Genomic DNA, 71,100 nt, shown 5'->3' on the forward strand with positions numbered 1-71,100 from the left:
TATTTCTTTGTTCGGCATCTGCTTTTCAAAAATATTTTCAAAATCTAAACCAGATATTTTGAAAAGTAAAAAAAAGTAGTCTTCAAACCGTAGTTTTTGTTTATGAAATATAGCTTAGAGTTTAAACATGGTTTTAAGAAGGGTAAAAACATACCAAAAAAATTATGACCAAACAAATACGATTAAGACAAAATAGAAAATAAAAAACGAAATAGTTATCCAACTGGATCTAATATATGGTACCTTGTCTCCCTCTCAACGCCCTTTAAAACGAGTTTCCTTTTAAAACTCATGTAAATTTCAAATTCCAATCGAGAGACACATTATTTTTTTGTTTAATTTGGAAGAAAAATGTGTATTTTGCAACATATTTGGTTATGGTTAGATTCTCTGTTTGGGGTGTCCTAAATATATCCGTTTACTATATGAAGAAATATATTCGAAAAGTGAGAGAAAGAATAGGGAAAAAAAAAAAGAAATAAATGATGCCATTCAAACTTCCACTAATGTCTTCCATGCATTTGGAACTTGATCCCAAACTTAAAAAATTCCTCTCTTCTTCCAAATTTCTTTCCATTTTAAAATAAAGTCATCATTTTATTTATTTATTTATTATTATTATTTTGTGTGGGATTGCATACAATTGGAAAAAGGATTTAGCATATGAAGTTATTCCCTCTAAATATATTCATTTTACTTTACCAAATATTGTCGTGACAATGTTGAAGGAATATAGGCATCGTTTCACATACCTTTTTATCTTTTAGGGTTCAATACGAAAATAACTACCACTCCTCACTTTTACGAGTTCTCTGAACTTTTAAGTTTGCTTTATTTTAATCTTTATGTTTATAATGTATGTTTTGAAATAAAATATTTGGATCGTTTTGGATGAATTTTGAAATAATGGGTGAAATTTTGTATTTTTAGTCAATTAAGAACACTTTAAAAATACTGGGATGGTGTGTGGTCACAAAATATCCATGTCACATAAAAAAAAAGTGGGTTTGGGAATTCTTAAGGGAAAAAAAAAAACACCTAAGGTGAAACGGTTTTAAAACTATGCTAAGTACTTAGATTAGTACTTTTCAATAAGTGAGTTATCTCAAACTCACTATTTTTTGTAAGTAAAACATATGAAGTAGAGATTTGAACTTGATCACAACATTTTTTTTGGAGATAGATATCTTAATCAATTGATTTACGTTCAGATTGACATCCCAAACTTAAAATTAATTACGAGTCACTTGTCTATTAAGACACATGCATAAGATTTTAATTCGATTGAACCTCTGACCTCTAAAGAAAGAGTAAGATGCCTTAATCGGTCAACTATTTGTAATTTAAACTCTTAGATGTAACCATGTACTAAAATACATTAAAAAAATATATAAAAACATTGAAAGGGGTGGAAATAGCTAGTATCAAATTACAAACATAATGAAAAAAAGTTACATCTTTATTACCTATAAATATAGGGTGTTCAAGGTCTCATTCCATAAACTTAACAACTCAAAAGGTCCTTAAAAATTTAGTCACTCTCTCTCCTACGTTTTCTCTCAAACCCCAAAAGGAAATTACAAACAAAGGAAGAAGTATGTTGAGATTATTCACAAGCTGTTCACGAAAGAGACAGCCAAAACAAACTCCGGCAGCCACCCAACTCAAACCAAGGTCCAACTCTTCGACTTATTCGAAGCACCCCCGACCGAACCTGGAAGAGATCAAATGGGTACGATTCAACATGTTATCAGAGTAGGAATCTGTCAACTCCTGCAATAATATTGATATTTTATGGTTAATGATGATGTAACAGGTGTTTGACAAGTTCGACAAGGATCGAGATGGGAAGATCTCGTTCGAGGAGTACAAGGCCGCGCATAGAGCCATGGCGGGAAACAAAGAGATCTCGGAAGCCGAAGCTGCGAAGTCGTTTGGGTTCGTGGACGGGGATGGGGATGGGTATGTGGACTTGAAGGAGTTTGTGGAGCTCTATGCCACGAATGGTGGAGAGGTTCGGGTTGGGGATATCGAGAGTGCTTTCAAAGTGTACGATTCGAACGGAGACGGGAAGATAAGCGCGGAGGAGGTGATGGGGATCATGAAGGTGCTCGGGGAGAGCACGAACTTGACCGTGTGTAGGGCAATGGTGAAGGGTGTGGATGGAGATGGGGATGGCTTCATTGATATCAAGGAGTTTGCAAAGTTGATGGGTTCATATTCGCTTAAGTTTTAGAATTGGAAGGGATCTCTTTTAGTGTTTTTTAGCGTTGATCATATGCAAGTAGTTGTGAAAGGTGTGGAGGTGATGTGGGTGAATATGAATATGTAATAGAATTTGTGTTTTAGAATTTTTGTGTAGCTAAGAGAGTTGTCTCTGGAGATCAATTGGGAGAGATGAATTGGTGGGAGAAGAACAATAATCGCACTTACATTGAGATTAAAAATATTAATGTTCTTGTTTCGATACAACAATATTTTGACGAATCTTAGGAATTAATTCCTATATTTTTTCGACATTAATTGTCGTAAAATCAGACGACTAGTTTGTGAGATTAGTTAAGGTATGTGTAAACTGGTCCAGACACTCACGGATATGTAAAAAAATATATTATATTCTAAAACTTATGGTGTAGTTGAAGACGTTATGAGTCAAACTTTAGCTTTGTTTAATTTTTTTGGACGTTAATAATCTTTTGTATAAGTTTACTATGATCTATATAAGATCATATTCTAGAGAATGTTATTTAAAGTAGAGACGTCAGAGAACATGTAAGGGTGAGATTTATGTACCTTAACTATTTGGTGTCTAAAAGTACGTAGACTAAAATAATATTTTAATCTTATTTATGTTTACATTTATTCACATGTTACATGTTAAAAGTGAAAATTGACTCATGAACTTCATGTTTTTATTTTTAATAATTTGTTCTGATTTTTTTCACTTCTTCTTCCCCTCCCAAGTGTTGGAGAGGCTCTAATTTCCTTCATGAACGCATTGTCAATCTTATTAATTCATAATTAAACACTTCTATCTTAAATTAGTTTTTAGTTAAAAGGTTGCTTCTCTGTTATTTCTCCCTTCTCCCACTTTTATTATTTTTTAATTATGTAGTTATAATTATTATCCATATGGGTTAAAAAATGACATGACACGTGACTCTCCACTACGTGGACATGCGTGTCTAGGTCTCAGTGAGACCCAAGATATTCCAAAGACAAGGAGGAAAGGCCTCTGGCTAAGAGATAAGAACTTAACCTCATCTTCAACGAGGAAGATATTGACTGGCAAGGAATTTATTGACATTCGACAAAAGGACAATTCTACTGAAATAGAATATTCCAATTGTCGATGGAAAAAATCCGTTAAATTACTAACACTACAACTATAGGGACAAAATCTTGATTCCCAAGACTCTCTCATCCTATAAAAGGGCAGAGTCCACTTCAAAAGGAACACAATCTTTTGCATTTCTCTCCTACACAGCTCGACACCTACGTTCTATTTAGTTCCAAATTAATTAAGCATGGAAGTATGCGTGATCAAGACCAAATTAGTACAAGTTTCTATTTGCAGGTATCAACAATGATCATATTGGAGCCACATGTCACCTCACCTAGAAACATGCATTAACCATTCATAAGAATTGCGGTGTGGTTCACATCACAGAAAGCGTAAGGTCTCCATAATATTTTTTTTTTATTTTTTTAAGTTGGATTATTTTTACCTATAGTAAAATTCTTTGAACACAAAAATATGAACAAGTAATGCTTACTAGCGAAGGTATTAATGAAAGAATCTTCAAAACATTTTCTTTGGCTATATGACTCTTTAGGAAAAGTGATAAAAAAAAATACTTTATTCTTTGCTTGGTCGAGAATGAGAGATAAAGTGAAAGAAACATTTTCTTTTAAATAATTCCAACTCTTAGAATAGTATTATATGTCTATGCTTTTTCTAAGAACATTCTCTTCCTTTTTTTTTTCCGAGATTTGCCACCTAAGGTCTTTTTTAGCCCTTTATAAACTATTTTCATGTGCGTGTGTCTTATTCATGTTTAATTAAAAAGATTTGTATAATATTTTAACTCATTTTATAAGTCTCTTTTGAGATGAGTATTGAACCATGACCTTTCAGATGATAATAAATTTCTTTTATACTAAACTACACATGCTCAGATCAGAAAATAACTCTAAGTTTGAAATATTTACAAAATGAGTTATATTAACAATATTATCAAAATGTATGAGACACTTTAACCTTAGTCATGAGCTGAGACATAAAATTAAAAAGGTAATTTTATATATTCATGAGCAAAATGCTTTATAGGTTGAATTTGATAGGATGAAACGACATAGATTAGAAAAATAGAGGTTAATGCCTACCACCACTTTGAATTGGATAGTGCCAAAATTTTGGTCCAAGCATTTAATTAGAAGTAGAATGGATGAAAAATGTGATATCGAATTAAACAATCTCTCTAGTTACATTCATTAACATTACAAAACTTCTTCATGCCAAATCTCTACTCGTTCTTTTTAAAGCAGGAGGTTCAAATTTTCACAATCTCACATTTGTTGTACTAACAGAATCACCTAACTCCATGTGTTTAAAATTCAAAGATGTTTAAGGTACAGTTTTACTAATCATCCAAAACTTGCAAAATACACTAACTAAACTATAGGCTATTTCAAAGCCTTACATGGACTCGCCCTAATGAAGATAAAGAAGACATAAAAGGAAACTCTACATATCATTCACCAATGGCTAAATACTAACACCCCTTATTAAGCAAAGATTGAATAGAATAAATTAACATCAAATGTTCGTAAAATGTAGCATCGATGTGTTGTCGAAACTTGTGAGTCCGGGATAATTCATATCATCGGGTCAGGCTTAGGCCGAGCGTTGAGCTTGAGCTTCGAGCACCTACTCTATGCGACATTTAGCTATAACAACATGTCCTTAGTAGAAGGACGAGGTTTCACGTGCGCTCTTGAAGTCGCAAGACTAGAAGGATTAGAAACTTGAAAATCCCATTCCAACTAGAACGTTTTCCATGAAGATGTAGGTAGGGCTCTGGCCATATTATAGTGTATAATTAGAAAAGAAAAAAAAAAATCTTAGAACACTTCATCCACTCTTTTCACCTTAAAATACATCCGTGTAACATGTTTGTACTAATTTATTGTTCTAAACTTGTTGCCCAGAAGGTTTCCATGTAGGCTGGCAATATAGCTCATTGTCATAAACCATCTAAAAATCAATGTCACATGATGTCACTACTTAGTACGACTCAAATTAATTCATTATTGATGATATCGTCGATAATTGTCGTTGATAATTTGTTGATATCTATGATATTTTGCAATTCTCTTTCTCTCCTTGCTACTTACAATACACACCTAAATTTTCATCACTTATTTCTGTAGTTGTTCACACTTAAAAGTCATACAACGAGCTTTTGGGTACACTCCTACCTCCTAGCCCAGTTCATCATAACATTATTTGTCTAACCAGGATCCAGTCTCTATGGCTTGATCAGTAGTGCTGTTATCACCACATAGTAGACTCCCTCTAACCCACAACTCTATCTCTAAGAGTGCTAAGTTTTATGATTTAAGATTTACAATGATTCTTATATTGATAATCTCTTAATTTGATAAAGAATTCTATCTCCCCAGAAGAGTTCCCGACAGCAATCAAACACTTCTTTTACAAAGAGGAACATTCACAGCCATTTGAGATAAGCTCGTGATACAATGTACAAGACAAAAAACAATGAAGAGTAACAAGATGAAAGAAAATGGAGATGCATACCATAGTTGTGGAAGTCATGTTTGATGTTCATGACAAGAGTGATGGTCGGGTGATAGTGGCTGGTCGGGTCTGCCATCAGCGGTTCGTATCAACAGAGAGGATGTGCTTAAGTTCTTGTTTTGGAACTGCCCTCGTAGATATGTATGCTAAATGTGGAGATTTATGTTGCTTGTACCACGTTTTCTCACTTCTGTTCTACAGAATGTAGCCATTCTGGTTTGGTCTTATACATGAACTTTATAGCAACCTTCTGTGTTTAGCAATGGTCTCCAACAAATACGGCATAAAGTTTGCCACATTACTTAATTTTTGCGACATGCGATTACCCAACTAAGCCCCCCAACCATCACAATATCCAGTAGTTAGGTTAATTAATGGTCAATGCTCAACAGAGACTAAAATTGAGTATTTCTAAACTACATGGACCAAATTGATCAAATAAAAGCCAGCCCTAGAACCCTGGGGACTAAAACTGTATTTTGCCTTTATACAACTTTGTTAATCCTACATTTACTTCATAAATCGACCCTTAGCTTTTACAGTTGGTATGAGAAAGCCAAATTTAACCTCGATAAAGCTCAAGCTTTGACATACTCTTATATTAGTCTTTTAGCTGCCTATCACACTTAATTCATCCATTTCTGCACTCATGTTTCCTCTTAGCCTCAGCAGTGTATCTAGAGCTTCATCAACCTCTGGCTCTGATTGAAAACCAGAAGAAAATGCTTGGACATGTTTCTTGGCCTCAATCCAACTTAGACCAGGATCCTTTACCACCATTGACTCTCTTATTCTCTTCCTCATCTCTGCCACAGCCTCCCATTTTCCTTCTGCAGCATACAGATTTGAGAGTAAAATATGTGCTGCACTGTCTTCTGGATCTAATCTCAACACTTGTTTTGCTGCATAAACTCCCACTCTAAGATTTTTCATAACAACACAAGAACTTAACAGAGTTCTCCATAGCTCTGGATCACCATCTGCAAATGGTGATTTGGAAATCATTTCTTGTGTTTCATCCATGAATCCAGCTCGACTTAATAGACTTACCATAGAAGAATAGTGCTTACAATTTGGCATAATATTACTCTCTTTCATGTAGTTCCATAAAAACTTCCCTATTTCAACCGAGTTGCTGTGATTGCAAGCAGAAAGTAAGGAAAGAAATGTTACTTGGTCTGGCTCGACGCCATGGTTTTGAAGTTCGAAGAAGAGCTTCAATGCCTGGTCTATATTTCCATGGTGGCTGTACCCTCCAAGCATGGCGTTCCAGCACTTCAAATCAGGAGATGGGGCCTGAGAAAATACCAATTTAGCAGAACCCAGGTCGCCACTTTTGGCATACATGTCGATTAGACTCCCAGAAACGGAGATTTCAGCTTCACACCCTGTTTTTATGGCCAGGGAATGAAGGGTCTCGCCCTGTTGCAGAGTGGCAATGTCAGCACATGAACTCAGAGCAATACTGAGTGAAAAGCTGTCGATATCATGCCCAGCCTGAAGCATTTGCTGAAAGAATTTAATGGCGTTTTCCCCTTGAGACACTCTTGAATACCCAGTGATCATTTCAGTCCAGAGAACAACGTCCTTCTCCACAACCGACCCAAAAACCTTCTCAGCAGCTTGAGATTCGCCATTTCTGAACAACATAGACACAATGGCACTGCTCACAAAGATGCTCCTCTCAAATCCTCTCTTTATAACTTGCCCATGGAAAGACATTCCACTCGTAAGACTGCCAATGGTAGAGATTATAGTTGCGTAAGTGTACTCATCTGGCTTTGGAGGTGATGATTCCTGTAATTGAAGAAACAGACTCATGGCCTTCTCTTCTTCCTCATTCTCTGAACATCCTGAGATGATTGTGTTCCAAGTAACCAAATCCGGGTTTTCAATTCTATTGAAAATCCAAAATGCTGTATGGGTATCTCCACAATTGCAGTACAAATCCAGCAGGACATTTTTCAGAGTTCTATCGATACTGGCGTTTGAAGTGATAATACGGCCATGGACGAGCCGACCAAAATGGTAATCTCCATTTCTACTGCATAAATTCAAAACCATTGCGTAGGTGAATTCAGTAGGAACCATTCCGATTCGCAGCATTTCACAGAATAATTGAAGCGCCTCCTCCGGTTTATCGTGCTTCAAATTTCCAAAAATCATGGAATTCCAAGCTACTACACCCTTACCAAGCGTCCACCGGAAAACTTTTCCGGCGGATTCCAAATCCCGGCAATTGGAGTAAGTGCCAACTAGCGCGGTTTGAACCCAAACATCATTAACGAAACCACGTTTCACTATTTGGGTATGAAGCAAAGAGCCCCAAGTCAGATTTTTAAGGGAAGAAGCTGCGAGCAATAAGCTCGTGAGAGTCGCACCATTGGGTCTGTGGGATTCGAGCTCCATTTGCGGAAAAAGCTTGAAAGCCAGAGAAGCATCCTCCGGAGACCGGGAATAGGCCGCCATTAGGGCGTTAAACGAAACCAGATTTCTCTTCGGCATTTTGTCGAACACTAGGTGTGACTGGCGAATTGCGCCGCATCGAGCGTACATCCATAAGATATTGTTGCAGATGTAAGGAGTGAGCGAGCCGGCGGCGGCTATGGAGGTCAGAATGAGAGCGTGGAGCTGACGCGCCGTCTTGAGTGAGGCCACGGAAGTGCATTTTTGAACCAGCGCGGCTAAACAGTACGTTTCTTCCGTCATGTGAAGACGAGCTCCCTATAGGCTTCAAAATTAAGGGTATTTAATTTTTAGGAAATATCATTCTCACCCCTTCGTTTTTGGAAATTATCATTTGAGCCCAAATTATTAGTTTAATAGTTAAAATGCAATTTGGTCCTCTAATTCAACATTTAAAATGTTGTTCTTAAATCTCTATATTTTAATCTTTAGTTTATCTTGGTCATTGTATTTTTTAAAAGTAACCATTTTTATTCTTTAATTTTATTTTTACTTATTTTTCTATTACAATTTAACACGACATTATATTCAATATAACCATGATTTTATATTTAATACTTTTCATTATGTTGGAATTTTGGGTTAAAATTTTGAAAATAGGAAGCAAAAATGGTCACTTATAGGAATTAGATGAACAAAAGTTGAAAGTCTGAGGACAAAAGTAAATATTTTAAAAGTACAGGGACCAAACAGAATCAAAGTTGAAAGTACAAGATTAAACTATATTTTAATCTAGTTTAATTCATAAACTTTTAAAGTCGAAGGGTCGTAAATTTTGATTAGTGTCATGTTCAAACTTTTAACCTTTTATTTAGTAGATGTTGGGGTTACAAGGTGTGCAAACAAAGGTTAGGGAAAGGAGGAAGTTGGTATATAAGAGACGTAATTATCTTCATCGCGATTAGTTACAAATGCTTTTTGACAAATATTCGTCGCAATAGGTCGGGTGAACCAAAAACCTATTAATAGACAAGAACACATTCCAATCAATTCCTAAAAATATTAATTTGTATCAAATTCCGACTAGTCACTAATCCCAACACTGATGTATTTAACAAACTCATATAAGCAAAAAATCTGAAAAATCGTTGATCATGAGACATGTAATTATCATTATAAATAAGAATCATAGGTCCAACCGTCATGATTAATAATGACATGATACGAGTAAGTGAATCAATCAAGTAGTCCAAACTCTAAAAATAAATCATTATCGATGGTTTAAGACCATATATATTGATAGATATAATTACTATTAATTTAATCCTGTTAAGCGTTAGATAAATTCCGGTCTTAAGCCGCCCCAGGTATATGGGTCTCCCAGAACTGGCCTTAGATGGGGAAGATTCATTCATCGCTGTGGAATTTGATACCAGTTTCGACCCTTCTCATCTTTTGTAGGAAAATATCCTTCTCGAGTCTTGGGAAATTGAAGCGACCGCGTTCTTTCTTTCCACATCTCTTTTTTTTCTTTTGGCCGTTTTTGTTAGGCATTGAACCCCACCTTAGGTGCTGAGTAGCTCCGCCTTACAGCCTTGCTTCCCATTCAATCTGAATCTTGCTGCATGAATGCACTGTAAGACCTGGAATGCCTAAACGTTTGCCCCTTGCGAACGTAATAGCTGAATTGACTAGTCTCGAGTCAACGGTACGACAGACAGCGCTGCCTACAAGCGAATTAGCTTCCGAGGCAGTTACGCCAGAAAGAAAAGGTTCCACACGAGCTCCCGTTCTGCGGCGTGGTGGCAGGACCGATAGGGCACCAGAAAGTGATAATAAGAAAATCAACATAAATGCAAGAAAAAGAGGAAACCATTCACAGATAAATTGAGAAGGAGACTTTTCGATTTTCCAAATAATGGGAGCTGATGCAAAATAAAAAGGTTTTAATAATTTTTAGACATTTTTTAAGCGGGGATTTACCTAGAAGTTATAAAATAGAAATTAGAAGATTTAAGGGCTTATTGGACAGATTTGATACTTTATAGGGACTACACTCGTAATTAATCCAAAATCATTTGTCTCCTTCAAACTTTTGCAGTTCGCCGTAGCAGCTGAACTCGGAGGTGGTGCCTGAGAATGTCGATCGGCGGCGAGAACTGTTTGCTGCTTTGCCGGCTCGTCGATCATTCTCTCCGTCCTTTCAGAGTTAGGTTTTCCTTTTCTCCATTGTTGCTGTTTCTTCTCGTTTACGAAATGTTTTTCTGCTTGATTTCGTGCATTTCTCGCTCTGAGTTCGTACTTTCCTTTTTGGGTGAACAGGAAGATGGGGTGGTACTGGAGACCAAAGAGAAGGAAAAGGAACTACTTATTGCGCTCTCTCGTGTTTGCTTCCCCCTTCTTTTCTCTCTGAGTTCCTGTGCTCTGTTGTTGCTTTCTAATTTAGAAATCCTCAGTTTTTCAGACTAGTTTACTGCATAATTTTGTTGATTGATCATTAGGTTGTAATTGAAGTTCAGAGCTGGGTTCAAGAAATTGGTGGCGACTCTGATAGTGTTGGCCTCTCTCTCTCTCTCTCTCTCACACACACACACAGACTCACATAAAGAATTCCTCATCAATGTATTTTTTATCAGGGAGAGATTCAACTGTTGGCTTCTCAAGAGAAAAGCAGTTATGAGTGGGATCAATTTTCTGAGAGTCACCATTGTATTGCAAATATAACCTCTGAATTGGTAATTTCTTACAATCAAGTTGATGTACTCTGTATTTCAAGTTTATTCTGTAGGACTTGGGGAGGAAGACAACATGTTTGCATACCAGGAATGTGGAGTTCTATGTTCTCAATTTTGCTTTTGCATTTTATAAACTATATACTTCTTCTCTAGTTAAACATGAGCGAGGAAGTTTTATAACATCTTTTAAATTCACATCCACGTCACAGTTTAAGATCTTCCTAGACGTATTAAACTGCTATGCAGGAATAGTTTTTTTTTTTTTCCCACATAAACGTGCTTTTGCTCAGATGCAAAGTTATCGTGTATAAATGTTGATGGACATGTGTTCCAACTTAAATGTTAAACATTATCTCAAATGTTTCAGTGTTTGCCTTATCATATTAGATGTATCTGTCTGCTCTTTGTTGTAACCTCTGTATTAAGCTATAAAGAGCCAATGAAGAAATTAACTAGTAAATTTTAAATTTACAAAGTTAAATTATTTTTCTCTCTTTACATTCATAATTGTCTCATATTGGACTTAGGAGTTTCCTTTATTGTGAACAAAAACAATGCAGATTTATTTGTATCCTGTGTCTGATGCTTCTGTAAAGGTACATGTCGGGTTTGTAATAGTGTTATGGATACTTAGTCTGATATCTCATCTCCCAATTGTAGAGTTAATCTAATTTATTCATCATTCTAACACTTCTTCGGTTCTTCCCTACTTTGGATTTATGAATTTTCATTTCTTACTTGCAGGTACTTTTACTGGGTTTTGAGAATCAGTATGTCAAACATCTTGTGGGCAATGTACTTGCAGCAATTTCAAAATTCATTATTCTAAGTGTACGTTCTTATGCACGTGCTTGAATCTTAATGTATCACATAATTTTTGTGCTAATATTCCAACCCATTTATATTATGCAGGGAATCTACTGGGATGAATTAGTTCACTCATTATGTTGTTGCATGGAGTTAGTGCTTGCCAGAATCATATCTTCCTCTGCACCTGCAATCACTGGGTCTGAAAATTTAGACTGTTATTTATCGACCTTTAGTAATATCCTACAACCTAAGCTGAAAAGTACCAATTTCTCCACAGCTTCTGGCATTCTTCAAGTTTTGCGAAATACCTTGAAATTCTTGATGCAAGAGCAGAGTGATCTTATTGGAGTGTTCTTTGATTCCGTCAATTCTTGTCTTTCAAAGGTTCCTTGGAATTTATTGAGTAAGATCCTTACTGAGCAAAGTTGTGACACTGTAAAAGTCCCGAGTGATCATGGCCTGCATTACAGTAATTTGCATCAGAGGCAAAGGTCAAAAATTCTGTTCCTAGGAACTTTTGTTCAATTTCTCTGTTCCTTGGCTGAGTCAAGTGATTTTGAGGAAGCTGCTGGTGGTTCATCTGATACTCACCCTCTACTTGATAAGATTATCAACCTGATTCCTAGCCTTTTTGATTGGTGCCTCAATAACCAAGTAGATCATTGTGATAAGTGCTTGTCTCGATATTTCAGTCACAAGTTGCTGGTACAAATCTGTCATTTTGCCCCCTGCCCCCCAATATATATACTGGAGAGTTGTTGAGATAGAGTTAAATACAATGGGAATACTTGGTGGCGGCTAGATTATGCAAATATGGTTTTTATGGTGTCTCAATTTATTTAGTCAAATCTTTTGAATATGTTTGATTCTCATAGGTGGCAACCATAGCATCTTCTGACATACAAGGAATAGGTGTTGTAGGAAAAGTTAAGATTGTATTCAAGGACATATGTGCCTGGAACATGATGTTATATTGGAGGTTTTGACTCTATAGACATGTTAGTTATGATTCTGAGTTTTCTATTATTTCTTAAAAATCTACTGCCTATGCAGGCATTCCACTCATTTCTAACTTCATATATTGCTAATTGTCTTCTTTCAATTTTGATTTTTGAACCTTCAATTTAGTTAAAACAACATCTTTATTGAGAGAAATTTAGTATTTGGTTTAGTATCCTCCACTGTTTTATGCTAAATGAATTTTAATTGGACTTGGGTTCTAAGATTGGTATTAATTTCAATGTGAGATACTGTATTTTGTGTATGTCAATGTACCATATATGTTTCATTGTAAGTGTTGCATGGCCCTTTTTGTTTCTGCTTCCATATCTCTGGTTTTCATTTCCAACCACCAACTTGAACTTAGCGCGTTGTTGTTTTTTCCACCATTTAATTTAAAGCCTTTGGGTATTGTGAAATTGCAGCTCAGGCGTAAGTTATCACATGAAAATCATTATAGAAACTTTTGCACTCAATCTTCTTTTTCTGCTGCTTATTATTATTATTTTAAATTATCCTATTTTTGTATAATTTCTCTCCATTTCCGGTTGCATTCTGTTAGTATGAAGAATTCTGCTCAAATTATACGAAACTTATCCAAATATAAGGAACTGAGAAATCTTGATTTTTACAAATTTCTGATTTTCTGCTGCTGTTGTGTAATATATGGTTTAATTTCTAGTGGTTTACTAAGTATAGGAGTTCTTCATTTTTCAGATATTAATGATCAGGCTTAGTTTCCACTGTCCTATTCAGTGCTCCATTCTTGTTCTATGGTTGCAACTTTGCAAAAGTCATTTCCAAAATCTCTTGTTGCTTCCAAAGCTTAAGCTGGAGTCTGCTCCAGATACTTCCCTTGAAGATTCTCCATTGATTGTGAGCTCTTTTGATAAAGAACGCAGTCCATGTTCCTTGCATCTGCAAAGACTGGCTATTTTTCTTTTCCTCAGGTGTTCCTTGAGCTTATCTAAAAAACCTACAGAAAAGCATGATGCATCTCCAACTGCTCAGTTGATATGCACCACATATTTGGGTAGCAAATGTGATGAATGCAGTTGTAGAGTGAAAGGTATGTTGGAGCTGTATGTGTGGCTTCACGGGAACCTTCCAACAAATATTTTTCTGGATACTAAAACATATCCAAAAAACTGCATCAAGTTTGCATCATCTTTTCTCCAGCTATTTATGCATGAGGTTTGTACATTTTCTTTTCTGATCTTCACCATGGCATACTAGAGTTTAGAATATTTAGTACCCTTTATAAGAGTTGTTTTGTGGTTTATCTTCTATTTTATGGATATACAGTTTTCTTTGCATTATTCCTATCATTAGGAGGGCTTTATGATTCAAGTGTTTTGAAACACAATAAGATGCTAAGTGTGTTTTAAGCTCTACTAAATTGTAGCTATTGGAATGTTTATATTTTTCCAATGGGTTCATCGCATGGCATTTGCTCTAATAAATAAGGTTTGAAGGCTTAGATACTTGCTTTGTCCTATATATGTCATTCGATATGAATGGTCATGTTGCGAATGTTGATGTGTCATATTTGAAGAAGGATGTGCCGGCAAGATTAATATTTGACCTACTTAGGTTTTAATTTGTCATCTAATGTACACTTGATACTTTATGTAATAATGTCCACTCAAGATTCATTGGATTTGATGCAACTTGAAAAATAGAATTTTATTTAACGTTGCATCTCTCAAACTGTTAGATCCAGCCTATCCAGTCTAGTTGGTCATAAAAGGTTATGATTGCTACATGAAGTTGAAGACTCTTGTATGATGTATCTCTCAATTATTAGAACAACTTACTTGTGACCATCTTACTTGTGATATTGTCTAAGTTGTAACCATGCCGTTTCTCTTTCATATTCAGATTATCTAATCCTCTTGTATTGCTTTTAATAAACCTTTCTTTGAAAAGATGAGAATTTACAGAAGAACGAGGGAGAGAAAAAAAAAAAACAATATGTTTAGACCTATGTTCTAATTATTTTATTATCTTGAACTCTAGGATGATTTATTATTTAAAGTGCTGTTGGAACTTCTCCCTCTGCCTTCTCGCAAACGGCCATGGTTTGTAATAATAATTGTTTTGATTTCACATATATTTTAATTAATTATTGCTTGCAACATGTTTAAAGTCAGTGTGCTTGTGTTTAGGATTTGTGAAAGACCATCCCAGGATGTGAAGGAGGAAGATATACTTTTTCATGTTTCAAACATTTTTAATCCTGTAAATACGTTTCACCTTTTTCTTAAGGAGGTAAGTAACATTATTTCAGATAGGACTGATATACCTCACCAAAGTTTTATTTCCTCATTGCTCTCTTGTCATTGCTTTGATGACTTTGATATGCTTTTATTTGCATTACTAATTTCATGCAATTTTGAAAATTGTTCGACTATTGTCTTTATTTGCAGTTAAACTATGATCATGAGTTGCTCATAGATTACCTCATCTCAAAAGATGCAGGAACATATTGTTTGGAATATCTCTTGAGGTATATCTTCTTTTTTGTCTTAAAGAATTTCCTTGGCCGTGCCCTACTTGTTTGTCAAATTGTGAAAACTTAATTCAGAAGCATGGTAGAACATCTAATTGAAGAGGAGTTCATAACTTTCATGTTCCTTATCTGCAATATTACGCTCTAACTTTTGTGTTTTTACCTGTCAACAAGTTTTTATTATGTGCTGGTGAATGGTAATTGGTGGCTCAGGACATGGTGGACATCTTTCATTCCCTTCCTAATACATACCGTAAATTTTCTTTTTCTAGATGCTTGCATATAATAAGCGATTCCAAGCACGCACTAGTAGATTCATCTTCTAAATGGGATGCCATAACTCACTCTTCATGCAAGAAAAGAAAAGTTTCGCTGAATTGCTCAAATACTTCAGAAGAATTATTGTCCGGTTCACCCAATAAAAGCAATGAAACTCTTCCATCTTTTGAGGAATCTAATAGTTATGATTATGGCTACAAGCGTCACAGATTTGGGGTAAAAGCAGTTAAGAAAGCTAAAAATTGTCTGCAGTCATTGAAAAGATCCTTGGAAAATCTTCATAGAGAGAATCTCTTCCCATATAATCCAGAAGTGCTTCTAAAACGGTATGTATCTCGGCACAATGCTTCATTTATACTTTAGCCATTTAAGATTTTAGCTCTAGTTCTAATATTTTATATTTTTATGCAATATTTTAAAAAGTTTTCTGTTTGAGTTGAGTAACTAATATCATCTAATTTTCTTAATATTTTTCCCTACAGGGTGTGGTTATCAAACCCAATTATCTAAGTATATGCAGTCTTAACCACTTAAAATATGAAGGATTTTGATAAGTTTATAAGAAACCTTGTACTTAGAGACATCAGATTATGTACGGCTGAGATTATTTGGTCGTCAAGTAAGAATCTTGTTTGTGCAGGTTGGAATAGATGTCTATTTACTTGTCAATGAAAAGATATTTTACCAGTTAGATGGAGGTTTTTGGTGAGAATCGTATCCAACCATTGTCTAATCATTCTTGCTTCTTCTAGCCTCAACTTAGTCCGATCCCTTCTTAGATCCAAATTTATGTGGATTTCTCATTGTCCCTTGAAATTTTTTTTTTTGGTAGGTTAGGAATTTCTTCAGAATTGGCTCTGCAAGGGCACTCGTTCAAAAGGAACTCGAATTGAAAAAGAATGGGTTAAGGGTATCTATAAAAGATTAAATTTATTTTAACCCGTCTACTAAACTTTTGGGTCCAGTGGTGATTTAACATGGTAACAGAGCAAAATGATATTTATCACTTGTTTGGTTTTGTGCAAATTTACAACCTGCAAGTGAGGAAGGAGCTTAAAAAGAAGCTTTTAGGTTTAGTGGTGATTAGCAAAATATTTGATTCCTTGGACTAATTATTCGTAGAAATAAGAGAATATTTAATATCGGTTTTCTTTAGATATTTGGACAATCTAGATTTGAGTAATGAGGTATTGAACTAGAAAAGGTTCATCTTGAGATCAGGAGTGAATATCGGTCGGTTAGCATAGCTTATAGCTTATAGGCACAAACCAAAACTGAAACGGACCTATCGGTTTCACTTACTTGGAAACTGATGATTTCTGTTGGCTCGTGAAAATTGATCGATTTACCGTCATGGATAGCTCAGTTTTAACCACTATCATATATTATATCTTCTTTTTCATGACAGTTTGACGAAATTTCTGGAGCTTCCCATGGAGTAATTAAGTACTTAAGTGGCCTTCAGCCCCATGCAGAGTTTCTCATCCATTTTCCTTGAGGCTTGGAGTCCTTTATCATTAATATTCTTTCAATTTGAAAGCTTCATCTTTTGCGTCTTTCAAATGCTACGAAGGGACAGGCTATTAGTATTTCTATTCTGACCGATTGAGCTATATTCGAGTTGACTCTTTTTTAATGACTGACTTTGCGTACGTGAAATACCAAATGCTAGGGTCATGAATAGTATAAGAGAAAACACATTCACATCCATTACAGTTTGCACAAGTTAGAGTAGTGCATTTACTTGTTCAAGATATAATCATAGTCCATATTCTTTAAATGATTATTCTTTGTACTCATAAAGTCATAATTGATTCTATACTAATTTTACCTTTTATTTTATTGTCCATTTCTTGATGTGCAACTTAAATGAAATGAAATTTTGAAAATTCCTTGATCCTACCAGTAATATAGTCGATACATTTCTTAAACTTCCTTTTGTTCAAAATTTTACTTAATTATTTATGTTTGTTGTATATGTGTTGATCTTTCTCATTCTCGTCTTCCCTTGTATTAATATATCAAATTCTATTGAAGTATATAGTCAATATTCATAATATTTGTTTTTAGAAGATTAGGATGAAGAATCGGGTATGAAGTTATAATTATTTAGCCTATATGGTTCAATTTTTTTCCTAACGTTTACATGTTAATTTGTATTCAAAGACAATTTGTTGTGCTAATTTTAAATTTAAAAATATAGCAAATGTTTTAAAGATGTATATAAACACTCATGAAACAATATTCATAATTAATAGTGGTATATTCACCTAAATAAATTTATACATTAAAATTTAAAACAAAAAATAAATCAAATAAAATCAATATAATGGGCAAATATATGAAGAAGAATATTTAGGTATTCACTGTAGTTGACTTTTGGTTAATTATATATTTTATTCAAGAAATTATCATTAGGTGTATCAGGGAGTGCTTCTAGAATAAAAATATTTTAGTGAAAAATGCTTGATAACAAATCACTTTCTTTTTTTATAAGAAACAGACAACTTGTATTCCATCACAAAACAAAAACAGCCTAAAGGGAGAGGGTTGAGAAAACCCTCTCCGATGAACTAAACAATCACATCTTTTCAATCTCGTATAATCATTTGATGACTATAATTACAAAAGATTTTCTTGTGTATAGTAGCCCACCAAGAAGTCGTATGTTGTATATTCACACAAAGAGAATCTATCGAAGATTTTTTTTGTTAAAAAATTTTACTATTTCGTTCTCTCCAAAGAAGCCAAAGTAAAGCTCTAGCAGCACACAATTCCAAAGAATAAAGCTTCACCCTCAAGGGCCTTCCCCCAAGGCCTTCAGAAATAAAATCATCAATTTTTTTAGGGAGACAAAAAGACACTTCCAAAAGGGAAGTTAAGTGAAACCACGCCGTAGTAGCCACCGGGCAATGAAGGAAAATATGATCAATTGACTCCGAAGCCCTTAAACATAGCGTATACACCAAAGGAGATAGTGTCAAAAGGGGAAATTTAAGTTAGACAGTCGTGTTGATCCCCGAATGGAACACCGACCAAATAACAAATCACTTTTGATGTTTGATTCTACGCTTTTAAAAGTACTTTGAAGTGTAGTCTAATCGAAGTTAGATCATAAGTTTTTTGATTATAACTTTTTTTTTTAATAGATATGAAACTCTTATAAGAATTCTTCATAAGCTAAGACTCGTAGTGATAGAGTTGTAGGCTAAAAGGAGTTTGCTATATAGTGCACATGGTCAAGCAAAAGTTTCTTGCTTCGAGTCAAATAAGACTATCACAGATGGAGTTGTAGGCTAAAAGGAGTTTGCTATATCGTGCACATGGTCAAGCAAAAGTTTCTTGCTTCGAGTCAAATAAGACTATCACAGATGCATTGACGACAACCATGTCATAAGTCCGAGTTGAGATACACAACACAATGTTCAACACAATATGTCTTAGGCTAGATACATGACGATCCAACTCTAAATTAAAGAGATGCATTTGAAAGGTCTTTATGTTCGGGTTGGAGGATACGACGACTCAAATGTTATGCTTGGTTTAATCGTGAATGATTATACCCAATAGTACGAGATAAACCAATCACTCTTGAAGATTTATTACAACTTACAAAGGATAGTGATTAAATTTAATGACAAAGTACAAAGCTTCTCATCTCTCTCTATTTCCAATCTCTCCCCTCTTCTCCCTCTTTTTGTTTTCTTAAATTTTAACAGTCACCCCCTTGTGACTGAGATCAAATTAAAACCCAAAAGATAAAAACAAAGTTTTCTTTTTCAAATAATAGAGATATGAATTTAATCAATCTTACTATTAATACTTTGATGCTTTGCCACACTTGAGAGCATTGAGTGGGATGTCAGCCTCAGTGTACAAACTCTTTTCATCATTCCAAACTTTGAAATACAATTGCTGACCCAAATAGTTTCTCCACCATATTGTAGACCTCAAATTCCACATGCCCTTATTGTCCAATGACACTAATATTGCAGTCCAAGATCTTGGATATACCTGCCCGAAAAGTATGAGAATTCATATCATCGATTGAAAGGTATATGCACGACAAAAGTATACAAAATTGTGTTAAGATTACCTGAACGGTGTGTCTTGATATACCGTCCACTAAATTGTAGCGTCTTCTCATGTCATATGTCCAAATACCAGGACCATATCTGAAAGACAAATGAATAGAACCAAAAACTCGTGTTGATTTATATTAATGGAGAAGGATTATTAAGTTGTAAGTGAAAATGGGGATCTAATTAAGTTAGTGACACGTACCCAACGACGTAGAAACTAGTTCCATCGAAATGCCAAACTTGGACGGTGTTTTCGTTGTTCTGGAAGATAATTTCGACGTAGTCGTGAAGGGTAATGTTGACGACAGAGACGCCGAGAGTTGCAGGTCGAGGAGTGGGTTTATCGATGAACGTCCTGATGTCGAAAACTCCGGGAATGTTAAACCAATCAGCCAACTTCAAGGGTGTGGTTGGATCAACGTAAGACACATTGTTAACTGCACAACGAAGAGTGCCTTTTATCTTCGTCAATGAATTCGCCAATATGAGCCTCCTCACAACTGTTATGTTCCCATAATGAAATGATCCTTGTGGGTTTGGCCTTGCTGCATTTGCTGTCAAATTCAACCTGTCCAAATGCAAACCAAATATATGCATAAGAATTCATGTGCAAATACCTATGAAGATACACCACTCAAATATCTACAATTCCACTTAATTACTTGCTAGATTCTAAAGTTTATTACTATAATTTTGAACCAAAGTAAGCATAGTTTAGTAGTAATTAGTATATATCTTAAATTAAGAGGTTGCGAGTTCGATCCCCATCTCACATGTACTCAAATCTTAGTCTCAAATTTACTAACAACTTAGTCCCTGAACTTTAATACGTAACAATTTAGTCTCGATAGTTAGAAATATGTGACAATCTAGTCCCTATCGTGAAAAATCTCACTACATTCAAATTTGTGCAAGAACGAACCTGATGGTGCGGGCCTGCTTCATGGACCAATGGAGGTGGTAGGTCGGCCCAATGGGCAAAGGTTTGGAAGGGAGGATTGAAGAGCCTTCATAGCGAATGATTCCAATGGTGGTGAGGATTGGCTTTGTGAAACGAGAAGAAGCCACAAAGAAATAGTCCTTTGGCAAATTGTTGAGAGAGATCAAAACGGCGGCAGATTGGCCTGGATGAATGTCAAGAGACTCGTAGGCCTCTTGCATTGTGTGAGCTCCTTCCACCTCCACAAGGGTCATCAAATGCCCTTGGATTCTAAAGTTTATTGATGTTGCTATCCCAACATTTGATATCCTCAACTTGTATGTTAGCCCTTCAAAAATTTCAACATGAAATAGTCGTTATCGAAACGGTTGGGAAAAAATACTACTTGCAAGTTACAGTAAACTACGCAACAAAAGAATAAGAGAAAGTACAGAAAACGACACAAGAATTTATACTGGTTCATCCAAATATGGCTACGTCCAGTCTTCTGTACAGATGTGTAGGTTCTACCAATATGTTTGAGATAATACAATGAGATACAACTCTCAACAATACTGTCAATACTCTAGAGGCCCCGACAAAAGTCACCTCACTTTTAGGTACTAACGTAGGAATATAGGAATGAAAAACCTCACCAATAGACTCGAGACATCTATGCCATTATCATACCAATTTTGGGTTAATAAAGGAATGAGAGAAACGAGAAACGAGAAACGAAAACTGGGAACTACACCGAACGGGTAAGAACAATTTAAATATTTGATAGTTTTAAACCTTTCTTAAGAATCAGTGTTGTAGTAGGCAAGCCATTGATGAGAAGAGCATCAGGTAAAGGAAGTTGAATGCCTGAATCCAATTTCTTACGTAAGCTCTGCATAACATAACATAACATAACATAAAATGTTTTAGTAATCTTTTCTATAGTTCAAAGGTTTGAGTACTTTTTTCTTTTATCACTTTCTCATTACCTTATGGTCAGTTTTGTACCAATCGCTGATGAGAAGGTCGAATTCGGCATCGGGAATCGGGTACGGAGTCGCGATGACGCTTCTAGGCTGGATCACGAAAGCTCCGAAGCCACCGGCGGCCCGTTGGAAGTTGATTGAAGGGAAGTATGTGAAGGTTCCGATCTGATCTTTGACCTGGAATTTGTATGTCCAGTTTGAGTTGGGAGGAATTGGACAGTTGGTTCCTAGAACCCCATCTTGCCATGAGGTCCTCCGTTGCTTGATTCCGCTCCTGAGATATTCATTGAGTTAACTTTTTTCTCGAGTACAATATATGGGGTGGGGGATTCAAACTCACGACCTTCTGATCGGACATAGGTGCCTTAAGTTCATTTGGTGGATTATAGTAACTCATTAACTTAGAAATTAATCGACTATAATCATCGCGAAATGTTTGGTATATTATAAATAAATAATAAAGTTTAGGACTAACCAAGTAAAGAGGAAAGGTTCATCAAGCTTGTTAATGACATTTACAATTATGTTGTCATTGGTCACACACTCAATTTTTGGGGCTGGAAACTGCCCATTAACAAGGATTACCTGCACAATAATATAACAAAATTATAAAATATTTAAAGTGTTTTCTAAAAAAAAAAAATTATATTCTCGAAGTCTTTGTCAAATTTTTCAAACCAAGTATTAACAACCGCCTTAAATCTCATTGGTAACAATTTCATTTCAATCTTAATTAACAAAGATTTAGAAAAATTAAGGAAAAAAAGACTCAATTTTTTAAAACTATGTTTGAAATAGTGCATCAAATAATAATCAAATTTTGTTATATTCATTTTAATCCCGCTATAGTTTATGAATATGGTTTCTATTTAGTCTCTATGATTCTAAAACATTGATTACAGTCCTCAAAATTTGGTTTAAGTATCTTTAAAACATCTATGTTATTATCATATGTTAATAGTTTTTTACGTATACTACATTTTTTCCGATGTGATGGAGAAAAGCTGTGGACGCTAGCATTCAATATAACGTGTGTGTGAAGTTTAAATTCGTTAATTATGTAGTTTTTCGTATTGGGATTTGATTTTGGTAGAAAATAAAAACAAGTAGGCTTAGTAAACAAGATATAAAGTCGAACACAAAAATGATGAATTTGGGTAACAAAACCCACCCGTTTTGTGCACTACTCATTCTTTCTTTAGCTGTAAACCGACTTAATTTAGCTATTTTTTTTTAACTCAACTCGAATTCTAATATCATATCTAAGATACACATGCAAGAATCTTTTATATCATAAGGATCAAAATGAAATCAAGCTCAAAACACAAGGAACCGATAAACAATCTTATAATTTTATAAAAGGAAATTAATTTAAAAAGTAAGTAGACTTGAATTAACATTTTCCAAAAGTAAATTATAAAATAAAAAAAAAACAAAATTTGATTGGTAAATGCAAAAAAGATTAGGAAGAGAGGAACCTTTTGTTTAACACCAAGGGGAGCACGTGTACCGTACATGACCTGAAATGTGAAATACCTATATGGGTCTTCTGCATTCACCCAATAAGCACTGCAGCAAATCAGCATGATCCCCACTATCAAATTTACCAAATTGCCCTCCCTCATCTTTGATATTTACTCTTATAATATCTCTGCCCAAATTGATCTCCTGTGGAAACAAAACCATACAAAAAAAGTGATATTTTAAAAGGTTAGAACGTAAAATTTTGTCCCTCGCTTCAGACTCTATCCTTGAAGTTAAGAGTAGAGCTGAAGAGAGAAGGAAAAAAAAGAAGAGCACAAAAAAGTAAGTCTAGAAAAAGTTAGAACGTAAAATTCTATCTTTCATTTCATACTCTGCCCTTAAAGTTAAGAATAGAGGAAAAAAGAGAAAGCACAAAAAGTTAACGTAAAATTTTATCCCCTTTTCAAATTCTGCTCTTGAAGTTAAGAGCAGAAGAAGGGAGAAGGAAAAGGAAGAGCACAAAAATGTAAGTCTCTAAAAAGTTATAACGTAAAATTTTGTCCCTCATTTTTTTTTCTTTTCTCAGAATTGATGTCGTGTGGCTTACACTAATGACTTTCTATAACTAAGACTTGTTGCCTGAGATGAATAACATTGTAACCAGTGTAGGTTCGAACTTAAAACTTCAAGATAAGTGATACCCAAAGGTCCTAGTTAGTCATTGCCACTGTACCATTTTTCAGGGGACAAAATTTTATCCCTCATCGTAAACTCTGTCCTCGAAGTTAAGAATAGAGAGGAAGAGATAAGGAAGAAAGAGAGGCACACTCTAAAAAGTTAGAACGTAAAATTTTGTCCCTCATTTCAACGTTCACGCTACGCTAGAAGTTAAAAGAGCACAGAAGAAAGATGGAAAAAAGAGGAATCCAAAGGAAAGAGAAGAAAAACGATACCTAGAGAAAGAGAAGAGGGTGGAAATGAGAGATTGGTTGATTACAAAAAGAAAGGAAAAATGGTTATATTTATGTAAAGGGAAGAAGAGAGTGTAGGGTTTGATTTAAGGAAGCTGAAGAGAGGATGCCACGAGCTCCCACATTTCTAACCGCCGGATTCCATGCTCCTTACAATATACCCTATGCTATCACCTTAATATTATGCATATAAAATATAAAACCCTCTCCCATTTGACCTAATTAACTTTGTTTTGAAATGCTAAAGCCTACTAGTCTCGGGCCGAGCTTACTCGTGCTTTATAGGTTAAATTATTAATTTGGTCTCTATGCTTTTAAAAGCTTCGATTGGGTCTTTATGACCTGGTTAAACCTCGTGAGTCATTGTCAAAGCAAGCATAACTTAGCGGTAATTGACATATATCTCCAACCAAGAAATTGTGATTTCGACCCCCACATATTGTACTCAAAAAAAAAAAAAAAAACCTCATGAGTCATTCCTAAAGTATCTTTTATCCACCAACCTTTAACTTTAGTATAGCCAACAGTAACATAGTTAGTCATATAAAAAACTTTTGCTCTAAAAATGTGTCGACAATATAGATCTGAGATCAAGTTAAAATTTTTAAAATTATAGGTTCACGAGTTGAAAATGTTCCCAAATCATAGGGGAGCAATATTTTGTAATTTAATGATGTTTTAACCTTAACTAGTTGAAGTCTAAAAATTAATTTTAATTTAATATGAATGAGTAAATGATTGGAATATGTTTTTGTTTGGGTTATATAGAGTGTTTAATTTGTTTGCTTCTCCCACTTGGTCCAATTTTTTGGTATAAATTCCTTCATTGATGAGATATTTAATAAAATTTTAAAATACTTTATAAAGTGTTTTTTGGAAAATATTTAATTGTTTCTTCCCAAATACTTCACTTATAAATGCTATTATCAGATGTCATCATAAATTGTGACTAGTAAAACTAAATTATTATAAATAAAAGTATAGTGGCTAAAATGTTAATAAGAGCCAAAATATTAGAAGGAATAAAAATATTTTAACCTTAAACTTTTTAGGGGGTATTTGATCAAAATACATTTAAAAATTCTAAAAAGTATTCGTATTTATTCCGATAGTACTTCTAGATCAAAACAACAATGTTAATGTTTTACTTAAAATAGTAATGTTCTACAAAATTATTTTCAAACTTACAAATTTATCGTAATGATGTAAGTAAGTTTGTTTGGACACTTATGTGTTACTATTATGCAATAAAAATTAGATTTAGTATTAATATATCATTTTCTTAATACTAAAATTGTAGCCTAACATTTCTAAAAAATCAAAACTTGTAGTCTAATAAACAATAAAAAATATATATTTGATAATATTTTCTACTTTCCACTAAAAATGCCCTAAATTTATTTGAGGTTAATTAAGAGTGGAATATGCTATAGATTTTAGATAGATATAGTTAGAGATATATAGTAGAGAGAAAGGGCTATGTGAAGTGTCAATAAGATAAATAAGATGCTTAAAAATAATAATAATAAGTAAGATCATAAAATAAAGACCTATTTTTAATTTTATATTTTATTTATAACTTTGGGCTGAAATTAGGATGGTAAAATGCTTATGGCTCATGTAATTCTCGACACGATATTTAATCTTTTAAAATTTTCAATTTTATTCTTTGACTTCTATTAAAAATTCTCGATTAAGTTCATGTCTAATTTCTTTTAATAGGTTAATAGAAAGTTGATGTAATATTTAATTATTTTTTTATTAATACGGACACGGAGATATGTCATTTGGAAGAAACGAATATCGTTAATGGTTCAGCTAGATTTTGTTAATGGATGTGTTGAGTTTCATGTTCTAAATAAAATTTGGATCGAGATGTTCACCTGTCTAAATATGTTAATAAAATTGAGAGTTAACTAAAAGATTAGAGGTCATTTGATAGGCTTAACCATTGTTTAAAATATAAAATGTGGAACTATATCCATCAAAATATTTCTATACAATTTTGAAAAATTTTCTGAAAAAATGAGAAATAAGAAATATAAATAATTATCAAATTTTTAAGTTTTTCGTAAACTAGAAACACGAAAAAGTAAACAAAGACATTGTCAAAGGATTACATTACTAAACGGGTACTTAACAAACATATTTTATTAAACATAGTTATATTTTATTAAAAGAAAAAGAAAAAAGTAACAAATAACTAGAAACATGAAATAGAGACGAAAAACAAGAAAAGAAAAAATACTAGAAGAGTGCTTTACTTCTCATAATTGGTGTTACGATGATTTCGACAATCACCTTTTCTCCAAAATGATATATTAATTAAATACTCAACAATCACCTTTTCTCCGAAAAATAATATATTTATTAAATACTCAATAAAGAAGGGAAAAAATATTAATCACTGTCAAATTAGCAAACTTCCAAGGAATTAAAAATTTAACATTTACTTAAATAAATTAGAAAAAGTTGCAAATGTTCAATTGCAAAGAAAGCAACTGGCTACTGGAAATGTCGGTGGCCGAGTTGGCTGTCGCTGCTCCAAACCTATGAAATCAGCCAACAGGACCCTCCGGTATTGCCGCAGCTGAGGGTGGATCCTCATTATTACACATCATTTATTGCATAATATTAACAAGCCTAAAAACATTAACAAAATCGCAAAAAATAAAAATTAAAAAATTTACTACTACGAAAATATGGATACTTGCGATTATCACATCAGCATCGTACTAAAAGTAATGTACTTCGATAGTACTAAAATTTTTCTCACAAAATTATCTGTTTATGACATTTTTTACTAAAAATTATTTTTTTTCCTATCATTATTTTAGTACAATATGTTAGGATAGGAGATCAAACTCAGAACCAAGAGATTGTAGATATATATCAATTATCACTGAGTTATGCTCGTTTTTAACTCAGTGATAATTGAGGAGACATGAGAGGTGTCTCTCTTGGTCCCACATTTTTTACTATAATTCGCGTTAACCTTTTTTTTCTCTCATTCAATTTTGAAGATGTTGGAAAAGATAATGTTCTAAATCATCCTTCTATTTAGAAGATCATTGAAATTAAATTTCATTAGTGATTGAGTTTAACTTAAACAATTTTATAAATTCGAGGATATCATTGCAAAAACTCTTGCAATCTGTAAAGTTTTGAAGTTGCAAACTAGTGGAGTTATAACGATTTAATAGCAACAATCATTTATGTTTACGAACGTAATGGTGTTTCAACTGAAAATTTGAGCATGTCAGATTCAAATTTACAGAGACATTTTCATATGTTCATGAATTCTACGTTTGAAATTAAGGGTAAATCAACAGTTCTATAATATTGTAAAAAGTCGACCAAATATTAAAAAAAATATCAACAAGATATCATTAATATGAACATTATATTAATAATTAAAACTTATTTTAAAGTGGTGAAATCCTTGATTGTTAATTTAAATATTTTTTTTTATGATTTTGTTGACTTTTCTAGAAATGTGTAAACAACCTCAAACATTTTATTAATCTTCTCATCAATATTTTCATAAAATTGAAATTTCGACATTTTTCGTTGATGTCAATATTTAAAACATTAATTGTAACAACTATAATATATAAATCCTAACCTTTTGAAACTTTAGATTCATTCTCATAATGATTAATGAGAATTATTTTAGAAACTTAACTGATCTAAAGTTCTAAAAATTAAAGTAGATCCAGAAAGAGGCATGCATGTTTAAAGTCACATAATGACAGGTTTGGATAAACCCTTCTACAATTTGTTTCTATTCCATATTCATAATTTTTGGCATCAATGATCTAAAAGCTTCTACATTTGTCAATTTGGAGGACAAAATCTTCCCCTTCAAAGCATTCTCAAACAATTTACCGTCTAAATTGACTCGTCTTTACTTTTGAACTATTAGTTTATGAAGCGAATTAGGAGTATCACTGTTCAAATTCTCTGAAATTTCGTAAACCAATACTTTCTTCGTCAAAATGTGTGTGCAGCGCCATTACCTTCTCTATATAGATATGCTTCATAGATACGACATCGAACTCATCTCATCATTAATAATATCATATTCTTTTGTATGTTTAATTAGATTGGTCCTCATCTCGCTTGTTTCCAACACCACACAAAATATTTTCAAATCCAAAAAAGTCGTCATATGTTGTGTTAAAAACAACACTCATTAAACCGTACATCTCACAACCTTCTAGCTTAAGATACTCATTAGATTGATCATCATGAATAGTCATAATTTCTTTATTAAGTACCTGTACCAAATAATAGCAGGAATAGTGTGTTTGAGGGACTAGCTTCTCCATTTGTGACAGCTTCTTCATTGCACGTGATACTTACAAAAAGCATATCGCCACACAATTACACACAATTATCACTTTGTGGTAGGTCGATCAAATTGCGATTATAGTGCACATACTTAGTCCATTTGAGTTCTATGTTGAGGTGACCCTAAAATGTGTTGGATTTATCTTCTGAGCAAGATCTATAGTATCAACATACTTCGAAACATAAAAATTATTGTTTTTTTAGTTTAACCAATTGAACTATGTTCAAATTTGCTTCGTACCTTTTTTTTTTAAATGTCAGTCCTTCCTATTATGTATATTTTCAAAAACTTACATGGTACTTTTGATATCATTAACATATTTTTTTTTCCTTGAGAAAGAAACTATTTACTTAACAAATATTTAAAACATTGGACAATACAAAAATGTAATTAATACAAGAAAAATGGTTGACTAGACTTGAAGTATAATCCTGTGGGTTGGAGCACATGACAAGAATTTAATTGCATGTGTTTGGAATTTTTAGCATTTCCATAAATCCATACAATAGTTTTTCAAATTTCAATGCCCCTTAGAGATCTCACCTTGGGATTTATGCATTTATTTTCTCATAATTTTCTAGTCCTCAATGCTTGAATTTCTTATTTATTAAGCTATCCATGCTACTTGACTTTATTTTCATACATTGGATTTTCTTTTTTAATCTATATTTTACTCCTCTTTTTCTACAAACCTTTGCACTTGTTTCTTTTTAAGCTTTTCAACATTTTAATTTGACCTTTAAATTTTAAATTAAAAAAGTTTTGATTTTTATAGTTTAATTTATGTGGTGTATGTAGCAAAAATCTTTTATTGTTCAACTTAGCCTGTTGTAGTGTATTTAACAAAAATCTTGTGAGGCGTCGTGTGAATTTGTAAAATTAGATGTAAACTTTGTCCATCATTTAAATTTCATGCATCAATAGCCAACAGGTACACATCAACAAAGTCCGCAATATCAACTAGCATATTGATCTAAGCAATCTCTAGATTTGTTCAATCTCCTATCCCGTATATGTCAACTAGCACCCCATATTTTAGAGATTATTTGGAACTATTTTCAAGGTGTGCTCCATCCAGCTTGAGCCTCTCGAGCAAACATGAAGTTGGAATCTATAATGGTACCCATATGCTCAAAATAAATCAAAATTTGAATTAAATATGTATGCATCTAGAAACAACTTAGTTTGAAGCAACCATTCACTAGATACACACGTTATGATATTTTATTTATTTCACAATTAAATCAACTTTAAAAAGACCTAAAGTTAGAAATCTATCACTCTCTAATATCGAACCAAAGGGCTAGTGCAGTACCAATTGGTCGTTGCTGCCGAACCACGCAATGAATTTTGGAATTTATTGACATTTTGTACAAACTAAGGAAGTTCTACCAATCTTTTTGTGTTAGAAAACTGGATTCATAGAAATGAAACACTGCACAAATGAATATACAAGTGAAATTCGCAGTCTAAGAAGCAATTTAAAAAGGCCTTTATTTTATCAGCCAACATTGGTGGTGAATCCATATACCCTATTTCCTCTAAAGCCTCTATCTAATTGACATGGAAGTAGCTTTTGGTTTGTGCTGCAACAAGAAAGAAAAACAATGAAACTTATGAAGAACAGCAGAAAAAGGGCAAATCACAAAGAGAAAGTTCATAACTTTTGTACAGGGTACCACAAATTCATGCAAAACATAACAACGGAAAACAAATACAGTACAAACTCAGTCAAATAGCAAAACCAGTGGAAAAAACGGATTAGACCTCCCGACTTTTAACAGCATCGACGCAGTCTCATCCAACCCTATCTTCTTCATAGCCTCATGGCGCTGAAATCCTTTTTCACAACATGGGTTAATAGATGCATTTTATTAACATGGCATAATCCAAAGGAGCATGTAAATCTCAAAAGGCACTTGTAAAGATAATCTACAAATCGTTGAGAACATGAACAAGATAATGCACTTCCTCTTCTTAACAAATTCTTTGAGTCAGAACCAGTCCCATAATTTGTCACTTCAGCATCTTGATGATCAATTGTTAAATTGCATACACTATCTCGCCACTGCTTTCTACATCAAGCTCAGATTCATCGTCCATGTCGTCCATGTCGTCGTCGTCGTAGTCCATGTCAAGGTTATCTGCCATGCACATAAGGCGTTGCGAACCAGCTGCTGGTATTGTAGCCTCCGCAATTATCTGCATTATTTCATCGTGGCTCTGCATCGGTTGATCTGGCTCTTCAAATTGGTTTCCCATTGTGTTTTCATCCATCAAATCCGACGGGAGATTCTTCAAAAACCATGAATGCTTCTTTATCTCTGGAATAGTGATTCTCTGTTGTGTACATTAAAACGTGAAAGAGAGAATGACAATATGAACCATTGTTGGAAGAGTTGGAATTTCTTGATGCTGAAACTTGAACAATATACAACTACATAGACAGCAGTTTCAAAGGACAATTTCTACTAATTGGATTCCAAGTCACAACCCAAATTGGAAAAAGGTTGAGTTGCTAAATCAGATGGTCACTAGACTCATTACATCAATCATAATTAATTTGTGTGTGCAAATGTCTACAGTTTGTTTTTGTTGAAAGATTAGACTAAGAATCTAATCGGGGAAGCCCATTAAGAGTAACCCCATCTTAGAATTTTTTCAGAAGTTTAGGACTAGCTTCAAAACCGTTTTCAGTTATCTATCTGATTTTTAGAGCACTAATCCAGTGAAAATATGTTCAGGTAACTGTTGTTCTTGTTTCTCTAAAGTTTATTTTCATGTATGACCTGATTTTTAGAGTAAATGAAGTTATCTCATCTCAAAATCATGATTTTTAAGTGATTAACTTCAATTTATATATTAACACTAAATCTTTACAAGTCATCAAAACTCAATCTCAAGTTGGGAAAACAAAAACAAAAAATTTATTCTGAAAATAATTTGTCAAACAAGCTCTTAGCGTTCAGTGCAGCGAAATATCAAGTTTACAAAAACAAAGCCTTGAAACCACTCAAGTAATTGAAGTAATTAGGTAAAAATGAAGTGAGAAAGGTAGTTCAAATAATGCTATAATAACTTGGACATGATGAGTTCAAAGTTTCAGACTAAGGTAAAGCAATCAATCCAAAACATCCCAGGTAAATCAGCAGGGACGGCCCAAAGGAAAAATCAGTTGTTGCTAGAATTGAAGACCTCCCATTAAAAGCATGTGCACAGGAATCCCAGGCCCAGGGCTTTCAAGGAGTTGTTGTGAAAATATGGTCAAATTGAGATATTATGAAGAATCAGCAGAACCAGAGTTTAAAAATAGTAATATTAAATACTCTTCTAACTGTAACACAAACAAGCATGTTCTTTTCGTGGTCATACCGTTGCAGGATCTGCCTCAAAAATTCTCGATATCAGATGGCGACATTCAGGAGATATTTGAACACAATCAGGAATAGAATACTGGACGCTTAGAATTCTCTGCAATGAACCAATAGAAAAATCTTGAGTTCATGCATTGTCAACTAAGAGAGGCACAAAATATTTTATAGGGCCACATCCCATACTTGTATTGTCTTCCGGAAATCCTTTGGTTCATCAGGATCCTCAAAAGGATAGGCTCCGACAAGCATTACGTACAGGGTCACTCCACATGACCATACATCTGCAATCTGATGTTTCATATGCAATCAAAATAGAATGCGTTTCAATTCTCACTAGATAATGGTATCGCCATGTAGACAATATATCAAAATTCTTTTTAAATTCGGATGGTAGTGTGAGGCATGAAGTAAATGATCATTAAAACACTTTAAAAGAAGCTCCGAACAAAATTCACATAACATGTTAATCTGTCAGAAAAGATTGAGCCGTGCTGACAAGGATGAGAACAAATACAAATTTCGAACAGAATTCCATGATAATATTTTAATATATCAACCCCAACAAAAGCAGTCAGATGCAGGTTTGGAGTTCAGTCTATAAGATATCCAAACTGAAACCGTTCGGGTCACAGGGATATGATAGTTGAAAACTACCTATTCCCAATACAAAACTAAATAAAGGGAGAAGAAAAGAGAGAGAAAGAAAAACACAAACCATCCAATGACAAAATGATAGCCAAGGCTTGTAGAGATCAAACAGATAGCTATAAAATCCTGGAGAATTTGTATAACTTATGAGTACAGCTTGGAGAAGTACTCATAAGCATCTTCAAAATCTTGTAATCATCTATTTCTATTATGCAAGCATTGAGAGGTTATTCATCTGCCATTAGTGAAGTTTTTTCTATCCTATAAAAAATATAATCACTTAACTAAAGTGAAAGCTCTAGTTGGCTATGTTGAGAGTAGCATTCGGAGACGTGTATCAGATTTTCAAACTGTTGTCCGATAGTTAAGAATTTATGCATCCATTAAATCCAAACATCAGTCACTTGACATATGTTACAATCATGAGAATGACCACACATTGAAGGTAGCCAGAAGTTATCTAGAAGAATCTTACCTTGCCATCATATTCTTGCCTCAGTAGTACTTCTGGAGCAATGTATGCAGGCGTTCCCACAGTTGACTTAGGTTGTGAATGAAGAACTGATGACTGGGAAATGTAATGATAATCAGCTCTTCCATAATGATGATGCCCCAAAGCAATAAATTGAGAAGACATGATTCAACATGACAATCTTTTCATAGAGACTAAGTAGAAAATAAAGTCAATGAAAAGATAAAATCACACTACCCAACCACATGCCTTCCACAACCATGAAATGTGGAATCTGATAGGTAGAACTAAATCTAGTTTCGATAGGTAGAACTAAATCTAGATTTAAATCTCGTCTAGCACATGTATATAAAACAACATTAAAAGAGCACATTGAACTTTAAGAAAAAACAAAGCTAGCTGACATCTAAACCAGAAACCTGCCATAAAATTTAAGTTGATGTACAATAAAGGACAAAACTGAAATGCATTCCATACAATTGAACAAATATATCCAAGTAGAAAAGGAAAAATACAGAAGGAATAAAGATCAAATATCAACGAAAAATTGTGCAATTAAACAACAGAAACTCATAATTGCAATCAGAAACAGAGGAATTAATACCTTTGAGTAGCCAAAATCACATATTTTCAAACGAGGAGCTGGACTTCCATCCAATAAAGTGTTCTCCAACTTCAAGTCCCGGTGACACACTTGCTTCACCAATAAAATAAAAGAACAAATTTTCTAGTTCCCTTCAAGGATATAATTTAGAAAAGAACACGATAGAGATTGTAATTCAATAACAGTTCAAGTACCATAGCATGGCAGAAGCTGACTCCCGATATAAGCTGTTGAAAGAAGAAACGAGCCTACACCAGCAGAAAAATAGATCAAACGCCCGACAAGAGAGTGAAATGATGATAATAATAAGAAGCAAAGCAGCAGGTTAATTGAAGACCTCATCCTCACTAAACCGCCCTGCATTGCTTATTCGCTCAAAGAGCTCTCCTCCTGATGCATATTCCATTACAATTGCAAGATGGGTAGTGGTCAGGATGACCTTCACCAGAGGTAGAAAGAAGTCAAAGATGCTTGAGTTAGAAAATAACTAATCCAGAAAAAATACAGAGTTGACTGGAAAATCTCAAAGAAAACTTAAAAATACCTCTCTGAACCTGACTATGTTAGGGTGCCTCAGGGACCTGTGATTGATGATTTCTCGCTGAACATTTTCATCAATCTACAAGACGTAGCTTCATGAGAAAAACATAATCCCTATAGCCCTTGCTTGAGAACTAGCCCATTAATTATTTGAACTAAAAAATCCCAAGTGAGATTGTCTGGAAGATTTTACATACAAGTTTCCTGGTGGATTTATCTTATGAAAAGAACCCTGATACGTTCTGTTCTCTTATAATTCAGTAGCTCACTTATTTACATGTCAGTCCTCAGACAAAACATTACTCAACTACCACAACAGATTTTAATAGCAAGTTCATGTATGAAGTACAGGAGCTATATAGCTAAATAAGGGTGGAAACAGCTAGGAGCGTTAAATAAACATGCTCACGTCTCTCTTTCTCGTTGCCATTTCATACAAATTTTCATAATTTTCATAAAAGATATACTTGGAACCAAAAAAGAAGCGGACAAAAACAATCTGCCTCTTCTCTCGCACAGTTTTCAGCGAAAAAAAAAACAAATAAACACCAATTACTTCCATTCTCATATGCATCAATAACTATAGTTAGTTCTCTAGTTAAAAAGAAGTTTCCCAAAATATCTAAAGGGTAAAGAGAGAAAAAGAAAGCAGACGTTTGCCGTGTGGCAAGCGAAATCCCAAAGTTCAAATAGAGATATCTAAAACTCCCAAGTAAACAGACAAAAAAGAAAAACCCCCAATCACAAGATTTTTGTGTGAGTTCAAAAAAATTGCCATAAAGTACCCAATGATTAAAAGTAGAACAGAACAACAAACAGTTGTAAGTGACACTAGACATGGAAGCTAAAAACACCCAAGGAGAACAAAAAAAAAACCCCAACGACTAAATTTCCTTTAATAGATAGATTAGCTCCAAAAGCTCATGTAAATCAGTAAAAAAGAAAAAAGTTAATTAACAATCCACTATTGACCTTTTCGCCCCGCTCGATATACTTAACAGCGACTAGCTCTTTCGTATGCTTGTCTCTCATCAGCCTGGCCACCCCAAAGTTCCCGGAGCCGATATCCCGGACGAAATCGTACCGGTCACTGTCGTGCATGATCGGCATATCCATCGCCGGTCCTACAGTTATGGTCGCCCGATCCATTCTTCTTCAGAGGCTCGGATATAAATTCCAACTAGAACTGGATCACATAAGAGAAATCGAAGGATTCAGCTCAAACCAGGGCCAAAATTAAAGAAACGAATCCCTGAATTCGGGTGGACTTAGTAGATCGCGGCAGCTCGGGGGAAGCAGTCGGTCCGGCGGCGGATGGATTCTCCGGCGACCGAGGCAGATTGGTGGAATCGGTCGGAGTTGGGAAGGGAGAGGGTTTTTGGTCGGCGACGGATTAATATCTGCGGACAGTGAACGGAGAAATGAGGTTTTTTCGCAAAAAGGAGATATTTTTTAGAAGGAGATGAGACAAAACTGCGTCGTTTTGAGACATTGGGGATTATTACGACGCCGTTTTGGAGTCGGATTAGTGTGTTTGTAGGTGAGCGAAGTTGCTTTGTCCAATGAAATTGACCTCTGCGGCCTTTTTTTTTCCTGTCGAAATTCCTAAAATATCCCTGATTTGGATAATTCTGGTCTGAGTCACGTGAATCCAAAATGTTCAACCGTCAAGAGTCGTAATCCGGTGCGGTAGCGCCCACGTGTGACTTGCTTATAACCACTTTTTTTTCTTTTTTTGTTTATTTTCCAATTTTAATTTCAACTATCTTTCAAACTTCTTTTCCCTTCTAAATTCGACTATAAATTAAAAAAATGGAAGTGTGTTTGAAGAGTAAAAAGAGCAGTGATCTTGACATGTATGTTTGGTAACAGATAAAATTTATTTTTTAATAATCAAATTGGTTTGAAATTATTTATTTAATAACCACTCTAACACTTACCATCCAAGAGGTGATTCTAGAATTGTCGATGGATAGTCACTTTAGAATTATTTTATGCCCATCTGACTTTTGTATAATTATATTTAGATGTAGTACAACCAAACAAATTTGTAATTAAAATTTATGTTAATAAAATATAACCAAATTACAAGTATTTTATGAGATGAGAGTAGGGATGTTCATTTTACCACGAACTCATCTCCGTGGAGACCCGCCAAAATAGGGTGGAGAATCCCCGTTTAAATTTCCCACGAGACGGGATGGGAAAAGTTTTTTCCCCGTCACCTAAATAGGACGGGGACGAGAAAGGTTCCCCGTTCCTGGTCCCTCGCATTTTACACACATAGAATGAAAAATCTTATTATTATTTCTATACTTACCTATATTAATAAAACCATATTCTTCTCTACCCACCAAATATATAGAGGAGGATTGCACAATGTAAATATAGTTTTTATCATTCGAAATTTCCTTTGGAAAAATGTTTAATTGAAAAATAATTTTAAGGTAAAAGAATAAATAAGGAAAAAATCTGCCCACGAGGAATCCCCACCTCGATCCCCGCAAAACTTTATAGAGAATTTTGTGGAGATGAAGAATTAAATAAATGGAGGGCAATGATGGGAATCAGGAAGCCTTCCCAATCCCTGCCCCACCCCAACTATAAACTAAAACCTTACAAAAAAAAATGTAACAAACACATAGTTTGTTTTAATTTAATTAAAATCACTATACTAAAAGTGTTTCAAGAACAAATACTTTTTTGAAAAAGAAAAATGTTAAAACTAAAGGTTTGTCAAATTCGTCTAATTCAATTGTTTTTAGAAATTATTTTTTCCATATTCATGATATAAGGAAGAAAATTATAGAAATTCTTAAATTCTCTCCATAAAAAAAATTAAAAAATCTGACAAATAATCCTAAATATCTTAACATAAAAATAATATATTTTTATAAAAATCTGCGAGGGGGGAGAGGAGACGGAGTTTGTTAACCATATCCCTTGATTTTTCACCTAACTTCCGAAATGGGTCCCACAAAGGGGGGCAAAATGGTAAATGCGGTCAGTGTTCATCCTCCACTCAGGACGAAGAAATCTTCGGAGCAAAGAAAAGGCTCTCACTTTTTCCTTTTGCAGAATGGCAAATGAGAAAATTCACAACTTTCAAAAAAAAAAAAAAAAGAAGAGAGAATTCACCGATTGGATCGGTGGACGGACAGGATTCGATGGAGCCAATATCATTTTGATTGATGACATCCTAGCCGTTGGTTCCATGTGTCTTCTATTTTTTCAGGTCAAAGTCAATCTTCTTCGTGTTTGAAAAATGCATATTTTTTGTGACTAAATTTATTAATAATCTCACCAATTATATAGAGAATCTACCGCGAACGTGAGTTTATTTCAGCGTATTTAGTTTTGATTAAGAAGTTATGAGTTCGAATTTTATACCCTCATTTATTGTACCAAAAAAGAAAATGGACAATGTAATTCAAATAATTATTAAATTTTTTTATTAAATGCGCTAATATATTAAAAATTGAACTATACATATAGTCATTTAATTTTAATATAGTTAAAGTCTATTTAGTTTTTGTATTTTAACCATATATATATTAGATGAGAGCATTTTAATCTCCAAGTCTCAAAAAGAAGATACTCTCGTAACTTTTTAGTTAGAGATAGATGTCAATTACTGTTGGCATTTAGTAAAAAAAAATGACCAAAGCATTAACGTCTCTAAGAACTTGAAGAAAAACCTGAAAAAAAAAAAATTAGCATTCCAATGGTTTTGTCAGTAATAGGTTTATTTAAGAGAAATCGTAATTCGAAACTCCAGATTCATGTACCTCTTTATTTGAAAGAAATAGTAGTTGGGATCACATATGAAGATCATGCCCACTCAATTGCTATCTTCCAAATTTCAGGCAAGAAGTAGGCCACGAGGCAGGACATGCAATTGGGTAGTTACTGTTCAGGTGCCAAATTATTGTTTAGCAAAGGTGGGCTGAGATTATATTGATTCGACACACTCATGTATATCTCCCCCCAGACTCTCTCCCCCAACGAATATGTGCAAGGCCAAACTACCAATTTAGTTGGTAACATATCCTTTGTTCGGACTCGCCCTTCATCAATACTATTACTTAAATGTTGATGTGACATACGGTTGGGATAAAAAAGAATCTGTGGAGCCAAAACTCATAAAGAAAAAAAAAAGGTTAGTTGTAATTGGGCCTAAAATCCCAAGTCCAAAATACCTCATTTATGTTTAGGTTTTTTGTTTTATAACAATAGGGTTGCATTAGCCGTAAAACCAAATTTTTGAGGAGCAGATTTGTGTTGGTGCTGCACAATTGGGGCAGTGGCGGCAAATTGGTAGAGAAGAGAAAGGAGAACAAGGGTTTGTAGTGCTTTGTCGGCAACCCATTCTCTTAAGGTTAGTAAGGTTTTTCGTTCTGTATTCCTAGGTATCTATTAGCCTAGTGCTTAGAAGCTAGTTGGCCATTGTTGTGGCATCTAGAGAGAGCTTTGTAGAGCGTTTGTGAAGTCCATTGTATTTATCCCAAAATCATAGTAGAACCCATTGTTGCGGAAGACTGGACGTAGCCCATAGTTGGGGTGAACCAGTATAAATTCTCTGTGTCGTTTTCTGTGCTTTTCCCTATATTTGCATATTGTGGTTGTGTTTAGATATTTTCTGTGGAAGGGGAAATTATACAGGATAGTTAAATTTCCCAACAAGTGGTATCAGAGCATAGGTTGCAGAGTCATGAGAGACAAATATCAAGCACATCATTACTACGAAGGGGTTCTGAAGTTCAGTTGGGAGAATTTCAGTTTTTGGAAGATGCAAGTAAAGGATCTTCTTACGTGCAAGAAGATACACAAGACTTTGGGGGAGAGACCAGCGGATATGACAGACAAAGCTTGGAATGAGATGGATGAGCAGGCCGTTGCAAATATCAGAATGACATTATCAATGGGGGTATGTAGTCTCGTGGCGAAAGAGACGACTGCGAAAGAGTTGTTGAAGGCCTTGCAAGACAGGTATGAAAAACCTTCTGCCAATACAAAAATACTTCTATGGACGAAGTATTTTAACATCCACATGGGGAGGGAACCTCGGTGAATTCCCACATTAATGATGAGCTCACCGATATCTTGAACAAGTTAGAAGGGATGGGTGTCAAGATTGAAGAGGAGGTGAAAGCTATGAGGCTGTTGACATCTTTGCCTGACAGTTGGGAGACGATGAAGACCGCGGTGTCGAATTCGCTAGGAGAAAATAGCTTGAAATTTTCAGCTATTTGTGATGCCGCCTTATCTGAGGAAGCCCGGAGAAAATTAGGAAAAATGTCTGTAACTACTTCAGGGGCAGAAAATGGGGTTGAATCAGCTTTGGTAGCTCAGTTTAAGGGGAATGGCAAGATGAAGTACAACGGGAAGCAGCAACATAGGAATAACAGGAGGAGTTCCAGTGGAGAAGTTGAATGTTTTTACTGCCATAAGAAGGGTCACTTCAAGAAACACTGCAGAAAGCTTAAAGAGGATCAGGAAAATTATGACACTCTAAATTACGTGTCAGCGGAGGTGTTAGCTTGTATTGAAGGTAACACAACACCTGTAGACCGTTCATCAGAGTGGGTAGTGGACAGTGCAGCTTCGGTGCATGTAGCTTCAGACAGGAGTTGGTTCACGTCCTTTACTGCAGGAAATCATGGTGTGGTAAGGATGTGGAATGGGAGACTCTCCAAGATCAGAGGACTTGGGGATGTTCGTCTGAGGATTGACAGTGGGACCGAGTTAATATTGCATGATGTGAGGTATGTACCCAGTTTCAGGATGAATTTGATATCAGCGGGAAAGCTGGATGACGAAGGCTATAGAAGTGAGTTTGCAGAGAATAGATGGAAACTCATGAGGGGATTCGAGATAGTGGTTGTTGGCCACAGAAAAGCTTCAGTGTATGTGTTGAGGTTTGGTGTTGCCAGAGAATCAGAGAGACAGATTATGCACAGGGCTGCAGATAGTTCATGGGGAGACTTGAAAGAACTAGCAGCATTGGCAGTCAGAACAGATCAGGAGAATCTGCCATCAGTTCAAGTACAACAGCTGGAAAGTAGAGGAAAGAGAAATGGGAACAGCTCAGTGAGGTGTTCAACAGACTGTCAGTTTCGAGCCCCAGGTGTCTGACGGATTAGCGAGCTGATGAAGTCGCATAGGCGAAAGGGTGCATTGAGAAAGACTACAGTTGGTGCTGAGGTCAAGGGTGAAGTCTCTAGGGTGGCAACGGACTTGGGTGGGAGTGCCAAGTCATTAGTGAAAAAGCTTTCCTTCAAGAGTCGTTGGGTGCAAGTGAAGAAGGAAGCGTCAGAGACCACTTAGTTCGAGTGGGAGCATGTGGTTGTGTCTCTAACGTCTGGGAGACAAGACCACGTAGGATTGCTCAGTCTCAGAGCAATCACAGATGAAGCCTTGGTTGGTACCAAGAATATTTTAGAAACTGTTGGTGCAGTGAGAGTTGAGCCTTGGTTGGTGCCAAGAAGACGTTGATCAGTTAGAAGTTGTTGGTGCAGTCAGAACTGAGTCATGAGGGACATTGTTGTTGCAGTGGGAGGCGAAATTGTCGTTTTGTCTCCAAGTGGGAGATTGTTGGGATAAAAAAGGATCTGTGGAGCCAAAACTCCTAAAGAAAAAAAAAATACGTTGTTGTAATTGAGCCTAAAATCCCAAGCCCAAAATACCTCATTTATGTTTAGGTTTTTTGTTTTATAACAATAGGGTTGCATTAGCCGTTAAACCAGATTTTTTAGGAGCAGATTTGTGTTGGTGCACAATTGGGGCAGTGGCGGCAAATTGGCAGAGAAGAGAAAGGAGAAGAAGGGTTTGTAGTGCTTTGTCGGCAACCTGTTCTCTTAAGGTTAGTAAGGTTTTTCGTTCTGTATTCCTAAGTATCTATTGGCGTAGTGCTTAGAAGCTAGTTGACCATTGTTGTGGCATCCAGAGAGAGTTTTGTAGAACGTTTGTGAGGTCTATTGTATTTATCCCAAAATCATAGTAGAACCCGTTGTTGCGGAAGACTGGACGTAGCCCATAGTTGGGGTGAACCAGTATAAATTCTCAGTGTCGTTTTCTGTGTTTTTTCCTATATTTACATATTGTGGTTATGTTTAGATATTTTCTGTGGAAGGAGAAATTATACAGGATAGTTAAATTTCCCAACACATACTTATTATGTTAATGAGGAATCCAATGAGAGATAATTCATGACATAAATAAATAAGCCAACTAGAGAAAATGATGACAAATTGGAAAAATAATTGATGGAGGGAGTGGGACAAAATATTTTAAACAAAAACTGTTGGCCCGTATGTCCATTATTTTTATCCAATTGGCCTATTTTCTTCTGCAATTATTACTAATGAACATGTCACATCTATCGTTAATCACTAAAGTTTATCGGAAATTTAAGCATATAATTGAAAATTTTAAAATTAAGAACTAAATAGATACGATTATCAAAATTTAAGTGCTAAGAAGATGATAATTAAAGTTTACGAATAACGTCCTTAAATCTATCGAATGATATTGTGGTTTGGGATTAGGAATCCCATATTTGGGGTAGGAATGGTTAGCTTAGTATTGGGTTAGCATGTGTCTGGGTGCAGGAATATGTAGCTTGAGTTTGAATTTTTTTTTTCTCTAAATTTTTTTTCTTCAATTTTTTGTTTTGGAACCTTTCCACTAATTTACAATATTGTATTTCATTTCTAAATGGAAAAGAAAAAAGTAAAAAAAAAAATAATAATAAATTGTAGGTAAACCATAAGTTTAATAGTATTTACTATTCAACTTCATCAAATTATATTTAGGAACCGACTTATGATGGTAAACCAACCTCGTTCCAACCCCTGCTTCAAACACTCAATATATTGAATTATATTTGACTCTTAATTTGATAAAATTTGTTTATTTTATGGCTTGTTTAAAAACTATTTTGTTTTTCATTTTTTCCCCTAAATTATACTTGTTTCCTCACAATATTTTCTTATATTTCTTAAAAAACACTTATTTCTTGGCTAAATTAAAAAAAAGGCTTATATTTTGAAAATATTTAAAAAAAATTAACAAAACAAAGAAACACTAGGGTGAAATAGTTTTTGTATCCTTAAATTTAGAAAACAGAAAAACCAAATAATTATGTGACAAACCTTTGGTGTCACACACGCTCACTAAGATGGATTTTTTTTTTTTTTTTGCAAAGGACTAAGATGAATTTTAGCTTAAGTTCTCGTGATAGGAATGATAATTTGAGATAAACTAGCGATTATATTACCATTTCAGCATTCTACGTTAAATTAATTGAAATGATAATGTCAATTTGAACATAGCTGAGGATTGAGACACTCGCCTTTGACTAGAAAATCGTGAGTTGAAATTTCTCACCCTTACATGATCTCAAGACTAAAAAAAAGATAGATTTGTCCAAATTTTGAGTTATATTATACGATGGACAAGCTAGTTAAGAAAACACAAGACGAAGTCATGAAAAAGGAAAAAGTTAAACATATTGTTGATGTCGACGATCCGCTGTCGCATTGAAAGAAAGTGGTGTGGTTACTTATGCAGAATCTATAAGACCAAACTCAATATTGATGTGGATGTGGTGCTCTACCTAATGTAAGATGTTGCGTACTTTGAGGATGATTTGACTCCTCTTTTTATTCGAAGCATTTTGAAAGAACATGACACGGAAGATCCATATCGTACTATTGGGTAGAAAGTTATCCTAACTAGGTCACAGAAATGGTGCGAAATCATACTTCCGTCGTCCTATCCTATCACACCGAGACAATACTTATGCAGAATGTAGCCCACGTTGTCTGGGGATTCGCCCATATGTAACATCATATTTGAGCCCTAACAGATGTCGTATATGGGGAGAACAAAGTTTGTTGACCTGTTCTAATTTTTATCTCGACAAAACAAACTATTCTATTGTAAATTTGTGATTTGGTGAATAAAATTCATCCCAAATCCAAAATTCTCTCTCATAAATCTCTTGGTCCACAAAATTTCTAAGAGAAATCCTTTGACCTTCATTCGTGGTTTTTCTTTTTCAACATGAGCATGTCATATCTTATCTTGAAGAGACCACCTCATATCGAGGTGGCAAGACGACAAATTGATAGATAAATTAAGGAATCGTTTGACAATAATATTGTTTCATGTCATTTCCAATTTTAGTAACTATTTATATTTTTTATTTTTCAAACGTTTTAAAAACATTCTCAAAATGTAAAAATTTTGGAAACCATAAAAAACAAGCTTTTAGTAATCTTTCCGTCTTCATTTTTAATAAAGAAAAATGAATTGCATTGACTCAACATTCATAAATTCAAATATGATAAAATAATTTTTTTTATTTATGTTTTGGAAGAAATTGTAAATAGAAATTAGAAAGAATAAACTTAATTTGGTTGTTTCTAAAAATTTCAATATAATTTTGAGAATGTTCCAAAGAAAAGGAGAGACAATAAACATAGTTAGCTACAAAATGCTTAGATTTCTTAAGAAAATTGGAACGAGAATGTTATAAACGTGCCCTAAGTTTTTTGTTTCTCGTTCTCATTTTCAATTTGTTCCAAAACATAAATAAGAATATAGTTCTATCATTTTTTGGATCTATGAGTATTGGAAGCATGCAATGCTATTTTTCTTCATTATAATGAAGGAAATAAAAATAAACAAAAAAAATGAGAATGCTACAAACAGATAAAAAGCATTATTTTTAAAATTAATTTGGGGTTAAAATATTTTTTAAATAGTTATATTTTAATAATATTTGTATGATTTTAGAGATGGCCATTGGGAGGCCAGGGCAAAAGAACCCATCGTAAGTTAATGAGAAATACTTGGCTCTTTATTAGTGAGGACAAATTTGTTCTTGCTACCGTTGAAAATTTGACAATTGTTTTTCTTTTTAAGTTGTTGAGATATTTAGAGATAGAATTAAATTTACTCAATCTATCAACTTTTAAGTTCTTGGGTTGAGTGGTAGTTTATTCATCCTTAACAAAGTCTATATTTTTTCATTTCTCAATCTTAATTGTCAAACATTTAATAGTGGTGAGGACAGAGTTGCTCCTTAATGAGCCTAAGTATTTTCCTAAGTTAATGTTATTTTGCTTCTCTTCTCACCTCATAGTTTCTTCGTTTTTATCCAGTAACGCGCACGACCTAATCTTGTCTCTATTATTTTTTTCTGTTTTTAGATTTATAATTTTATTAACAAGGTGCAACTTTCAGAGAAATTTACTAATATTTTCCATCAGTTAAACTTTGCTCAAGTTGGTCCAATATCTCATCTCTCTTGATCTCTTTGGGTCTTGCTCTCACGGGACCAAGTGAGATTTTTTCTCCGTTCTATTATTTGTTCTAACTTTGGTAGGACAATCTCTTTTACCCATTGTTCTCTTGTTGGCATTTGCTTAAAAAGAATCTAAATCTAAATGTGGAGCAATTAAAGATATATGAACGTCTAGAACATCGAGCATCTATATTTATGGAATTAACGGAATGTTGAGTTAAAGATGCCCATATGAATTATAGCTCAAACTTCTTGTGAGATTGGAGGTTCAAATATTCATATCTATTAAAAATGTTTTAATTAAAATATAAGTAATATTTCTTATATTACAAAAAAGAAATGTCTAGCTCAAAATCCTCCCAACGAACAAACTTTCATCCAAAATACATACGTTTATTATATGTTTATGCTTTTTTTAAATATTATTCGCAATAACTCCGCGGTGATTATTAATCACTTTAATTTGAAATAACTTGCCTCAAAAAATAAAAATTGAAATAAAAAATTCATGTTAATTAATGCTCTATTTTTACCTTCCATTCAAGGTTTTCATCTCCACTTTTCAGGTGGGGATGAGGATGGAACTCACAACTTCTTGATTGCTGATTAGAGCTATACTGGCTTTCGTCGCTCCTACCTTATTTGTTGAACTAAATAAAATAAATAAATAAAGCAGACTATTTGATTTAATTAATAACATAGTTAGTGGACACCTCATGCCAAACATTTTGATCCGAAAAATATATTTCTTTCACAGGTCCAATCAAATATTTTGACTTATTTTCTTATTTTATCCAGCTGGTCTATTCTTTTGTGGCAGGTTATGTCACGCCATCATTTATTAGTCCAATTAATGTGCTATATTAACATTTAAGTAATGATATAGAGGTTTATTACAATCAAAATTAAAGGTCTTATTTGAAACTTTCTAAAATATAAATATATATAAATCTTAAAAGCATGAGGTAAATTTCTACCTTTGAAATTTGAGATAATGTCTTCGGATGGCTGTTTTTTAAACTTTCTAAAGTTTTCAAATTTTACACTTTTAGATTTCTGCATATATGATTTTTTTTATAATACCTATTTTACCCTTATTTATTACATTTACTTTTATTATAGTTATTTTTTTTGGAAATTTAAAAGATTTGAATCCCTAATCATATTCCTTTAATTATTGTGGGTCCATACAAAATTTCAACACTAATTGCTTGATTCACTTCTTCAAAAAAGATTTATTCCCATGATTTACCATTATTATTAATGGAAAAAATATCCAATTTCATCTCGTGTGTAAATTCCCACCGGTTGTTGGAAGCCACCGTCGGACGCATTTCAGATTTGATTCAATAGGTTTCTCTCCGTTCGAGCACTTTTTCCCCCATATATCCCATATATCTCATATATCCCAATATATCCGAATATATCCCTATACACAAAAAGGTAAAGAGTGCAACGCAACCATTATAAGATATATCCACATATATCCCTACACACAAAAGGGGAAATGCACAAATTTGTTACGGTGCTTTGTATGCTAAGATCAACCTCACTATAAGATATATTCCCATATAACCCTATATATACAACTATTGGATACTATTTGGGTATGGAATGAACATTAGGATATATTGGAATATATACCAAAAAAAAAATACAAGAAAAGGGTTTAACCGTACAAAAAAAAAACAAGGTTTTCAACATTAGGATATATTGGAATGCAAACTTTTCGATGGGGATAAACGGAGACGAACTGCTCCGATGACGGAGAAAAACGGAGGTGGGGGCCGGAGACGAAGGAGCGGACAGAAATGGAACGATGGTAGAATGGAAACGGACTACTCGGCGACGGGAACGGACAACTCTGCGATGTATATGAAGCCTCTGAAACAAATGAAGCAAATGAATCGAAGAAGAGGAATGGAGGAGCGGACGAAATCAAGGTAAATTGTCGGAGAAGGTGCAAGCAGTCGGAAGAATAATCCCAACGAACGGAGAAGAAGACACGAATCGTCACTATTTTCGAATTTGGGGAATTTGGGGATATTTTTGGAGGTTTTCGAGTTTGAGGGATTTGGGGATATTTTTTGGATGTTTTGGTATTTTAGCTTCTTTTGGAAAGTATCATTAAGCAAATATCATAAGATTCAAAATACAATCTTCCAACTAATGAATTGTGGAATTTAAAAACCAATTAATATTAATATGTATATACAAAAGGATAGTTTTGTAATTTAGGTGATGGATACCATCTTAAATAAGTTTGTTTCCTTCAAAGCTTTTAGTTTAGCGGTGCGCAGGTTTGGAACCCTATACAAACAAGAGGCTTTTCCTTTCAAATGACAACAGCCTCTTCCTGCTGCGAGGGCGTTGCACGAAACCAAACCGCTCCCCTGCCCGATCAAGTACCTGTTGCTTTGCTGGTAGGCCCACTTAGGTTAGGGGGCATTGTCCCTCAGTTCTTACCAACCTCCGGTGTGTAATGGACATGTTGCTAGCTTCAACTCGGTGGAATAAGAATCATTGATTCCCTCTGCAGTCTATTTCTTATTCATTCAGAGCGTTCGGCCGATGCGTGCTCCTAAAGTGTAAATTCCATATATTCTATCCTTTTATGTAATTATGATGTTTAGTCCATCAATATTTTCTACTAATTTTCCCCAAGAGTAGTTTCAAACATGGAAAAAAAAAAAAAAAAAGCCCTTATGTAGACTGGACTTGGACTTTTGGGCTTAGATTTTTAAGTTTATATATATGTAGGTGTATTCGCCGGACCCGATGTTCTACGGATACCGTGAGAGTTGTATGTTGCGATCTCTTTCTTTATACCTATCATGAGTTATATTTCTCTAAATTTAATCTTTTGATCATCAGTTGACAAGTCGAAATTATTTTGATAGATAGTTTTGATTAAAAAAAACGGCAATACTATAATAACTAATTTTAAAATTGTTAATTACATGATAAAAAATGAAGTATTCCACTCCAGAATTATAAATAAGACTTACCGCTTGAAGGATCAATTAGGAATTTTATTAGTGATCAGCTATCACTAAAAATTTGACAATTTTTTGTTTTTTTAAATGAAAATTCTCTTTTGTCCCTCCCTTTTTACATTCTTCGTTCTTACTTATCGAAAATATAATAATATTCAACCCGAGATTTTATTTACTACTCAAGAAGCAAGTATTATTCCAAAATTATTACTTGGATTATTATGTGAGTGAATTTACAATAAATTTTTTTGGCAAAATAAAATGATTGAGGATGTTGTACCATAAATTTATTATTCTAAAAAAATTGAGAGAATTCTTTACATAATTAAATTGTGTATAATACAGAGTATAGATTAAAGATTGATCTTTGAAAAGATAAACCTAACAAAGAATAATATAAAACTTATGCACACGTGGCTCAACTCTCAATACATGTAAGTAACAACTAATATTTAATTAAATATAGAAATTTGTTCAACCATATAATAAAAAATGTTGTTACTTTATACTTAGTAAAGCAAGGAAAAAATTAGTTGCTTAGTTCTATTTTCATGGTTACGAAGACACATAAATCTTGATTGAATATGCCAACATGTGGTTAATGTAGACATCTATTTTAAAAATTAAAGTTATTCCGTAATATTTTTCAAACCTTAATTGATAATGGCTTTACTTTTGTTTATTTTTAAAAGTAAAAGTTAAATTTGTTAATATCTACTAATAGCTAAAATTTCTTTTCTTTTTTATTTTTTAATACAGGTAGATATTTGATCTCACGAACTTGACTGGTTGAAGTAAGCTATTCAAGTATTTTACTTTTGTAATTACCGATTGTTTTTTTATTTATTATTATTTTTAAAACTACTTGTAAGTAAATCGAAAAATACTAAAGAAAAATTTGAACTATTTATTAATTTAATTAAAACTTATAATATGAACAATAAATTATTTATACCTGTAGACACCGTATTTGGTCCGACTTTATTTTAGTTTTATTTTTAATTATTTAATTTGTATTTTATTAAATACTATAGGATTACTTTATTATTGGTTATAAGTTAAAGTTTAAATTAAATTAAAAAAAAGATTTTGTTTTAAAGAATTTGATTTAATATTAAAATAAAAGAAATAAAAAGATTTGATTTGATTTATATAATTTTGTTTTAAATAAAGGTTTTTTAATTAAAAAAATTTAGATTCTGTTTCGGTTAAAAATAAACATTTGGTTCCTCCTCCCGTTTTTCTTTTGTCAAAACCCAACACTTTCCCTTCCCTCTTTTTCTCACGCATGTTACTGTTACTTTTTGGTATATTTAAAGGGCACAGAACGAATGATTTGGGTGAAGAAATTTTTTTATTTTTTATTTTTTTCCCTTAGTCTCTAAAGGCGGTTCAATAGAACCAATACACAAGACTCCGGTGCACACCTCACAACCTCCATTGCTACCTTGAGACCATCCGTCGGTGATAGACCGACGAGGACAAAGAGTCCAGCGACCCACTCTAACACGAACGACATCGTGGTAAAAATCTTTGCACAGTATACCCCTAAAAAGTTTCTTTTTAATAAAAAAATAAAAATTTTCTTTTTAAAGAAAATAAACTTTTTAAAATAAGTTTTGAAAATAATGTAGATAATTTTTCTTAAATTAAAATAAAATAATTTTTAAATAAAGTAAACAAAAAGTTAATTTCATTTAAATAAAAGATTTTGTATTAAATTTTTGTAAGTTAAAAAAAATAATAATAAGAGTTTTTATAAACTAAATTTTGTTTAAAAATAAATTGGATGCTTTAAAATTTCCATTCAAAGTTCTTAATTTTGTTTTCTTATTTTTTTTATTTATTTTTAGAAAGTGAATGTCTGATGCAGGGATTTAAAAAAATAGAGAAAATTTTTTCTAGGGATTTGTTTTAAAATAAAATCTTATCTTGTAACATTTGTAATTTACAATAAGTTGTTACGACGAGGTTTTTGAACAGAACTTGGATAGAACCAAATCTTTTTTTAGATGATGAGTATCATTCTAGAAAAGATCTTAACAATTTGTTTTAAGTAAAATTGATTTTTTTAATTAGAAATAAAAGATTTTCTTAAAAAATTCTTTTTAATGTCAAAATACATAAAATAATAATTATTATTTTTTGTTTAAATTTAACCAAATTCGTAGGTTTTTTTAGTTTAAAAAATAAATTAAAACTTTTGTTTTTGTTAAAGAGTATGAGTGTTGACATAGTGGTAACATGTTTGGTTTTTAATATACAGACCTAAGTTCGAGTCTTTGCATTCGTAGTTTAGAAAGTTAGAAACTTTTATGTCATGTTTTTCCTATTCTTCTGTTTTTGTTTTGTCGATCTTGTTGTTGAAGCCGAATCCTCTCCAACATGAGGGAAATTGATGCCGTCCATACACAACCTAAAAGAAAAAAAAACGGAAAACTGATAGAAGAGGAAAAACGGAAACCACCTTTTTGTAACTCCATGTTTCCGTTTTCATTTTAGTAAGATTTTGTATACTTTTTCATTTAAAGATCTCTTTCATTATCCTATTATTATCTGGGTTACTCACCGTACAGAGCTTTGTTAATGCCATCAATTTTAGAAAAGGTGAAAAATCCATACCTGGGCGGGGAAAGGAATTGGGGTATAGGCAGTCAGCTTAAGTGGATTCAATAGATTATGCGGATTAAGCCATCTATTAAGCCGTCTAAGTCAAGCTCGTGACCAATCACACCTCGACAATACCAATCACATTTGAATCTAATCAACTAATCACTTCTAAGATCAAGTAATTGTCAATTAAAATAATTTTTTCTAAAATAAAATAAAGCAAAACAATATTAATTTATCTAATAAATCACAGTTTATAGTATCTCGAAAAATGAATAAAATAATTTCCAAATCACCAAAATGGAAACAATTAATTATTATTAAAATTAATACTAATAAATTTAGATTTCTCAAATACTTTTAAGTCTACTTTTTTTAGTACAACTTTTAAGTCTACTTTTAACTAATTGTCATTAATTAATAAGAAAATGCAATAGTGACAACTAATTCATAATTAAAAAAGATAATTAAACTATAAACTTTAAGAAGATAACGAAATTCATTGTAGAAACTCATGCAATATAAATTCCATCGTTCAGGTCTCTTCATATTATAAAAGTTAGGTGAGAAGTGGTTAGAACTATGATCACATCGAGATCCTTCATTTGATTTTTTAAACTCTCATATGTTCAATCATGCAATAATTTAATTAAAGCTTGTTGGATTATTTACATTATTATTTGGTTGTAATAATGACATATATATATATATATATATAACATAATCTTGTGGATGATGCAATTTAATTTCACCAAATGGCTTTAATTAAAGTTGCTTATTCTTAAAGACTAAATACTTGGTGTATTTTAAGATATTGGAAAATACAAAATGACATGTGGACTAACCAAACTCAATTTGGTATCGTCGAATACATTCAACTAAGCTAATGAATGAGATCGAGCTTGTGACTAGAAGTCGACAGGAGACTCAACTAAAGTCCTCCTATACTTACTTGAGGACTCTAACATCAGGCCCGACAACTGACTTTGGGCTCGACAGCCAAAACCGTCGGTTGGAGAGATTCCAAGAGCCTTGTCCCTCCTCCCTTCTCCTCCTCCTCTTCGTTCAGGTACGCAATTCTGCTTCGAGAACGACTTATCGTAGCTTGTACCTTTTTTAACTTGAGCGTCAGAGTATTTGTTTCATTTTACAAGTCCCTCTTGTTTAAGGTAGCATCTTGTCAGCTCGTCCTCATTACTATGTGGTCGACCTTCGGTAGTTCGGCAAAATCCTACATCAACTAATAAATCTCTAAACTTTTTTTTTAAGGGAAGTTGTATGATTTATAAACTCTAACTATTTTAGTTAATATTCTTATTATATAAAGTATTGTTTAATCTGATTAGATTTAGCTAGGAATAGGTGAATTCACGCATATATTATTAGAAAGCATTTTGTAACATAATGTAAATTGGTTTTCTTCCAATCGTGACATGGTGAAAATCTTGATCTATTAATTGGGAGTTCGTTAAATTAAAACTTAATCTTTAAACTTTGATAATTGTTTCTATTTAGCCTCTAAATTTCAAAGAATTTCATATATTTTTTACTAATTTTTGAATTATGTGTCGATTTATTTTAGTGTCGTTAATGAAACATTTCCATCTTTTTTAGTACAACATGTTGGAGAAGGGATTCGAACTCACAACCTCTTGATTGGAGGTATATATCAATTACTGCTGAACTATGCTCGTTTTGTCACTAAACATTTCAATTATCAAATCAGTCATCAGCCATCACATTTAATATTACTGAAATTTATCCAATTAACATCCCATATTAGCGTTTTTATGTGGTAAAAATTTATCTATGTTAAAAACATTTTCAGAAACATAATTATTACACAAAAATGGAGAATATGTGGTCCTAACATAGATATTAAAAACACCCAACTTTTTTCCCTCAAAAAAAAAAACAAAACCCAACTTTCTAATTAGGATAAACCATCCTAATTAGACTTTAGCCAAATCATTTTTGAACGCTTAATTAGAATAAACTATCTAATCATTTTCAATTTATTTTATGTATCTCAATCAGGGTTCAAAATGTCGCTCGACATGTCGACGACATGGGGGAAAATCGACTTTTCCCCCTATGTCTATGTCGACAATATGTCGAAATGTCGACATGTCTTTTTTTGTTTTTATTTTCCTCTTCTTCTTTTAAAGTCATTTTATTTTCATCATTTTCCTACTATGCCACCACAATCTATAATTTGTCACAACCTCGATGATTGTAATCTTAGTATGTTCAATGAAACATTCGAATTTTAATACTGTATAAAATATAACTAATAAGATTTGAAATTTGCTTTATTGATAATTTCTAATCCAATCTAGTCCTTACTTGTATGAAATATTGACATATATAAAGATTGAAATAATCTTAGATTTTTTAAAAAATAAAATATTATTATATACAAATAGTGGTGAAACATGTAACTTAATTAATATCAAAAAGATGATCTCGGAGGATCTAGTGCACTATCTTGATAACTTTGATATAAATTACAATAGTTCTCCCGGTCATCATAAACTCCCGATCGATCATAGTACGACCGCTCATCAAATATCAAATCAATCTGTATCTCACTTCCCTTCCCCCATACCATATCCGGAAGGGATAGCGTATCTACAAAAGAGAGAGTACGGGCCTTTACCCTTAATTTAGTTTAGACGCGGATCGAATGCCTTTACGCTATAGGATGTGTTAAGCATGCTTCTTTGACAGAAAAAAAAAACTCTTTTTCCATGACAACAGTCGCGACTATAAAGGGCGGGGCGGTAAGCTCTCTATCTATCAACAACAGGGGGGGCTGTTCTCTTTGTAGTTGCTCAAATGAGTATAATATGAAGCACATATAGATCCCATTGGTAGATAATTTGGATGAATGACAGAATCACGAGGTTGAGGTGTTTGAAAATTGTGTAAATTTAATTGGAAAGTTGGATTGATGATTGATTTGAAAATATGTTTGAAAAACAAATTTGAAAAGAGAAGTAGGTAAAAAGTAAACATGTACAAGTTAATTAGAATTTATAAATGTGTTCGGAAACAAAGTCGGTAATTATCTTATTTCCTGTTGATGCGTGGATTTTGACCCTCCGGCTCTTCTTCTCGCACACACCAAACTCGATGATAAGGGAACTGATACCTGCAAAATCAAACCGATCTAAACCGGTGTGACCTTAGTCACACTGGCTCCGATGCTTAAGTTAGCGAGGGAGAGTTGAGAAAATAATTAGCTAAAGATTAGTCACCCCTCTTCAGGGTTGGATCTCACTGCTACTTATAGCAGTGAAGATGATTCTAGAACCTTCGTAACCAAACCCTAATTCGGCTTTGCAGGGCCCGAGGGATCGTAGATCGTATGCGGGAGATTCATGGGCTGGGCCGTGGGCCGAGCAGGGGTTGGGACCGAGAAGTGGTCGAGACCGAGAAGTGGTCGAGACCGAGCAGGGGTCGGGACCGAGTAGGGGTCGGGACCGAGAAGTGGTCGGGACCGAGAAGGGGTCGGGACCGAGCCCTCTCGGCCAGGTTAGTTCTCTGTCAGTCGCTTTCCTCGTTCTCTGCCCCGGCGTTAGGTCATTCTTTGGGCCGGCCCGTTACGTCACGGGCCGATCTCCCCCAATCAATGATCTCAGACTTCAACTCCTTGTCCCGTTTCGGGTCGTTTTTGTTCTCGATAACAATAGCCTCCACTCTCAAAACAGAAGACGAATAATTGTGTAAAGATCTTTGTTTTGAGAGTACTTGTCGCTTGTCATTACCACGAGATCATTGTATATCAGTGGCTAAAAATGAGAAGGTTGCTAACGCACAGGGCTTCTACCAAAAGCTTTTGATCCAATTTTGGATTTTAGTGCTTGGTTCCTGCCACTGGTTTTGTGTCTTGAACTTGTCGATACTATTCATGAATTGAAAGTTTTTTTCCAATTTTCGTTGACCATAATCAAGTCTCCTGAGCTTGGTTTTATTCTCATCTGAGTTTAAACCATTTACTTTTGGCCTTGGGTTCTAACTTTAACAGAAGTAATGTCGATACCTTTGGGTTTCTAACTTATTTGGCTTTTGCCCATGTTTTATACCTCAAGGTTTACTCTTGGATTTCTGACCCACTTGGCTTTTGCCAATGACTTTTATACTCTGAGTTTAGTCGGCACCCTTAGGTTTCTAACATATTTGGCTTCTGCCGGTTTTTTACCCCAAGTTAAATCAACACCTTCGGGTTTTTAACCTATTTTGGCTTTTTCCATATGATTTTCTACCCGTGGGTTTTGTTGATCGGTTAGGCTTCTCTATTTTCTGTTTTAACCTTGCTGGGGCCTGTACGCATGCCTTTTTCAGCACCTCGGGATTCTTTTCCCTGGTTTCACTGATTGGCTTTTAGCTTATCGGCCTGCTTTTAGGTCCGTCCCAATTTTGAGTTTCTTGATTGGTCGTAGATATGTAGATATTCAGGTCGTAAATATGTAGATATTCATATGATGCCCCCTGTTTGAGAAATTTATTTCAGAATGAACATAAAAACTCAAGTATCACGTCGAATGTCAATACTATATACTTGAGGTTTTGTTAGTGTTAATTCCGCTATGAAGTCTACCACAACCTGCCCTTTCATGGCAGTTCTTGGCTTATAGTGAATGTCGTATTCGCTGAGCTCTATAGCCCACTTTACTAGTCGCCCAGAAGTGTTTGGCTTTTGCAAGATCTGTCTTAAGGGAAAGTTGGTGAGGACAATTATTTTGTGAGCTTGGAAATACGGGCGTAGTCTCCGAGCTGAAGTGACCAGTGCCAATGCCAGCTTCTCCATTTGTGGGTATCTAAGCTTTGAATCTACCATTGCTTTGCTTGTGTAGTAGATTGGAGACTGTCGTCTATCTTCTTCCTTTATTAACACGGAACTCACAACAATGTTGGATACAGCTAAGTATAAGTAGAGTTCATCACCCACGATCAGCTTTGAGAGGAGTGGAGCTGCCCCCAGGTACTGTTTCAGCTTCTTAAAGGCAGCCTCACACTCTTCCGTCCATTCAAATTGCCCTTTCTTTCTTAAGATTTTGAAGAATGGCAGGCACTTGTCAGTTGAACGGCTAACGAATCTGTTGAGTGCCGCTATCCTTCCATTGAGTCTCTGCAGCTGCTTTAGAGTTTTAGGTGGATCCATCTCCAGAACAGCTTTGATCTTATCTGGATTGGCTTCGATTCCCCTTTGGTGTACTAAAAATCCCAGGAACTTGCCTGAGGTCATTCCAAACGTGCATTTGGTGGGATTCAGCTTCATCTTGTACTTTCGCAAAATGTCGAATGCTTCTGCCAAATCCTCCTCGTGTCGCTCGTTCTTTCGACTCTTTACCAGCATGTCGTCTACGTAGACTTCCATATTTTTGCCGATTAAGGCTGCAAACATCCGATTCACCATTCGTTGGTAGGTTGCACCTACATTCTTCAATCCAAACGACATCACGGTATAGCAATACAAGCCTCGACTCGTGACAAAAGAGGTTTTTTCCTGATCTGGTACATGTATCTTGATCTGATTATATCCAGAGTAGACATCCATGAAACTCAATCTTTCATGTCCTGCAGTGGCATCAACCAATTGATCTATTCGAGGCAAAGGAAAAGAATCCTTTGGACAGGCCTTATTTAGGTCCGTGAAGTCGATGCACATTCTCCATTTGCTGTTTGGCTTCTTTACCAGCACTACGTTGGATATCCACTGGGGATAATGTACTTCCCGAATGAAGCCTGTTTTCAGTAGCTTCTCCACCTGTTCAGCTACAATCTCGTTCCTTTCTTGGTTGAACGCGCGACACTTCTATTTCACTGACTTACAGCTCTCGTCGACATTGAGTCGATGTACCATAACTCCTCGATCGATTCCCGGCATGTCCTCCGGTGACCATGCGAACACATCGGCGTTGCTTTTGAGGAAGTTTATAAGGCTTTCTCTTTCCTCATTCCCCAACTTGGTTCCGATGTTGACCCGTCGATCTTCAGCTGTCAGAAGGACAGATTCTACCTCCTCAGCCGGTTCTCCCCTATCAAGGGTGGTCGAATTAAGTCGATGACCAGGGCTCGGCCTTGCCTCTCCCGAGAGGTCTGTCGCTTTATTCAGGCCTGCCGCTGGTTCTCCCCTATCAAGAGTGGTCGGATTAAGTCGATGGCCAGGGCTCGGCCTTGCCTTTCCCGAGAGGTCTGTCGCTTTATTCAGGCCCGACTCTAGTTCTCCCCCATTAAGGGTGGTCGGATCAAGTTGACGATCAGGGCTCGGTCTTGCCTCATTCGAGTGATCGGCCGCTTCTTTCAGGCTCTTCTTTTCGAAGCACCGACGACTCTCATCAGGATTCATGTCGCTTTCGGTCCAAGTCAACGATCAGGGCTCAGTCCTACCTCGCCTGACTGGTCGGCTGCTGCACTATACACACCTCAGATCGAAATTTCACCTCAGATCGGGATTTCGCATCGACGAAGCTCGCTTTAATGTATCGTCCCCACAGACGGCGCTAATTGTTGATGCGTGGATTTTGACCCTCCGGCTCTTCTTCTCGCACACACCAAACTCGATGATAAGGGAATTGATACCTGCAAAATCAAGCCGATCTAAACTGGTGTGACCTTAGTCACACGGGCTCCGATGCTTAATTTAGCGAGGGAGAGTTGAGAAAATAATTAGCTAAAGATTAGTCACCCCCTTCAGGGTTGGATCTCACTGCTACTTATAGCCGTGAAGATGATTCCAGAACCTTCGTAGCCAAACCCTAATTCGGCTTTGCAGGGCCCGAGGGATCGTAGATCGTAGGCGGGAGATTCATGGGCTGGGCCGTGGGCCGAGCAGGGGTCGAGACCGAGAAGTGGTCGGGACCAAGAAGTGGTCGAGACCGAGCAGGGGTAGGGACCGAGCAGGGGTCGGGACCAAGCCCTCTCGGCCAGGTTAGTTCTCCGCCAGTCGCTTTCCTCGTTCTCTGCACCGGCATTAGGTCGTTCTTTGGGCCGGCCCGTTACGTCACGGGCCGGTCTCCCCCAATCAATGATCTCAGACTTCAACTCCTTGTCCCGTTTCGGGTTGTTTTTGTTCTCCATAATATTTCCAAACGAATCCTATTATGAAAAACACAAAAGAAGTAGTCAAAAGTTTACAATTAAAATTTATTTTATATATTCAAATAATTTCTATCAATCTTCTTTATTTCCATTAGACATCGATATTTTCATAAGTAAAATGGTTATATTCTTACCTTTAATGGTTAAATGTGATCAATTATAGGCTAATTAAGCTACCATTCAGTTTTATTTGCTAATTCAAAAAATTTCCATCAAATTCCACAATTTCCATTATTTTTTCCGAGATATCCATTGTAAAATCGGGACCTCAACATTTTTATCGACATCGATATTTTGAACACTGATCTCAACTAATTCCATCTAATTTTTCCTAAAAAAAAAAAAAAAACTAATTTCATCATTCATCACAAGAAACTTTAGCATTGTTTTTACCCAAAGATTTGATTAAACAAATTGATACATTAACATAAAAATGGAAAGTTTTAAAAGAATAATATACGATGAAATTGAAAAGAAAAGTCTGTGTGTTTAGCCAATAATTTTTTAATATTGAGAATATCCTAATTAATTAGTAAAGTTTAAGATTTGACTCTAATACGTCATTTATTAGGACAAACCGCTCTCCTATATTTCTTATTAATAATATGATATTGTCAAACTTTAAATTTAAATTGGTATGATTTACTCTCGGTTAGATTTAAACAAATCTTATGTGTCGCAACGTCATCGCGATGCGGAACGGTCGATGTGGGGTGGTGAAGGGAGGACCCCAATTGGTAGAAAAAACCCGCAAACCCCTTGGTAAAAGGAATAAATATAGTGATAATTTGATTCTTCGTCGCCGTAGTAAATAAGAGAGAAAATTTAATTTGTTTCTTCATCTTTACAAAAAAAAAAATGGAGGTAAATTCACTGGATTTATCTTATCAGTTATATATTAACTAACTATTTTTATGGGCGAACAACGGGAATTGAACCCGCGCATGGTGGATTCACAATTCGGCTACATTCGCCCTATAAGAGATAAGAGTTTGGAGTTGCCACCAATCATTTATGAGGTGTGATTGGTCATCTAAAAATAAAAACGGTCTGCGAAAAATAGATTTTAGGTTCGGGAGTCGACTGAGCGTAGGGAAAGTATTAGCACCCTACGACACTCGTTCGAAAACGGTACCACATGTTGTAAAAAATTATCCTATTATTTTATTTGGTCAAAAAAAATATTTTTATTTTATTTTAAATGTCCTATATTATATTAATAGACTTGAACTTAGGTCATGTATATTAAAAACGAGACATTTTACCACTATTACAACACACTAAACACCCTTAAAAGTATAATGTACTCTTTTAAACAAATTGTTCAGATGTCGTTTTAAAAAAAAGATTTCATTCCCCTCCTATAAGAACTTAAACAACTTATGTAAATTAGAAAGGTTAACCAGATAAGATTTTATTTTAAAACAAATCTGTAAAAAACAATCTTAAATCCTCTGTTTTTTTTAATCCTACAGCAGAAAATCTCTTTTTTAAAATAAATAAAAAAATAAGAAAACAAAATTCAAAAGAAGAATAAATCTTATTAAAAGCTTTCCTAAAAAAACCTTTCTAAACTTTGAACGAAAATTTTAAAGAATCCAATTTATTTTTGAAACAAGATTTAGTTTATAAAAACTCTTATTATTTTTTCCTAATCTTTTTGTTTAAATGAAATTAACTTTTTGTTTACTTTATTTAAAAATTATTTTGTGCAGAGATTTTTCCACCGAAACTGATGCCGTTTGTCGCCTGAACTCGTGGGTGTTAGAGTGGGTCGCTGGACTCTTCGATGTCGTCGGTATATCACGAGAGGATGGTCTCAAGGCAGCAATGGAGGTCATGAGGTGTGCACCGAAGTCCAAATCATTGTTCTGTGTTGTGTGCTCTCTCTTTTCTCCCCCTTTATTCTGTCTTTTTAACTTCTGTGTGTTGGTTCTTGTGTGCTTGAGGAAACAAAATCAGTATTTTTATTTAAAAACAAATCAAATTTTATTTATCTATTTTTCTATTTAATGATAAAACAAAATCTAAACAAAACTATTTTTATATTCTTATTAATAAAATCAAAACATTTAAATAAATCTAACCTTTTTAATTAGTTAATTTAAACTTTATATTAAAACTAATAATAAAGTAAACTTATGTTATTTTTTTAATTAAAGTAAAACTTAATAAAGTAAAATACAATAATATAAATTAAATTAAGAAAAAAAAGACCTGACCAAATACGAACCTCTTATAATGTACAAGTTTTGTTAATTGAGAACTATGTCTACCATTTCAATCCATGATCTCTTTCTAATTTCATCTCTTAATTACTTCTTATAGCTTCCCATTTTTGGTCTCTCGTCTCCAATCAAGAGGTTGTGAGTTCGATCCCCCACCTCTACTTATTGTACTAAAAAAAATAAAAAATAAAATAAGGTTGACATAAATATGAGAAGTTGGAGTAAAGTCAATCAAGTTCAATTTATTTATTAGTTATGGGCTACACATATCAAGTAGTCCCTAATCTTTTAAATAATTATATCATTTTGGTCCTTAATCTTTTAAAATTCAATTAAATCATTTCAAAAAATAATGGATCAATATTTACCAAGAAAAAGTTGATGTATCATTCTATTATCATTTTATGAGAGGAGATAAGGGCAAGTTAAACTTGTGGTTCAAAACTTTTGCACTATTGGAGTAAAGTAATGTATAAGAAAAAGTTAAGAGGGAGAGATAAAAATAACTTTATTTACGTAAGACATAGTGGATCCAGCTCAAAAATATGGCCAAAAAATTAAGACCTTTTTGTCACAACCACGTCAACTCTGTACCACAAAACAAATTTATGATCCCTTTCATACTTTCCTTTTTCCAATAGAAATTTGTAAAAGATAAAATACCAAAATCCTATTATTTATCCTCTAAAATTTCTCCAATTGTTTATTGACTTAATTTTGTAATAGGTTTAAATTATATTTTGGTATATGAAATTTTACTGAAATTTGACTTTATTAAAGGTGGGTTTGATAATTTTTTGTTTTTTGTTTTTCGTTCCCGAGAAATATAAATATTTTGTAATTATTCATGTTTCTTATTTCTAATTTTTGAAAAGAATAAAATTAAATTGATTATTTAGGGTTCATTTTCTAGTTTTTTCAAAAATATAAATAAATCATGGTTTTTTTAGTACAAAAATCATGGGGCTAAACTCGTAATTTTTAAATAATACATATAAGGCCTATCAAATAAAATTATATAGAAATAAATTCGTAACTTCTAAATGATAAAGTTTGTATATAGACCATGAAAGCAAGAGAGAAGCACTAAATTACTATATATATATATATATATACCAAACAAATAAATAAATGGGCGGTTGAGGGCAGTGGCTGCTTTTCTTTTTCTTTTTTTCAATTAATAAAATTTTGTTTCGCATCTTGTGAAAATGATTGATTGTATCACCTGCACTTCATGTATATGCTGGGATCACGTCTCAGTGGTCCGGTTGGAAAATCTCTAGTTTGATCGAGTATGAGATCAGAACAGAGTTTTTACTCGGCTTACTAAATTGGGAGATGGGGTAGGATATTCTCGCTCTAACCCACCCCAAATATTTATATATAATATAATTATATAAAAAAATATATATTGTATATAGGTTCGTAAAACTCAATCATTTCTAGTAGCTACTGCCTTTGAGAATATTAGTTCGTTTATTCAAAAATTAAAAAAAACAAATGACTCCTTTCAAGGTTTAGGGTTTGTTTATAATAATTAGATAAATAAATATATTTTAAAAATATTTAGGATATAGAGTAGTTTTTTCTTCTCCAGGTACAGATTGAACTCATGATCTCCACTTGGAATGTCATCGTGGTTGTGATAGGTTATATATTAATTTGAATAAAGTTAAGTAATATTATCAACCAAATACTTAAATATTTGTCCATAACCATGTGAATAGTATTGACATTGGTGCTTCCAATATACAACAATTATGTATTTTCTTCCTTGGTCTACAAAATGTTAAATTTATTTATAAAAAGCATGTATTCTAATTAAAGAAATTCAAGTCCCTTATTTAATCAAGCGTGCTTTGTCATAAAAAGCTCAATAATATTCCCAAACAGATCCGAAATTTACTTATAAAAAATATGTCATCCAATTAATCTAGAGTATCATTATTTGATATTAAATTTCTTATCTAATCAACCATGCTTTGTCATAAAAAGCTCGGTAATATTGTGTTGGCCTGATCCATACATCTAACAAATCTTAGCTAATTATATAAAAAATGTCATAAAAATATATAATGGGATATATATATATATATATTTTGTCAATTCTTCCTTTTTTAAATTACAATACATGCTATTAATCATTAATTGCCAATTTACTAGGTTTAAACTATAACGCTTCTATGATAAAATAAAATATTTTCATGTATTATTTTATAACAATAATGAAAAACATAAATTATGATTAGAAGATACAAATTATATATATCCAAATTAGCAAAATCTATTTTTAAAAATTAAAATATGAGAATATTTATATTTTAAAATTGAGATATTAAAAATTAATTTTAAATTCACCCAGATATAAAATCAAAAAATTATAAATACGGAAAATTTGGTTTGGGCCAACAAAATTTAGTTCACCAGAAAGTAGATTAAATGAAATAAATTTGAAAAAGTTAAGAATTAGTTTTGCCTATATTTAAGTTAACTTTAAAATTAAATTTCGCATTTAATTAAATTTAATGGTAGAATATAAAAAATGTACGAATGACAACTGATCTACTTTATGCAACTATAAAATGGTTCCGTTCATTTTTTTTCTATACTTAATTTTTTTTTTCTTGGTTCATACCTTGGAAACATTTGTTAACGGTAAGAAGTAAATCTATTTTGTACGAATTATGTGATAACTGTACATGATTTAATTTTGTCCTTCACTATTGTTATTTGCTTAATTTTGAATTATTTTGTATTCAATCTTAATACCCTGGCTATCTGGTTAAAAAAATTATGTCAAATTTTTATAGGCTATTCATTAATTTTATTTAAATTTGATTGATTTTATTACTTTTAATAGGAATAACAAAAATAATACTGTTCTAATTTTTTGAGGTACCTAGCACGAATAATACTGCACAAAATTTTTAATAAATATTAAATAAAAAGAAATTAACCAACAATATAGTATACCATTTTTAAAAATACTTTATATAAAATAACAAAATCAATTATATTTATCTTCCTAATTAAAAATTTGTTTGAAAATAAGTTTCTTCTCGAAACATAATAATAACTTTTTTCTTAAGGTATTTTCAAAATAACTAAGAAAAAGATTTGATAATTTTTTAAGAATATAAACAATTTTATTTTAACATTTTTTTAAAAAAACAAATACAATGTACAATAATATTTTTAAAAAATAATTATTTACTGACACAAGTATAATTCAACGGTTAAGATATTATTATATTTATTATTTTTGGATTTAGAAATTCAAACCCTAACCCACATTCTTTTAACTAAAAACGAGCATAATGATTTATGATTAAGAAATACTAATCTCATTTTCATAATTGGAATTGGAATAGTTATCTCAATTTGATTAAGACCAGTGTCGGCAACTTAAAAAAACTACCAAAGCCATAATTATATTCTTCTTATATATTTGTCATTTTTGAACGATATAACTAACGATGTTAACGATAGTCTAATTCAAATGGTTAAGATATTTATATTCGATCAGAAGATTATGAGTTCGTATTCTCACTTCTATACTAAAATTTGTTTGTATTTTCTATTTTACATTAAAAAAAATCAAGAAATGATATTTACTTTCGTAATTTGAAGATCCAACTTGACTTTAAATTTTATATGGTTGGAAATGAGAAAGATTTGGAAGGAATCTAATTACAAACTTTTTTTTTAGAAAAGGAAAATATTAATATATATATATTTTTTCTTTTATAATAAGTAGGACGAGAATTTGAACTTACGACTTTTTGGTGGGAAATAGGTACCATGTTGAAATTAATATAACTTTTAAGTCTTGATTTATTAATAGAAAATTAAAATATGACAAGATTTTTCTTAAGTTCAACAGGAGATCGGACCATCAATTTTGAGATGTTACTAGATGTTTTATCTCCCATTCTCGAATAATTAAATTAATAATTTACATTAAAATGCTTTTTTTTGAAGGATTATATTATAATGCTATTAACTCCTACAAAATACAACCAATTTAGTATCTGAAAGTTTTGTTTTCTTTTGTTTTTTATTAACAATTTGAAATCAGATCCTTTTAAATTAAAAGGATTGAAATTATTTGAATCCCATCCAACTTTAAAAAATCAATCAAAATTTCAAATTTCTTTTTTTTTTCCTCGAAAAGGAACATTTCAAAAATTTAAACGTAGCTCAATTCATAAAATAACCTTCATTTCAAAGAACTCTTTTTCTTTCAAAAAAAAAAAAGAAAACACAAGTGACGAAAAGTTTTGTTTTTTCCCTTTGAAATTGATTAGAGTGACAAAAAGTTATGTCATTTTTTAATTATGGGTTGGAGTTGGTTGCCTTTGCCGCTCGGGAAGTTTGGTAGTAAATGAGAAGGGCAGAGAAAAGAATGAAGGACTCGGCAAATTTCTACGTTTTTGACTCATTAGTTTAGCGTTGATTATTGAGTGGCGAGTCAAGTACCGACCCTCGACTCAGCGGAAGATCAAAAATCGCTTTCGTTCCCCTCTTCCCTCTTCCCTTTCCATGGTGACGTTTTGTCAAACCAGAGGGAAAAAAAAAGCTCAATGGGTTCTTTGACGTTTTGTGGGATGTGGTGGGAAATTGGCGGAGGACCCACTTGCAGAGGAGGAGAAACAGATGAATTTTGTTGAAATTAAACACTCTCCAGTCTCCTCCCCCTTCTGGGTTTGATTCTTTTCTCCTATTTTTCATTTCCTCTTTTATGATCAGCTGCTTATTCTGCAACAATCTCCAGCTTTTGCTGTTCTATTTCGAATTGCGTGGATTTGAAGTATCCTTTCTTTCACGCTTTCAATTCCCCACCTTTTCTTTTTGGTTCCCTTTTTATTTTCTTTTCTTTAAATGAATTTTTCCTTGACTTTGCTTGTCCAGGAAAGTTTTGGCTATTTTCAGGCAAAATTTTGGGCCAGGATATGCCGAGGAGAATATTTTTGTGTCCTCTATTTCTATTTTGGTGACTATGAATTGGTGGGGTTCTGAAATTCTATCTGATCTTAGATTTTTCCGATCCAACAGTCTCTGCTGCTTCCTTTGCCTTTTTCAGGTGGAGTGGAATGGGATGGAATTGAATTGAGTTCTCTTTTACCAGATTTGCATTCTTCATTACCCTGTTGGCTTTTATGAGAACACTGGTGTTTTGATGGTTATTTTTGGTGGTTTCAAAGGGTTTGGGTTTTTCCCTTTGTTTATCAGAACAGGAATTTGAGACTATTCTTCTGGTTTTGTCATGTGAATTTGAGATGGATTTGTCTTCAAGAGGAATAGGCTTGGTTACTGCACTTGCAATTTTGGAAGCTTTTGATTTCATGATTTTAGAATTGTCTGTTTAATGGGAAGATTTATTCTCTATCTGGTCTCCCTATAAGTCTGTAATGGCAGCGAAAAGCTTAATTGTTGTGAAGCAGCATTGTTTCATTGTTTCTTTTCGTGATGTTCGGTCTGTAAGGTTAAATTTATGTTCTTTTGACGATTTTTATAGCTACTGTAAGTCTGTATGAAACTCGGATGCCATTGGGGTTCTGTCAGTGATACTTCTTCACTGGCTGATGCAAGCCTCAGTTCTCTTTCTCTGCCGTGTGAATTGAACTCCTACCATTCTCTGTATTGGTGTTTGTTCTTGCTGCAACTTTCATTCATTTCAAATTTAAAAACAGTAATCTGTGAGAGAGATTGATTTAAAGAACTATTGAAAAAGATTGACTTTCCATTTATAAATTTTGGAATGTAGAGTAGATGATATGTTGTACCTACCTGACTGAATAACTTGCTGCAGGAAAAAGTTTTGCAGCTAAGCAATCCCAAGTAATAAAGTTTCGAGCATGGGTTGGTTGACCAAGCTTTTCAAAGGTCCTAAAAGCTCATACAGGGAAAAATATGGAAACGATAGAATTTGGGATGAACCTCAAACCTCTGTGGTATGGAACTGGTTTTGCTACCAGAATATCATGTATTCACAACAGAATAAGATACTTCTCAATACTCGGTACTGATTCTGTGTTCGTGTAAAACTTGACCACAGGATGATTTGACGGAATATGAACAAGAGGAAATCGATTATGCAATTGCACTATCTCTTTCGGAATTAGATCATGAGGGGAAAGCAGCAATAGGTAAGTTTAGCAGGTCGCATGGGAAATATTTGCGTTCTGTGATTGCCCCATTAAGTGTGCTCATCACTTGGTGTGTGTTTGGGACAGTATTGAGATAACATATCATAAAATAAATAGAGTTTCACTCTCTAATGAACTGTTGCATTGCCTTTAAACCTCTATCGTAAAGTAATTATTGTTATTTTTGCTAAATAATTCTGTGCTTTACGAATTCTACGTGTATGTATGAATATGCTTTGATAGATGTTTTAACTTATCATCATCATCATCTCATCTCTGGAAATAAGCATTAAACATCAGAAGTTAAGAACTTGTAACATCGACTTCTTCAAAAGACTTCTGGGGACGTCTTTCCAATGGGACTGAGACAATATCATCCCACATCAATAACTTCAAATACTTCCATAATTCCACTCCTTTTGCCCTTTCAATATCATAATGTTAGATTTGAAATGATGGTAAAAGGGCCATGTGTTGTTTGTTGATGAAAGAAACGAGAAACTCATCTGAAAACAAGGGGTGAAAATGCTGAAACAAGAGAACGTGCAAATGTTGTTTTCTAATTCTCTTGGTCATAAACAACAATGGTACCATGGCAAACTTGCCACACTATATCAAGGTTTTATTCATATCCGGAGTTGAGTATTTCGTTTTACATAACCTATCAATTGCAGATGAAGAAGTTCACAGTGAAGAAGATGAACAGAGTACCAAAGCCGAATCAGAGGATGACGATCAGATTACTAAGTCTCAAATGGAGGAAGATGCGCGACTTGCCAAAGCTCAAATGGAGGAAGATGAGCGACTTGCCAAAGCTCAAATGGAGGAAGATGAGCGACTTGTCAAAGCTCAAATGGAGGAAGATGAGCGTGCTGCCAAAGCTCAAATGGAGGAAGATGAGCGAGTTGCTAGCACTCTAGTGGAGGATGATGAAAAGGTTACTAAATTTCAAGCTGAAGAAGACGAACAGCTTGCCAGAGCGCTCCAAGAAAGTTTAAACATAGAGCCACCACCTCCTAGATACGATACTGGAAATATTTTCAATCCTTTTCCTTTATTTTATCCATCAGGATACAGGTAAATGTGGTCATTTATGCATATTTCTCAGCCTCATCAAGGAGCCCATGGCCCCCATGCCCCGACCTTGGTCTGGTGGATAATAAGTTTAATTGAAAATACCAATCAAGTTACAAAAAAATTTGGCTTTAAATTATAAAAAAAAGAAGAAGAAAAAATGATTATCCATCAGCGGATCTAAAAGCTCCAATTTGATAGGATGCAAACTTTTGATCTGCATAATAATTGACAAATTTGATTGGTAAACTATCTGAATCTCATGTTTGTCATTTATAGCTTCAGTACCATAGTTAATTCCCAAAGTTAGAGTATACTCAATTTTTGGAAGAGGCTATTAAGCTCGATACTGAAAGTGTTATAATGTTTCAAGCCATGATATTGACTAGAAAATTAGCTATCTTTCCAACATGCTTCACTATTTCATGTTTATGTGGTTTAACATACCTTATGGGATCTCTGCGGGTTTCTTTCTAATTGATAGTTATACCTTTAGAATAATAATTCTTGGACAATATGAAACACGATTTAAGGATTTACCGGACACCATATGAAGTCTAACCCAGTCGTTTTTTAAACTTTATGCAGTTGCAGTAACTAAAATCATAATTCATGCAGGATCTGTGCCGGGTGCAATATTGAGATCGGTCACGGTCGGTTTTTAAGTTGCATGGGAGCTGTTTGGCATCCAGAATGTTTCCGGTGCCATTCTTGCAATGAACCCATAACAGATTATGAGGTAAATATACAATTGAAGTTTATTCCATAAATTTGTTAGGGTACCCTTCAAATCATTTCGAACCTGTAAATTGTTTTCAAAAGCTACTGAGACATATTGATTTACTATCTGGAAAATCTGTCTCTATTTAATGTCAGCAACTATTTCCACATTTTGAATGTGTGGCTATTGGTTTTCTTATTATAATGAATCAAATTTCTGACAGTTTTCTATGTCTGGGAACCGACCTTATCACAAATCGTGCTATAAGGAGCAGCATCACCCAAGATGTGATGTTTGTCGGAACTTTGTAAGTGTATCTTTTGTTTAGTCGTTTATTGCATAGATTCATCCATTGTTCGGAGTTATCTGTCTCAATGTGGTGCTATTAGTTTGTTTCTCTTTCTCCTATTTGATTGATCTTTCTCTTAGCCATTGTGCTTGGCTCCTAACACATTATTTTGCCATGCATGTAAAATTCTGAGCTAGAAAATATTTCACCATTTATAAACATTACATATTGCTTCAAACTATGTTTCTTTTTCATCTTTGATTTTCCTCAAACTACACAAAACAGAACAGGAACTGTTTGATGTTGACCATTTTGTTTTTGATTTTCTGCTTTTCAAGATTAAGCTTATAAATGCTACTTCTACTTATGTATTTCGTTGTTTTTTCATCTTCCTTTTATAAACATTTTTCAAAACTAAGCTAAGTTTTGAAAATTAAAAGAAAAAGAGTTTTTTGAACTTGTTTTTGTTTTTGAAATTGGACTAAAAAGTCAAATGTATTTTTAAGAAAGGTGAAAAATATATCAAATAAGGTGGCAGGAAACTAAAAATGAAATGATCAAACAGACCTAAATTAAATATAAAATCTTAAAACTTCAGGAAGAATCAAAGTAAATCAGTTTTTCATCTCAAATCATGATTAGATGCAACTATTCCATATAATGAGTTCATTTGATCGTGTGGATGATTTTTAAGCAACTCAAAAATCTCAGATATGCTGTCCCAGTGACATAATTGAACTAGCAAAGACGAGTCGGATTAAAATGCTCTCATAGGTCTATTGCCTTTGTAAATTAGGTGTTTAAAACCAGTTTAAGATCTTAATAATTTAAAATGATCATATGATGACTGATTTAAGCATTACTGGAAATGATATATGAAGCATCGTGTCGTCCCTTTCTTCTCTGTCGATTATGAAACCGTATAACCCTAAAATGTATTGTTTCTGATCTTTTCCTTCATTTCTTTCTGTACAGATTCCTACTAATTCTTCTGGTCTTATTGAGTATAGAAAGCATCCTTTCTGGTCACAACAATATTGTCCTTCACACGAACGAGATGGAACTCCAAGATGTTGTAGCTGTGAAAGAATGGAGGTGCACTTCGAAATCATTTTCTACCTCATTGTCTCCCCCCTTCCCCTTTTACCGTGCACACATGAGCACATTAGGAAGACACAATGTCTTGAGAAAACTACTCCCACCATCTCGGTTTCAACTCGATTAGAACGACTATGATCATTGCTGTAGTTACGTCGTTGGTTGTGGTTGAACTAACCTTTTTATTGATGCAGCCAAGAGACACTAGTTACCTGTTACTTGACGATGGGCGGAAACTCTGTTTAGAGTGTTTGGACTCGGCGATTATGGAGACTCTCGAATGTCAACCTCTATACCTCGAAATTCAAGAATTTTATGAGGGTCTAAATATGAAAGTGGAACAGCAAGTTCCCATGCTGTTGGTTGAGAGGCAAGCGCTAAATGAGGCCATGGAGGGAGAGAAAAACGTAAGGGCTGATGGACCTTTTGTATGTTTAAGCAATACACGTTGCTGTCCTTAAGAATTCATTTGAATTTTGTTTTCCTGTGGACGATATAGGGTCATCATCACTTGCCTGAAACTAGAGGACTTTGTTTATCCGAAGAGCAGACCGTCGCTACTGTACGACATTCTCCCTCCTAGATCTCTTTAGTTCTAAATACACCAATTTGAGTCAGTTCATATGTTATGATGTTATATTCTCAATAAAATCTGCAGATCTCAAAGAGGCCGAAGATTGGGGCGGGCTACCGTATAATAGACATGTTTACAGAGCCTTATAGATTAGTTCGACGATGTGAAGTCACTGCTATTCTAGTTTTGTATGGCCTTCCTCGGTATGGTTTTTTCGACGAAGTAGCCTAGCTAACCAGTTTCATGTCTATTAGTATTTGTTCTTCCAAATGACGCAAAGTCGAGGCCTTTACTTCTGCACTTGACTTTGTCATTGCAGGTTATTGACAGGATCAATCTTGGCCCATGAGATGATGCACGCATGGCTCAGGCTTAAAGGTCGTCTCTTTGCTCTAGACTCGTATCCTTTTCAATCGATTTCTTGAATAATTTTTTGGCATGACGTCTAACAGGATATCCCAATTTGAAGCCCGAGGTTGAAGAAGGCATATGCCAAGTATTGGCTCACATGTGGTTGGATTCTGAGATGTATTCCATCTCTGGAAGCAGTGCTGCCTCCTCGTCCTCGTCCTCGTCCTCGTCCTCATCCTCATCGTCATCACCTTCATCATCCTCGTCCTCATCAACATCGTCAAAGAAGGGTAAACGATCCGACTTTGAGAAGAAACTTGGGGACTTTTTCAAACACCAGATCGAGTCAGATACATCATCGGCTTATGGAGATGGATTTCGGGAAGGGAACGAGGCCGTGTCCAAGTATGGCCTAAAGAGAACCCTCGATCACATTCGGTTGACCGGAACCTTCCCATAGAGTAACATTCATTTAAGCTCAACCTTTACCTCTGATATATAACTTAGTTCATACAAAAAACACATTATAGTACAGTAATGAGAAAAATTCAAAATAAGCATTGAAAAATTCTCTGCAATTAGTGTGAAGCTCTATTAAATAATTATGTTTAGCATAAAATGTATTTTTCTTACCTGTATGTATGGAATTTTCAAACAGGAGTCAGGATGAATACAAAAGTTTTGCTCTTATTGGCTGTGAAACTCATTTTTATTTGAATACTATTGTTACCTATGTAATTTGCCTTTGCTTCATTTTTATTTTTATATTTTTTACTTTGTTCGTGCTTTCAAAACGTCTTTTTTGGACCTTGTATTTTTTAAAAGTTACTAGTTTGATTCACATCGTAAAATTTTAAATTAAATTTTATACACAATGGGAAACTTACAATGTCTAACTTTAGTGAGTAAAGTGTCATCCTAAATTTACGATGAAATGATATGAGATAAAAAATAGTATAAAAATAAAAATAATTACATTAGAATGGTCCTTTTGTAAGGGTACAGAGACTAAAATAGATATTTTGAAAATATAAAAACTAAAAGGAACATTAGAGCTCCAAAGATTGTGATAGATGCAATAGAAAAGCTTACGATGGATTTTATGGTCTTGGACTGCGCTGCCTTATCAACAGGGAGGAATGGGAGTTGGGTCCCTAGCACACAAAAACACTGCCCGGTCTTGGACTGCGCTGCCTTATCAACAGGGAGGAATGGGAGTTGGGTCCCTAGCACACAAAAACACTGCCCTCTTGATGAAATGGGTGTGGCGCTTTGCGAATGAAAAGAACAATCTTTGGAGGAAGGTCATTGCTGCCATTTATGATGAAGAGCCTTTTGGATGGTGGTCCAAGCCCTCAAAAAATTCTTCAATAGGCAGACCTTGGATTGATGTTCAAAGAACAACTCCAAATTTCAGCAGATTTATTATGTACAAAGTTTCTTCGGGGATTTCTGTTAGATTTTGGGAAGATAATTGGACAGACTCTCTCCCTCTTTCGGTTACTTTCCCAGAATTCTATGATATCTCAACTAAGAAGAATTTTTCTATAGCAAATTGTTGGAACAGAGAGGTCTTGACATGGGACCTTGGTTTAAGGAGGAACCTATTTGACAG

At 34.0% G+C, this 71,100-nt stretch overlaps 6 protein-coding genes across 7 annotated transcripts; 3 read left to right on the top strand and 3 right to left on the bottom strand.

Moving 5' to 3' along the window:
* The first annotated feature begins 1,477 nt into the window (after nucleotides 1–1,477).
* On the top strand, nucleotides 1,478–2,856 carry LOC111017929 (calcium-binding protein CML38). The gene is made up of 2 exons (XM_022293825.2): nucleotides 1,478–1,732; nucleotides 1,817–2,856. The coding sequence occupies exons 1-2, from the start codon at nucleotides 1,598–1,600 to the stop codon at nucleotides 2,234–2,236; spliced, it is 555 nt and encodes a 184-aa protein (XP_022149517.1). The 5' UTR covers nucleotides 1,478–1,597; the 3' UTR covers nucleotides 2,237–2,856.
* A 3,395-nt stretch (nucleotides 2,857–6,251) lies between these two features.
* Nucleotides 6,252–8,577, bottom strand: LOC111017905 (Pentatricopeptide repeat (PPR) superfamily protein). The gene has a single exon (XM_022293794.2). The coding sequence runs from the start codon at nucleotides 8,528–8,530 to the stop codon at nucleotides 6,431–6,433; it is 2,100 nt and encodes a 699-aa protein (XP_022149486.1). The 5' UTR covers nucleotides 8,531–8,577; the 3' UTR covers nucleotides 6,252–6,430.
* A 1,671-nt stretch (nucleotides 8,578–10,248) lies between these two features.
* LOC111017910 (golgin) lies at nucleotides 10,249–17,404 on the top strand. 2 transcript variants are annotated; one of them, XM_022293800.2, is made up of 12 exons: nucleotides 10,249–10,435; nucleotides 10,550–10,612; nucleotides 10,729–10,782; nucleotides 10,864–10,962; nucleotides 11,707–11,793; nucleotides 11,875–12,477; nucleotides 13,489–13,965; nucleotides 14,791–14,852; nucleotides 14,940–15,042; nucleotides 15,201–15,280; nucleotides 15,556–15,888; nucleotides 16,045–16,253. In XM_022293800.2, the coding sequence occupies exons 1-12, from the start codon at nucleotides 10,367–10,369 to the stop codon at nucleotides 16,070–16,072; spliced, it is 2,058 nt and encodes a 685-aa protein (XP_022149492.1). In that variant the 5' UTR covers nucleotides 10,249–10,366; the 3' UTR covers nucleotides 16,073–16,253. The 2 variants fall into 2 exon arrangements, with proteins under 2 accessions (XP_022149492.1, XP_022149491.1); XM_022293799.2 differs by lacking the exon at nucleotides 16,045–16,253 and adding an exon at nucleotides 16,971–17,404 and having other exon boundaries at nucleotides 10,251–10,435.
* A 1,715-nt stretch (nucleotides 17,405–19,119) lies between these two features.
* LOC111017933 (L-ascorbate oxidase homolog) lies at nucleotides 19,120–24,248 on the bottom strand. The gene is made up of 9 exons (XM_022293828.2): nucleotides 23,967–24,248; nucleotides 23,028–23,217; nucleotides 22,025–22,134; nucleotides 21,553–21,823; nucleotides 21,359–21,455; nucleotides 20,567–20,912; nucleotides 19,847–20,212; nucleotides 19,659–19,737; nucleotides 19,120–19,576 (listed from the first exon to the last, which is right to left on the bottom strand). The coding sequence occupies exons 2-9, from the start codon at nucleotides 23,172–23,174 to the stop codon at nucleotides 19,379–19,381; spliced, it is 1,614 nt and encodes a 537-aa protein (XP_022149520.1). The 5' UTR covers nucleotides 23,175–23,217; nucleotides 23,967–24,248; the 3' UTR covers nucleotides 19,120–19,378.
* A 5,729-nt stretch (nucleotides 24,249–29,977) lies between these two features.
* LOC111017916 (serine/threonine-protein kinase SRK2I) lies at nucleotides 29,978–35,477 on the bottom strand. The gene is made up of 9 exons (XM_022293806.2): nucleotides 34,949–35,477; nucleotides 33,981–34,055; nucleotides 33,774–33,875; nucleotides 33,631–33,684; nucleotides 33,437–33,529; nucleotides 32,836–32,928; nucleotides 31,896–32,000; nucleotides 31,711–31,809; nucleotides 29,978–30,678 (listed from the first exon to the last, which is right to left on the bottom strand). Exons 1-9 carry the CDS (start codon nucleotides 35,123–35,125, stop codon nucleotides 30,382–30,384), a joined length of 1,095 nt encoding a protein of 364 aa, XP_022149498.1. The 5' UTR covers nucleotides 35,126–35,477; the 3' UTR covers nucleotides 29,978–30,381.
* A 28,140-nt stretch (nucleotides 35,478–63,617) lies between these two features.
* On the top strand, nucleotides 63,618–70,187 carry LOC111017887 (protein DA1-related 1). Its single transcript, XM_088120718.1, has 13 exons — nucleotides 63,618–64,039; nucleotides 64,141–64,312; nucleotides 65,042–65,183; nucleotides 65,288–65,378; nucleotides 66,053–66,455; nucleotides 67,071–67,191; nucleotides 67,397–67,480; nucleotides 68,438–68,557; nucleotides 68,755–68,967; nucleotides 69,060–69,122; nucleotides 69,219–69,337; nucleotides 69,454–69,512; nucleotides 69,587–70,187. Exons 3-13 carry the CDS (start codon nucleotides 65,088–65,090, stop codon nucleotides 69,943–69,945), a joined length of 1,728 nt encoding a protein of 575 aa, XP_087976844.1. The 5' UTR covers nucleotides 63,618–64,039; nucleotides 64,141–64,312; nucleotides 65,042–65,087; the 3' UTR covers nucleotides 69,946–70,187.
* The last annotated feature ends 913 nt before the right edge of the window (nucleotides 70,188–71,100 follow it).

This window comes from Momordica charantia (genome assembly GCF_013281855.1).
Source record: "Momordica charantia cultivar OHB3-1 chromosome 2 unlocalized genomic scaffold, Mcharantia_2.0 BLBB01000002.1, whole genome shotgun sequence".
Lineage (NCBI taxonomy): Eukaryota > Viridiplantae > Streptophyta > Magnoliopsida > Cucurbitales > Cucurbitaceae > Momordica > Momordica charantia.

Bases quoted from the DNA above. Each gene is read 5' to 3' on its own strand.
- LOC111017910 (XM_022293799.2), top strand. From the start codon at position 10,367: ATGTCGATCGGCGGCGAGAACTGTTTGCTGCTTTGCCGGCTCGTCGAT. The intron at 10,613-10,728 runs GTTTGCTTCCCC...ATTGATCATTAG, and splicing joins TACTTATTGCGCTCTCTCGT to GTTGTAATTGAAGTTCAGAG. The intron at 15,281-15,555 runs GTATATCTTCTT...TTCTTTTTCTAG, and splicing joins TGTTTGGAATATCTCTTGAG to ATGCTTGCATATAATAAGCG.
- LOC111017887 (XM_088120718.1), top strand. From the start codon at position 65,088: ATGGGTTGGTTGACCAAGCTTTTCAAAGGTCCTAAAAGCTCATACAGG. The intron at 69,123-69,218 runs GTACGACATTCT...TAAAATCTGCAG, and splicing joins AAGAGCAGACCGTCGCTACT to ATCTCAAAGAGGCCGAAGAT. The intron at 69,338-69,453 runs GTATGGTTTTTT...TTGTCATTGCAG, and splicing joins GTTTTGTATGGCCTTCCTCG to GTTATTGACAGGATCAATCT.
- LOC111017933 (XM_022293828.2), bottom strand. From the start codon at position 23,174: ATGAGGGAGGGCAATTTGGTAAATTTGATAGTGGGGATCATGCTGATT. The intron at 21,824-22,024 runs GTTAGTCCTAAA...TGAATATCTCAG, and splicing joins GAACCTTTCCTCTTTACTTG to GAGCGGAATCAAGCAACGGA. The intron at 19,577-19,658 runs GTAATCTTAACA...CTTTTCGGGCAG, and splicing joins TATCAAGACACACCGTTCAG to GTATATCCAAGATCTTGGAC.
- LOC111017905 (XM_022293794.2), bottom strand. From the start codon at position 8,530: ATGACGGAAGAAACGTACTGTTTAGCCGCGCTGGTTCAAAAATGCACT.
- LOC111017916 (XM_022293806.2), bottom strand. From the start codon at position 35,125: ATGGATCGGGCGACCATAACTGTAGGACCGGCGATGGATATGCCGATC. The intron at 34,056-34,948 runs GTCAATAGTGGA...TACGTCTTGTAG, and splicing joins ATATCGAGCGGGGCGAAAAG to ATTGATGAAAATGTTCAGCG. The intron at 33,876-33,980 runs GTATTTTTAAGT...CCTCTGGTGAAG, and splicing joins ACATAGTCAGGTTCAGAGAG to GTCATCCTGACCACTACCCA.
- LOC111017929 (XM_022293825.2), top strand. From the start codon at position 1,598: ATGTTGAGATTATTCACAAGCTGTTCACGAAAGAGACAGCCAAAACAA. The intron at 1,733-1,816 runs GTACGATTCAAC...ATGATGTAACAG, and splicing joins ACCTGGAAGAGATCAAATGG to GTGTTTGACAAGTTCGACAA.